Source organism: Arachis ipaensis, chromosome B5, assembly GCF_059453495.1.
Source record: "Arachis ipaensis isolate K30076 ecotype BB chromosome B5, ASM5945349v1, whole genome shotgun sequence".
NCBI classification, from domain to species: domain Eukaryota; kingdom Viridiplantae; phylum Streptophyta; class Magnoliopsida; order Fabales; family Fabaceae; genus Arachis; species Arachis ipaensis.
Window position 1 is genome coordinate 119,439,330 of NC_142440.1, and position 72,089 is coordinate 119,511,418.

Consider the following 72,089-nt stretch of genomic DNA (forward strand, 5'->3'; position numbering starts at 1 on the left):
CTCTAGCGGATGTCCTCTCGGATGAATCTTGGCGGGAAAAGAACTTCACGGATCAAGAAAAAGCTGATCAAATTGTGCCTGCAAATGACCCAATCAAGTTTGCAAATCTCTACTATGAACTCAAATTTCCGGTCTTTGTGGAAAAAAGGCACCTCTATTTAGAAAAGACACTCAAAATACCAACCGAGCTAAAGAAGTACACTGAGGATCAAATCAAACAGAGAGGTTGGGTATTTCTAGAGAGGGATCTGACAGAGGTAAACGCATCCTGGGTCCGTGAGTTCTACTGCAACTATTACAAGACGACCCTTGATGCTGTGCAGCTCAGGGGCAAGCAGATCTTGGTCATAGAAGAGGCCATAGAAGATATCCTCCACTTTCAGTCTAAATCAGACGAGACAGATGGTTATCAGAAGGATTAGGAGTCCATTAGATTTATGAGCTTTGATTGGGATGCTGTGAGGCATACCATAGCCATTGATCCGGATGTCCCCTGGGTTATGGGATAGTCGAAGTTAACTCCCAGGGGTATCAAGATTATTTATCTCAACGATGAGGCTAGGCTATGGCAGCAAATACTGAGCAATTATGTTATGCCTAGTACTCACGAGTCAGAGGTGCCAGCTGCTATGATTATCCTCATTTGGTGCGTTATGGAAGGAAAGGACATAAACCTTCCATGGTTCATCAGGAAGTACATGTCTCGGGTTCATGTCAGAGGCACCCTGCCATTTCCATACTTGATCACCCAGATGGCTCGCCGAGCTGAGGTGCCTTGGGAGCTAGAGGATGAGAAGCCACCAGTTCGGACCTCTAGGCCACAGACCGCCTTCTCTTACTGCCTCTACTGATACGGCCACATCCTCAGCAACACCTTCAGCGCCTGCAGCACCACCCGCATCCACAGCACCATCATCCGCCTCTCAGCCAGTCAACCATCTAGTGCATCGCCTCTTTGAGCGCCTGGATCAGATGGAGCGCCGCAACCATCGGCGTTATGAGTGGTCTGAGCGTCGCAATAAGCGATGCTATGAGCTTCTGAAGCTGATGGTGAGGTCGGGGCATGCTGACATTCCCTCCGAGCCTGACACACCATCGGAGCACTCTGAGGAGGAGGAGGATGAGCAGGAGGAGGATGCACAGGAGGAGGACCAGCAGCAAGCATAGCACGAGGAGCCTCAGCTTGAGCAACCTGCAGAGCCACAGGCACTTACACAGTCAGAGCCCACAGAACCAGCAGCACACTCTTCAGTAGGCGATGACCCTTCACACCCGGCTTGACTAGAGCATCGAGGACGATGCTATGATATAAGTATGGAGAGGTCGCCATCTCTGGCGAATTATATTTTGGTTAACTATTTCAGACTTTTTATCCTATTTTGCTCTATTTTATATTTTGCTTTATTTTCTTTTATTTTATTTTTCTTTTAGTACTTGCACATTTCTATCTTATTATACTTTTGTTTATCTCTACTTTGTTGCATTCTGCACTTTAGATTTGTATATATCCTAGATATTTAGCTTAAATTGCACTTTCAGTTTATTAGTTGTGATGTGGAAAAACATGGATTATTAAGTTTAGTTTACCCTTTTGGCATATGAGAAATTGGTTTAATTGAAAATAGGGAGTAAACTAGAAATTTTTACTAGAAATTTTTAGTTTTTCATAATCACAACAATCCATTTAGCATATATATATATATATATATATATATATATATATAATAATAATAATAAATGTTGGCCAATTTGTTGAAAATTTCAAGGAATATATCTTTTCCTAGAAAAGGCATTTAAGATTCACATTGATTTGAGTTAAAACTTTTTTGTAACTTGCATGATATATATAATTGGAATATGGTTTTTGAGCTAAGAACACACAACCCGTGAGTTTTTGAGCTTAATTACATGGTTACACTGTTTAACCATAATATCTTATTCTTGTGTGTTTTCTCCTCTATGATTGTAATCTATAGTTTGTTCCATTCTATATGTCCATTGTTTAGTGTATTTACATGCATACATATGATTGAGGCCATCATTTGTTATTAGCTCACTTATCCCAAATAGCCTACTTTTTCAATCACCTTTGTTAGCCACCTTGAGCCTTTAATCCCCATTTATTCTATATTTTACCACATCACTAGCCTTAAGCAGAAAACTAATTAATTTCCTTATTTGAATCTTTGGTTAGCTTAAGATAGAGATTGTGTATCAATTAAGTGTGGAAAACCGTAAAAACTTGAGTTGATAAAAAAATGTTAAATTGACAAGATATTGGAAATTTGGGTACATACTCATGTGAGACCAAAAAGACCATGTGCATTGATATGTTATGTTTATTTTTATATTATATATATATATATATATATATATATATATAGAGAGAGAGAGAAATGTTAAATAGGCCCTAATCCCATAGGCCAAAATGGTTAATTGTTTAATAACTAACTTACAAGTATCAAGTATGTGTCATCTTTTTGGATTAGAACTAAGTTATAAGTATGACTGCAAAAATAAAATAAGAATTTACATTTGTAGGTCTATCCCATCCACACAACAATTTAGCACCTGTTGATACATGGTATCATTGGGTGATGCTAACACGTGTCTTGGGAAAGTGTTAAGGGTGTGTTTGGTTCAAATATTAGTTTTCATTCTCAAGAATATCATTTCTAAATATACTTATTTAATTATATAATATGTCAAAATTATTCTTAATCATTCAAATTAAAAAATTAATGATTAAACTTAATAAGCACATAAAAAATGTACATATGAATATATTTTCAATTAAAAGGTTAATATTATTATTTTTGGACAAAAAAATTTTATATTAAAAAATACTCCTAATATCAAATATTTTTAACCAAAATTATTATTGACTCTAGTTTTCTTAAAAAATTAAATATAAATCTAATAAAATATTGTTAGTTTTTTATATTTTGAATTTACAAAAATACATCTAATAATAAATTTACTAAAATATTCTTAATAACAAATATGTTTAATTAAAATTATTATTGATTTTATTTTTTTTAAATTTACCAAAATATTCCTAATATTAAATATCTTTAATTCAAATTAACATTATCACAATTAAAGTTAGCACAAAATACTTACCTAAACCATAATTCATAATTCACCTCATAATCTATAGTTGAACTTATATAAAATAAATCTCAACAATTCTAGACCACATGTACTAAAAAGCTCAGCGTGGTAACATAGTTAGGAAATGCACCCATAAGTCCTCTAAAGAGTACGTTATTTATTGGTTTACTTGTCTATTCTTTTTTTATACTAATAAAGATCAAATACCTATCCCAAGGCCACGTCTGTCCCAAGCTGGAAAAGCCATAGCTCAGATTATGCTCCTTGAAGCCTGGTTTCTGGAAAGGGGTCGAAATCTCCAAGGCATGCCAAAGCCTGCCAATCGCCGGTTGGGTCAAAAGCTGATGAGCGATTTTGATTGAGTTTTGAGACAAGCAAGCTAGTTGAAAGACTCTCATTCCGTCATGATGCTCTTCTCTTCAGCAGAAGAAAGAGAGAAGGGGCTCTTCAGTGGCTTATTTCCTTCACGGTGATTGAAAGACGGACGTGGGGGCTATCACTTTCTTTTAAACGCTTCAACCTGCTTCATCTATCGTTAGGGCTCGGTGAGAATCTTACCTACCTTCCTTTTCCTCTGTTGTCTTGTCTAGCTATAAAATAGAACTTCTCTAGCGCCTCAAAGAAAAAGGGCTCCGTAACTCCAAGGAATGGAAAGAAAGTGACCGTCACCTACTTAAGGTGGAAAACGTAATAAAAACTATTTGCCAACGAGCGAAGGAAATCGCTCAGGAAAGGGGATTAACCCCAGGACGCTGCGAGGCGGTAGAAGATGCGGCTAAATACATAGCCGAAGATGTTGAGGAGGTCCCCGAAAAGCAACAAGTACACTTCCTAGTAAAGTTAATGCAAGACCTTAATAATCCCAACAGCGAGACGTGGGAGCGCATCGAAGAGGAGGTGAAAAGATGGCGCTCATGGGAGGATTAGGGTCGACCAACAAACAGAAAAGTAGTAGTAACCGAACAGATATTTACTAATATTTATCTGCCATAGCTAATGTAAGGAAATGAGACGACTCTTTCTTTTTCTATATATATGGGTCCGGGCAGCATTTCCACGATATCGTTATGATCAATTAAAAAAAAAAAAAGAAAGAGAAGGCCAATGAAAAGAATAAAAAGCGTTTGGAGAAGACATGAGTACTCAACGGGGATAAGGGATCCCCCCCGGTCTCGCTGGGTAATTATAGTAGTTAGGTTGAATGTAGATATGGCTTGCTTTTTAGGGGGTAGAATTGAGTAGCAAGCTATCTGTTCTCTACAGCAAAAGTAGCTCGAGCCAAAGGCAACAGCGAGGCCCCTAGTCCAAAAGTCTAATAGCATAGGAAAAGGCACTTGGGCTAGGGGGAAAGAAGAGCGGGTATGAGGGCTTCTTTCACTTAACAGTTTTGTAATATATTAAGCCATTTCCAAAGGCCAGTCATTCATCTGATGACAATACGACTAGTCGCCGACCTTCTTTCCTTCTCATCGAGAGAAGCCGGTATCTAAACCACTCAAGGCGTTGCACTCTGGGCGAACACTCGAAGAAGAAGCAATAGCCTGTTAGCTTCACTATTATCCAAATCAAAGTTACAAAGAAATCTCAAAAGTAAAAAAATTACTAGCTCTAATAAGCATACATGCACAACACTTGTACAAGAACACAAACACATCAACAAAATGAAATCAATGTTACGGTAGACAGCCTCACACATAGAAAAATGATCACAATTATCGAGCATGATGTCTTCTTCTCCGTTGGTTACATATTTTTTGTGCAAGTTGATCCCTCCATCTACTCCAAGCATATTTTGATCTACTATCTCATTAATAGGATCCACAACCATCACTCTTCTAATATGATTATGTAAAAAGTAACATGCAATTATAACTCTTCCTTGAGTCTTAATAGGATAAAATGATCTCCTTAAAATTCTTCATCTTGTTTTTAATACTCCAAATGTCCTTTCAATGACATTTTTAGCTTCTGAGTGTTTCATATTAAAAAGCTCTTGGACTATATTAGGTTGATTATGTGGATTAAACTCACTCAAATAATATTTTTGTCCTATAAGGTGCCAAAAATCCTTCACAATTCATGTATCCAACATCACATAAGTAGTAATGACCTAGTCTGACATATAAAATTGAACAAAATTAATGAAAGATCAAATAGTTATTTTAATAACATACTAAAGTCTTAATAAAATACCTTGGAGAATACTAAACCCATTGCGAAATAGTGTATCTCGCAATACCCTAGAATCCGCAGCTAAATCCTCCCAATTGACCAGTACATAAATAAATTGCATATCAAGAGAAACCACTCCAAGCACATTGATTGTTATGTCACCTTTTCTATTTTGAAATATAGGCTTATAGTCTCAAGAACATTGACTTTGATATGGATATCATCTAAGCCTTCTAGGCAATTCTAAAATCCAAAAAAAAAAAGACTAATTAACTCAATTCTAAGGAACACTAAGCATATTAGGTTTAATAACATTAGCAAGATAAATTACCTTGAACCATTTCCATCGTTCATCCATTCTATCATGGCTAAATGGTTGAGGTTTCTTCAGTAAGAGATTATGACATCTTAAAATAGCAAGCAATACATCATTAAACCACCTACTAATTATTTTTTTAGATCTCACAAATTATCTCTTTATTAGCCTAATTTTGACGTCATGTGCTATAATATGTAAAAACATGGTAACCATTTCTTCTACACCCATATTCCTACTTGGTTCTAACCTTCCAACCCCTCTAAACATGTTACACAATGCATCAAAGGCATGCCTATCCATTTTTGTGTTTTCTATACATGATAGATCACTAAAATAAATAATTTTATCGACACTAACATCCCTTACTACTTGCCTTCTATAACTATCATTCCATTTTCTTTTCTTTTTTCTCAATTACAATATAATTAAAACATAGCAAATCATTAACAACTTAACCATAAGGTCATTCATGAATTCAAAACGTAAAATCAAACAGGCAATAACTCTCATCTTCTGTTTGGAATCTATTCTGTCAAAAAATGAAGAAAACATTAAAATATTTAGCTAGAAGGCATTCAAACTTTGTAAATCAATTCAAGTATGCAATACATAATACAGATCATACAATTCAGATTCGTCTTCAAGCCGTATATGCAATACATATGAGTACTACTTCAATCTAGAATTGAAAACTATACTAAATAAAACAAAATTTCTTCATTTTTGTAGATGTATCACTAATAACTTCACCATTAAACCATAAGCAACAGGTCAGGCATGCTACAAAAATACAAACTCGTATATATATTAATCAAAATCAGTCCAATAGATATAAATAATCAACCATATAATATAACATAAAAATAAAGAAAGAAAACAACAGCCTCTATTATTGCAAGTACACTTTTTTCTCATCCAATGATCCAATTCATTGACTCAAATTCCCGACACACAAACACCACACCACCATTTCATATAAACAAAAAACACACAACAATAACATAAACAGCAATTTCTCTATAAATTCTTAATCTCAACAACACACTGTACAAACTCAAAGTCCTCCAACCCCCCAACATGGATAGGCTTGTGAAACAAGACAGAAATAAAGTGAAAGTTGTGTTAATCAAGTCCCAAAAGTACAGCTCCACTTTCAAGCTCACAAACTTAACGCACATAGTGACGGTGACATAACAGAAGGAACAGGGGAAAAATAGAATGGCGATATTTTGCTTCTATTGATCCAATACCAAAACATAAGCCTTTGGCATAACAGCCATATAGCCACTAGAATTTGAAGTTTCAACCAATGCTATATAACTAAAAAAGACAAGGATAAAACACCCAGATATCACAAGCGCTTGAACTTACAACAAATGAAGAGTCACTGAAGAAGCAAAAGTGCTGCATTTTATTTGTTCCCAAGTGAGAAATGTGCAAATTCAAAATAATTTATCACTGAAAAATATATACAAACAAAACAAATACCATACTAACATACAGAAGACCCCTTTCCCATTTTGTTATGGAAAACATAGTTCATCATGTTTGAATCCATACAAAAATTTAGTATTTGGACAATTAAAACTAACTCAATAAATATGTTTAAGAGAAATTCTGACTCTCTGTACTATTGCTTAAAAGAAATTCTTTTGTATTATGTGATTATGTCATAGCATGATAACAAGTAGAATAACAAATTTCTTATTCGATTCAATTTTAACCATAGCTGAAAAAAGTACCTAAAAATCCCTCAATTTTTCTTTTAATTTTAACATAATAATTACCTAATTATTAAGCAAGAACACGCACAAAACAAACCACCAATCAAAACATGCAATTGATCTACCATAACACTATTCAGCTGTAAGCAACATAAAATCCACAGAGAAACTTAATTAAATTTTTAAAAAATAAAAAATTTTCTAACCGCGCATTGGCGACACGAAATCCTCAACTTAAGCTTCCTCACTTTGAATTCATCATTGTCTTCATCATTGCAGTTCAATCTGCAACCGCACCTTGGCGACACAAAGAAGTTATCGAACAAGAACGAAGTTGAAGAGAATCCAACGGAAAAATCGGGCTCATCACCATTACGCATGACCTCACTGTGGTAGAAGAAGAAACACGAATGCGAATAAAACAAGTGCAAAAGCAGTGAATCTTCCTTCTAGAATAAGGTACGCGGTGGTCGTGCAAATCCAAATTAGTGGAGAGGCGGAGCCGATGACGATAGAGCCTCCATGAATTTGGAGGAAAAAACACTGCTGGAGTTTGGTTTTCATGGAGGAGAGATTTTGCTAGGGCTTAGTTTTCTGATGAAATGAGAAAGAAAAATCTAAAAAGGAAGGAAAAGTATATGGTGCCAAGATATAAATCTGCCAACTGTTACCAACAATAATTAAAAATAATTAAATATAATTTTTTATATCAATTAGCAATTTAGTGGGGTCCATTATATAGCATTTTGAAAGAATAAAGAATGGTAACGTAGCCTGACGCTTCATCACATCAATAACGAAGACTGCGGTGCAACCCATCACGCAACCCTAATCCTCTTTCTCCTTGCTGGTCGTGTCTCCTTCGTGGAACTTTTCCAATCACTGGGATGCCGCCATCATCATTCGACGATGGCTGCCCCTTCTCTCGAATCCCACTTTGTGGCACCACTAGTCCCGTGGAAGAAAACTACGACATGAGTGTATGAAGGTGTCATCCAACCCTCTTCTCCTCAACCATCTCCGTTAATCTCTCAGCCCGAAAGTTTTTCACGTCACCAGAAATCTGCAATCACCGTTCGATTTGTGACACAACCTCTTCCACGTGAACCGATTTTGTGAAACCACAATTTTTGTGAGAGATAAAGTCATCATACGCACCATTTTCACACCCCACCATAGGTGTTATCGTTGTCGTGGATGCACATTGAGCCATAGTGTTCCACCTCCGTTGAGTCATAGCCTTCCACCTCCATAAGATCAAGGTGAACAGCCCTCACAGACCACCGGCAACATGAACAGTGGTGAACGGAAATTGTGATTACACTTTTCACAACTCCACACAACTAACCAGCAAGTGCATTGGGTCGTCCAAGTAATACCTTACATAAGTAAGGGTCGATCCCACGGAGATTGTCGGCTTGAAGCAAGCTATGGTTATTTCGTAAATCTTAGTCAGGAGATTAATAATAAGAGTGATTGTATTTATGAAAAATAAATAACATGAAATAAAAAGTACTTGTGATTCAGTAATGAGAAACAGGCTGAGGTTCCGGTGATGCTCTATCCTCTGAATCTCTGCTTTCCTACTGTCTTCTTCTCTAAACACGCATGGCTTCCTTCAATGGCAGGCTTTATGATCCTCTCGGATGAAAAATACTAGGTACGATCTCTGCACGGCTAATTAACTGTCGGATTTCTCGTATCGGATGAAAAATACCATGTACAGCTACCGCACGGCTAATCATCTGTCGGTTTCCACTAGTGTCGGAATAAGACCCTTGTCCTTTTGCACACTGTCACTGTGCCCAACATTCGCAGGTTTGAAGCTCGTCACAATCATCCCTTCTCGGATCCTACTTGGAATACCACAGACAAGGTTTAGACTTTCCGGATCCTAGGAATGATGCCAATGGTTCATGCCTATACCACGAAGGTTCTAACCCCCGGACTCGGTCTGTAGATTAGAAACCCAAGAGATACGCACTCAAGATGTCGCCCAATGACTACGTTGAGCTCAGATAGAACGGGAGTAGTTGTCAGGCACACGTTCATAGGTTGAGGATAATGATGAGTGTCATGGATCATCGTATTCTCTATATTGAAGTACGAGTGAGTATCTTAGAATAGAATCAAGCGTGATTGAATAGAAAACAGTAGTAATTGCATTAATCCATTGAAACACAGCAAAGCTCCTCACCCCTACCTATGGTGGTTTAGAGACTCATGCCATAGAAGATACAAATGAAGTGTAAAAATATCATGAGGTGTAAATTGAATCTCTAAAAGTAGTTTTTATACTAGACTAGTAACTTAGGTTTTCAAAAAATGAGTAACTAAGTGCAGATAGTGCAGAAATCCACTTCTGGGACCCACTTGGTGCGTGTCTGGGCTGAGCCTTCAAGCTTTCACGTGCATATGCCCAAGGCTGGAGTTAAACGCCACCCTGGGTGCCAAAATGGGCCTTTAACGCCAAGAATTATGCCAGTTCTGGCATTTTTTAGGCTAGCTTTGAATGTCAGTTTGGGCCATCAAATCTCGAGCAAAGTATGAATTATTATATATTGCTAAAAAGCCCAACATGTCTACTTTCTAAAGCAATTGAGAGCGTGCCAATTGGGCTTTTGTAGCTCTAGAAAATCCACTTCGAGTGCAAGAGGGTCAAAATCCAACAGCATCTGCAGTCCTTTTTCAGCCTCTGAATCAGATTTTTGCTCAGGTCCCTCAATTTCAGCCAGAAAATACCTGAAATCACAGAAAAACATACAAACTCATAGTAAAGTGCATAAATGTGATTTTTGAATAAAAACTAATAAAAATATAATAAAAAGTAATTAAATCATACTAAAAACTATGTAAAAACAATGCCAAAAAGGGTATAAATTATCCGCTCATCACAACACCAAACTTAAATTGTTGCTTGTCCCCAAGTAACTAAAAACAAAATAGGATAAAAAGAGGAGAATATACAATAAATTCCAAAATTATCAATGAAGATTAGTCTTAATTAGATGAGCGGGGCTAGTAGCTTTTTGCTTCTGAACAGTTTTGGCATCTCACCTTATCCTTTGAAGTTCAGAATGATTGGCTTCCATAGGAACTCAGAATTCAGATAGTGTTATTGATTCTCCTAGTTCAGTGTGTTGATTCTTGAACACAGCTACTTTATGAGTCTTGGCCGTGACCCTAAGCATTTTGTTTTCCAGTATTACCACCGGATACATAAATGCCACAGACACATAACTGGGTGAACCTTTTCAGATTATGACTTAGCTTTGATAGAGTCCCCAATTAGAGGTGCCCAGAACTCTTAAGCACACTCTTTTTGCTTTGGACCACGACTTTAACCGCTCAGTCTCAAGCTTTTCACTTGACACCTTCACGCCACAAGCACATGGTTAGGGACAGCTTGGTTTAGCTGCTTAGGCCAGGATTTTATTCCCTTGGGCCCTCCTATCCATTAATGCTCAAAGCCTTGGATCCTTTTTACCCTTGCCTTTTGGTTTAAAGGGTTATTGGCTTTTTCTGCTTGCTTTTTCTTTTTCTGTCTTTCTCTTTTTTTTCTGCAAGCTTTTCACTGCTTTTTCTTGCTTCAAGAATCAATTTTATGATTTTTTAGATTATCAATAATATTTCTCCTTTTTCATTATTCTTTCAAGAACTAACAATTTTAACATTCATAAACAACAATTTCAAAAATATGCACTGTTCAAGCATTCATTTAGAAAACAAAAAGTATTGCCACCACATCAACATAATTCAGCTAATTTCAAGATAAATTTTGAAATTATGTACTTCTTGTTCTTTTGTAAATAAAAACATTTTTCTTTTAAGAAAGGTGAGGGATTCATGGAGTCATTCATAGCTTTAAGGCATATACTCTAAATTTTATTGATCATGGAATAAAAATAAGACATAAAATAAGCATAAAAGCAGACAAATAATAGTAGAGGAAAGGAATTTAAAGAAAAAAATAAATGACTCTAATACTAATGCTTATGTAACTCTTAAAATAGGTTTCTAATAATAAAAGTTATCATAGAATTAGGACTCAACAACCTTTATTTGAGAGATAGGTGCTCCTTCAATCTGTGGGATGTCCGGCTCTTCAAGGATCAGCTTTGGGGGCTTTAGTTCCTGTAGCTTACGCCCTTGCTTCTCTTGTTCTCTGAGTAGTTTGCAGAGCATGCTGTTCTGATTCTGCTGCTCTTCTTTGAGTTGATCAATAGATTCTTGCAGCTTGTTGACAGATGCTTCTAAGCGGGCCCAATAGTCAAATTGAGTAACTTCTGGGAGGAGCTCATGTGCCCTCTTCTTGATGAGGTTGTCTTGAACTTGAGGTCCATCCATTACCCTTTTGGTGATTGGGCGTTCAACTGGGATATACTCATCCACACCTATCTGTACTCCTGCATCTTTACATAACAGACTGATCAAGCTTGGGAAAGCCAATTTGGCTTTAGTGGATTCCTTGTTTGCAAATAAGTAAATTTCACAAGGAATTAGCTGATGAACCTCCACTTCTTTTCCCAGCATAATACAGTGAATCATCACTGCTCTTTTGACAGTAACTTCAGAGCGGTTACTGGTGGAAAGTATAGATCGCCCAATAAAATCCAGCCAGCCCCTAGTAACTGGCTTGAGGTCTCCTCTCTTCAGTTGGTTTGGAATACCTTTTGCATTGGTTATCCACTTGTTCCAGGGAGGCATATGTCCTCTAGAACTTGATCCAGCTTTTTATCCTTGGCCATTCTCCTATTAAAGGATTCTGGATCATCCTACAGTTGAGGAAGTTTGAGGACTTCTCTCACTTTGTCAAGATAGAAGTAGATAATCCTCCCTCTGACCATGGTTCAAAAAGTGTGGAAGGCAGTTCCCTCCATTCTTTGCTTATCTGTCAGCCACAGATTTGCATAGAATTCCTGGACCATGTTTCTTCCCACAGTCATCTCAGGATTAGCTAGGATTTTCCAACCTCTGTTTCGAATCTGCTCTTGGATCTCCGGATATTCGTCTTCTTTCAGATCGAACTTGACTTCCGGGATCACTGATCTTCTGCACACAATTTTGAAGTAATGATCTGCATGTTCTTTGGTGCAGAACCTCTCATGCATCCATTGTGGTTTTGGATTGTTTTCTTTCTTGCCTCTTGGAGTGGTTTGTTTTCCTTTAGGTACCATGATCTTGGTCAGTGATCACGGAAAATCACACCAAACTTAGAGGTTTGCTTGTCCTCAAGCAAAAGTAAGGAAAGAAGATGAATAGGTGGAGAGAAGGATTCGAATGATGGAGGAAGGGGGATGGCCGAATGTATAAATAGAGGGGAGGGGGGATGGTTTCGAAATTTTGGAAAAAAAAAGATATGATTGAAGGATATGATTGATAAAAGATAACATGATATGAAAAAGATGAGATTCTTTTCAAAAATTTAAAAGATATGAAAAAGATATGAGGAAGTTAAACCTGAATTATTTTGTTTATGCATTGAAGAATAGACTTTTGCCAGTAAAGAATTTTATAAAAATAATCACGTTGTAAGTATAGTTTCTAAACCAACAAAGAATCCTTTTGTACAAAAACTTTGGTTGTCACAAGTAACAAAACCCAATAAAATTTATAACCGAAGTATTCAAACCTTGGGTCGTCTTTCAAGGAATTGCAGGGAAATATGATTTATTATTGGTTATGGAAAAAGGTATATTTATGGGCTTTTAAAATAGGGAACAGGAAAATAAACTGGCAATAAAGTAAATTAATTATCATGAACACCAGTGCAAGGTATAAGAACTGGAAATTCCATCCTAGTTATCCTTATCAGGTGTGATGAGAATTGTTTATTGCACCCACTTAGTTAACCCTTATTAAATAAAGGAAAGTCAATTGGACTAACCAATTTGATTCCTCAAGTCCTAGTCAACTTCTATGGAAAGACTAGCTTTAGAGGGATCCAAATCAATCAGCAACTTCCAATTTTCAATCAACAGCTGAGTTTGACAACTCAAGTGTCACCAATTACTCAACCAAAGCAAAGGGGAAAAATCTAAATTATTTATATCATAAATAGAAGAAAGCAATCATAAATCTAAAATACCTCAAATTGCATTTAAACATAAATTCAAATCTAACATGAAGAGTTCATAAGCCAATTTGGCAACATAAGTAATTAACAAGTAAAAGCATTAGAATAAATAAAAGTAGAAGAGAAACATAAATTAAAGGAACATTGAACCTGGAATTGAAGGAAACGAAGGAATCCTAATCCTAAAATCTAAGAGAAATCCTAATCCTAAATCCTAAGAGAGAGGAGAGAGCCTCTCTCTCTAGAAAACTACATCTAAAACCTAAAATTGTTAATATGAAAGTTGTTTTTGTTGTCTGAATGAATGGATTGATTTCCCACTTTATAGCATCTGATCTGTGTTTTCTGGGCCAAAAACTGGGTCAAAAACAGCCCAGAAATTGCCCCCAGCGATTTCTGGTACGTACAGGTCGTTGCAAAGTCACGCGTTCGCGCGGATTGAGTTTTTGCCAGGTCACACGTCCGCGTGATCCATGCGTGCGCGTCACCTGGCTTCGGGGAAGCTATGGAAAATTATATATTATTGCAAAGCCCCGGATGTTAGCTTTCCAATGCAACTAGAACCGCATCATTTGGATATCTGTAGCTCAAGTTATGACCGTTTGAGTGCGAAGAGGTCAGGCTAGACAGCTTAGCAATTTCTTCAACTTCTTGTATTCCTTCCACTTTTGCATGCTTCATTTCCATCCTCTAAGCCATTCCTGCCTTATAAAGCCTGAAATCACTTAACACACATATCAAGGTATCGAATGGTAATAAGAGAGGATTAAACATAGCAAATTTAAGACCAAAGAAACTTGTTTTCAATCATAGCACAAAATCTGGAAGGAAAAATGTAAAGTCATGCAAATCATATGAATAAGTGAGTAAGGAATTGATATAAACCACTCAATTGAGCATAAGATAAACCATAAAATAATGGTTTATCAATCTCCCCACACTTAAACATTAGCATGTCCTCATGCTAAGCTCAAGAGAAGCTATAAGAGAGTGAAGGAGAATGGTAAAACTTATGAAATGCAACCTATCTATATGAATGCAACTAAATGCAAAAATACTTCTACCTACTTGGTTAAAAGTAAACAAATCTTTTAAGAACAAACATGAACTGGATTTCACTAATTCAAATCACAAAATAAAGTACAAGTAAACTTGCAGAAGAAAATAGCTTATGAAAGCCGAGAACAAAGAATCGAGCATCGAACCCTCACCGGAAGTGTATACACTCTAATCACTCAAGTGTTTAAGGTTCGACTCTCTCAATTCTCTACTAACCTTGCTTTCTAAGGCTTGCTTTTCTTCTACCACTCAACAAAAATTTAATGCATAAATACACATATCAAGAGGTCTTTTAAGGGTTGTAATGGGGTTAGGGTCAAGGTAGGATTGTATTTGGTCAAGTGGACTAAAATCTGAATCCTTAATTAACTTAAACTTTCCACCTAACTTTAGATAATCCATGTAATCATAATGCCACATCTAACTATCCATTAACCATGTTTTCTACATATTCATGCATCCTAATTTCGAGTACAGTACATATGCATTGCTTTCAACATTTACTTTGGGGAATTTTGTCCCCTTTTATTATTTGCTCTTTTTCTTTTCTTTTTCTCCTTTATTTTTCTTTTTCTCTTTTTTTTTTTACTTTTTTTATATATATCTATATTATTATTTTTTTCTTTTGTTTTTCTCAATGCATATGATTAAATTATTGAATGCATAAACATGTTCTTAACATTTTTGTTCATATTTTCTCAAGAATACACAACACCCAATTCTCAAACCAAATATTTCCAAACCTAATTTCCCCACACTTAAATCATAAGCACTCTCACTAGTCTAAGTTAACCAAGGATTCAAATTAAGGACATTATTGTTTTTTGCTTAGAGTTAATGATGTGCTAAAGTAAAGAATAAAAGGGTAAAATAGGCTCAACATTGGTTTGCAAAGGATAATAAAAGGGTGAGGCCATATGGGTACGTAAGCTTAGTTAAACAAAGGCCTCAATCATGTAAGTGCATGCATACATCAAACCATGGAAATATAGAATTAAGCAAGACAAAGATCACAATTTTAGAGAGAACAACACATATCAAAAATAAAATACTAGTTTATAAAATGCAACCAATTCAAATAAGCTCAAAAATCTCACAGGTTTTGTGTGTTCGAGCTCTAAACCATGTTCCAGTATAATATTTCTTCAAACAAGTTTTTCAAAAAGTTTAATTCAAATTAGTGAAATGTTATAAAAAGTTTCTTGAAAAAGAAAATATTACTTCAACCAAGTGGTGGTAAAATATGCACAAAATCAAACAAATATGCAATCAAACATGCAAATGTAACAATGAACTAATAAAGAAAATAAGACATTGGTGTTGGGAAGAAAATAACTAACCCATAGAGATCGGTATCGACCTCCCCACACTTAAAGATTGCACCGTCCTCGGTGCATGCTAAGATGTGCAAGTGGATGGATGGCTCCAACTGACGCTTTTCTCCAAGGATTGTGCAGATGGACTTGTTTGTCTCCCCATTTAGAAGCTTTTCCTTTCCCTTTTTTGGTGGCCATCTTGAAAGAAGAGGAAAAGAAGAAAAGTAACCCAGAAATGAAGATAAGAAAACAAATAAAATATGATTGGGTTAATGCCAAATAATGAGGGTCTCAATTACATGGTAGCTACAACATGCAAGTGAGAAAATAGTAGAAGCAAATGGCATATCAATAGTGCAAAAATTGCAACAAATGGGGGCGAGGGAGTGGGTAATGCAAGATAGTGTAAGTTTATATCAATGCAAGAGGAGTATAATTATCATTAAATATTAGCATTGATTTAAATAATATTACCCAATCAAAATAAAAACAAGTCATGAAGCACCAGGATAATGCAAGAGAAGATGCAACAGTTAAATAAGAAAATTTAACACCAATGAAAAAAATAATAAATTTAGAAAAGAAAATAAAAATATGCACAAAATTAAAATGCAATGAATGAAAGTATGCAGATAAATTAAGTAAAATAAAATGAAAGAAAAGAAGAATGAGAAGTTAAAGAGATGAAGAAAAAGGAAGTAAGAAAGGAAGAAGAAAGAAGAAAGAAGGGATAAGAAAGAATTAGGATTTGGGAAGAAAAGATAAGATTTCTGGCGCTGATTTGGATAAGCTGTACGGCGCAGGCGACGCAGACGCGTGGAGCATACGTTCGCATGATTAGCACTATGTTCAAGTGACGCGGATGTGTGGGTCACGCGTTTGCGTGAAATGAACTGTGCCAATGGCGCGAGAGCAGCCTCGCGTACGCACAACTCTCTGTTTCGTTCGCATAATGCCAAAATTTAGGGTGACGCGTGCGCATGGGTGACGCGCACGCGTGAATGGCTTCTTTTTGAAAAATGACGCGGACGCGTGGGGCACGCGTTTGTGTGATAGGGCTTGTACTTCCAGCATCATTCCAGCTCCACTCCATGATAACTCTCTGCCATATACCTCTTTACGTCGATTTTGTAGGGTCACGCGTGCGCATGGGCGACGCGCACGCGTAGGAGGCTATTTTTCAAATGACGCGGACGCGTAATTGACGCTTATGCGTGGGCATGCTTGTCCCTAAGGCACGCCTCCAGCCATGCTTCGGCGTGACTCTCTGCTTCTTTTCTTCCTGTTTCGAAAGCACCTATGACGCGGACGCGTCAACGACGCTCGCGCGTTGCGTGCGATTTTTTTTATTTTTTTATGCAGTATGCAGAATGCAAAATGTAGAATACAGATGACTATGTAGAAATTATGAATGAACACGAATGAAAATAAAATAAAATAAAACTAAGAATCAAAAAGGAAAGAATATACCATGGTGGGTTGTCTCCCACCTAGCACTTTTAGTTAAAGTCCTTAAGTTGGACATTTGGTGAGTCCCTTGTTATGGAGGCTTGTGCTTGAACTCATCCAAGAATCTCCATCAATGTTTGTACTTCTAGAAACCTCCGGGATCCCACACTAACTGCATAAAGCCTTCAAGCAAGTTAAAGCAAGTGACAAGGCCCCAAGAGTGTTGATTGTTAGAATGAATTCCGGGGTCCCAAACCTTGCTTTTGCACCCGTCTTCTTGTTGATCATCATTTTTCCACTTGGGTGGTGAACAGTCAGAATTCTCACGGAGATATCCAAACAGCTTCCTAGACCCATGCAATTTAGTATTCTTCTAACCATGATACTTCAGCCGTGAGCTTCCTACCACAATGAACCTAGGATTGTGTCGCTGATGACAAGTCATCTTAGCCTAGTTTCACTAGCCTTTTTCTTTTGTTTTCAACTGAATTATGCACTTTCTTGAGCCATAAGCAAGCCAATTGGGTAGATTTTCATGTTTCCTTTGATTTAATCAACCATGTATGAATTAATGCAATTTCATGAGGTTTTATGCTATAATTGTCACATATTATGAAAGAATGAATATCTCATGATTTTGAGCATAGCTTTGATGTGTTTGGTTGATTAATGATAGGTGAAGAAAGCTTGGAGAAAGGTTGAAGCAAGAAGGAATGGCTAGGAGGAAGAGAGGACAAAAAGTTTGAGCAAAAGTTTGCCTCAAACTTTAGCTGAAACTTTTGGATTAATTGAAAATGAACCAGGGAGCAAAAAGCTGGACCAAAAGTTAGCCTCAAACTTTTGTGCAAACTTTTGGGCAAAAAGCTGGAGCAAAAGTTAGCCTCAAACTTTTTGGCTAACTTTTGGCATCACAAATCAACACCCTGGAGAGCAAAAGTTTGCGCCAACGTTAGCCCCTAACTTTTTGGCTAACGTTGGCGCCTGAAAAACACACCCTGGAGAGCAAAAGTTTGCGCCAACGTTAGCCTCTAACTTTTTGGCTAACGTTGGCGCCATGAGTATGCAAGGGGAGGCCAATGTTGGAGCAAAAGTTTGACCCCTAACTTTTGCCCCAACGTTGGTATCAGCAAAGAAGGGTGGCTGATGTGAAAAGTTGGAGTAAAAGTTAGCCTCAAACTTTTACTTAAACTTTTACTCAAGCTTTCATGATTCCAAACCCGGTTCAATTCGGTTCTTCTCCAAACTCCAAGAGCAATCAACCAAGGCCTCTATCAACCCAATTCCATCAAGAGCAAAGGCCCAATTGAAAGCTTGAAGACCATTTGAAGAAAGTGTATAAATAGCATAGGATTTAAGTTTTTAGGAGAGATTTCCCTTTTAGTTTTCATAGAGAGTTTTCGGAGAGCTTTTGGGTGTTGAGTGAATTTTAATTTCTAAGTCTCGGGGAAGGAGAATTGAATTCCCTTCCTCTTAGTTTTCTTGCTTTCAATTTCAATTACACTCATCTTGGATCTTGGGTTGGAGAATTGAAGGAATTCTGTTTCAATCTCACCTTGGGATCTTGTTTAATTCTCTGCTTGATTGAATTTCAGTTTTGGTTAATTGCTTCTTCATCTACTTTCTTTGCAATTTACAATTTCTTTGCAATTTTTCTTGTTGGATCTAGGAAGGTACGGAGATCTAGACTTGGTTATCTAGTCTCTTGGGTCCTGAGATCTGAATTCCAATTTTACATCCTCTATTTAATGCTTTTTTTCAATCTCATTTACATTTCTGTTTTAAGATCCGGTTCAATTCAAGTCATCCTTTATTTCTCTGCTTGTTGCGATTTTACTTTTCCTTGTTTAATTTCTGCAAATCCAATTCCCAATTCCCTTTACAATTCAAGCCATTTACGTTTCTTGCACTTTAAGATTCTGCAATTTATATTTCTTGCGTTCTAAGTTTCTGCCATTTAATTTCTTGTTCTTTAAGATTCAGCACTTTAAACTTCAGTTCTCTTTAATTTCATGCCAATTACCCATTCCCTTTACTTTCTATGCAATTTAAATTCTGCAAATCACAAATCTCTCAACCAAATCTTGATTTGCTTGACTAAATCAACCACTAAACTAAAATTTCTCAATCCTTCAATCCCTGTGGGATCGACCTCACTCCCGTGAGTTATTATTACTTGATGCGACCCGGTGCACTTGCCGGTTAGATTTGGGTGTTTTGGAGAAATTCATTTCTCCACAAAAATATCCCATCAAGTTTTTGGCGCCGTTGCCGGGGATTGATTAGATTGACAATGATTAAGTGAAGTGGAGATCTAGATCAAGCACTTTTTTTCTTTTCTGTTCTTTAATTTTCAACTAACCCATTAACTGTTTGAATTTTTGCCTGAGATGACTGAAACTTCACTTTAGCAACAAAGTGAAGTTTTCCTGGAAATTTCTGGCTCTATGCAATGCTCTTGCTTACACAAGAAAAGCAATTTCTGCCACTAATCTCCCAAGTCCATCAACTGTTTGATACTTTATGCCAGCTAACCTTCTGAATCACATTCTGAGCTTGAAAATATTCAATCATCACTTGAATTGTTTGTGACTGTGCAGATCATGGAGGGGAACTCAACAAATTCTAGCAATCACGAGAGTAATATCCCCACCTTGGATGATAATGTAACCCATAGTTCGAAGCAACTATCCATAGCCATGAATGATGTTGCCCAATGGTTTGAAGCTTTTCCACAAGGAAGCATTATCGGATGGGAAGAACTGATGAGTGGACTCCTAATCAAGTTGAACCCATCACAGAGAGTTGTTAAGCCAGAGGCAGAAGTGCATCCATTCACACAAGAGAAAGAAATTGAAGGTGCTCGTGCAGTCATAAGCCAAAACAAGCAGATGCATCAGCAGACTCTACAACAATTAGACATGATGGCTAGAAAAATCACTGAGTTGAGACATGCTGTAGTACATACATACAACCTGACTCAAAGCTCATATGGGTGTAATCAAGCTGAACACAGTTTTGGGGCCATTAACCATGAGCAACAAAGTTATGAGCAACTACAATCTCCAAGCAATCACTCTAGCATGCTCCAACACAGGCCTCAGAATGATGTGTACAATCCACCTTGGAGAACTCATTCTAATGGGAGGGGGGTTGAGAACCAAAACCAAAGACCAAGGGACTTCAACTGCAACAATCCCAGCTTCAAAAATCAACTTAAAACACACCCCCACAACAACAATCACACGCACTTCCAACCCCGTCCTACCTCACCATTCGCCCAAAATGACCTTCATCGACCACCACAATTGACACGGCCACAACCACTTCCAACCTTTCAAAGAATCTATATTCTAGAAATGCTGATGGAGAGGTCCATAAAAATTCAAGAAATGATGGCAATAGAGCAGGAAGAAATAAAGAAACATCAAGAGATGATAAGCAAGAACCAAGAGGCTTCACTCAGAAGACTTGAAAGGCAGATGGAACAACTGGTTCAAAACCTTGCTGAATTGGGTGAGAAGAAGGGGACTCTGAACCCAAAGAGCCATGAAAAAGATGCTGGGTTGAAAGAGAAGGGAGTCATGGAGAAAAGTAAGAAGGCTATAGAAAGAGAAACAGAGGGAAGGAAGCCCATAGCAAGAGGAGGAAACCAGAGGCAACAGAAGTCTCAACTCCCATGATCAAAGAATGAAGAATGTCAAGCTAGTGACAATAAAAGAGCGCTTGTTGGGAGGCAACCCAACCTGAGGTAGTTTTCTTTTCATAGCTATTTTAATAAAAAGGTTAATTAGTTTTATCTATATTGCAAGAAGCTAAGTTTGGTGTTGCACACCAAAACAATATAAGGGAGAATGGAGGATTCTAAGTTTGGTGTTCCACCAAAATCTCATTTAAAACATATTCTCACGTTCTGCATAATGCTGGCTTCAAGCATGTTGGATGAACTAGTTAACTATTCTGCTGTTTCCTAGTTTTCAGTTTTATTGCTTTTGAAAAAGAAAAAAAGAAAAAGAGTTTCACACATGGTTAATTCGATGCATGAGAACCATTGGCAAGGTACTAAGTTTGGTGTTCCCACACCAAAGTAAGTTCAAAAGCCCACAAATAAATCATGCAAGCTAACCATTTCTTCTTTCAAGTGCTTGGGGAACAAGCAACTTTCAATATCACTGCAGAGTACCATACAAACTTTTGGAGAGATTAGGCATCATCAACCAAAGAGATGAAAGATGAATGTGAAGGCCGGCAATGATGATGATGAGAAGAAGGAAAGCAAGCGAACTCCAAAAGGTTGTATTGTTAAGTGATTATCTTACATCAAACACTGCTATGATTGAGAGTGGTTTAGTTTCCCTGATTATCTGTCTGTCTAGCATAGTTTTTCTGCAATTCAATAAGCAAGATGCTTGATCATTCACAACATTTTTCTCTTCAAAACTTGTTTTCACTCAATGTTCAAAAATTGCATCACATGAAAGTTCTTTGAAAAGAAGGATTGAGGAATTAAATAATTTTGAGGAAAGCAAAAGATTAGGAGAAGTGGTGGTTCTAGTTGTATGATTATGTATTGAGGTTGCATGCTTGTGAAAACTTGCATGGGAGCTCATAGGCAGGACATGAAGTTCAAAGAAGTATTGTGGAGATTCTCAAAAATTTATTGATCCAAGAAGCAGCAAACAAAACAAAAGAAAGAAAAGAAAATACAAAAACAAAAAGAACATAGCCCAAGGCTCTGAGCATCAATTACTAGGCAGAAAAAGAAAGAAGAAACAAAACTCAAAGAGTTGTTAGCCTAGTAAATGCTTGTGGTTGAGTTGTGTCAAAGAAAGAGGCTTGAGCAAGTAAATCCTTAGGGGTGCTTTAACACCTAATACCTTAAAACCAACTGGTTTAGGAGTATTGATTGAAAGCTTATTTAAAGAGCCGCTTTGAGACATGACACTTAGAGTCAAGGCCAAAGCAAAGAAACTATAAGCTGCTTCAAGGTGACTACATATAAAGAGATCTCCATGATACCATTTGGATGAAAATCCTAAGACCTAAGACTCCCAATATGTGAGGACTAGTAAGCACTGAAGCCCTTGTATGAGCATATGATTTAGAGTTCACCCCACTGTTACTTGATCACTTCACTCACAGGACTTTACAAGTTGTTCTTCAATCCATCTTAAATGAAAGAACCATTGAGCATAATTCATTCCTTGCTTGGGGACAAGCAAGCTTTAAGTTTGGTGTTGTGATGACAAGTCATCTTAGCCTAGTTTCACTAGCCTTTTTCTTTTGTTTTCAACTGAATTATGCACTTTCTTGAGCCATAAGCAAGCCAATTGGGTAGATTTTCATGTTTCCTTTGATTTAATCAAACATGTATGAATTAATGCAATTTCATGAGGTTTTATGCTATAATTGTCACATATTATGAAAGAATGAATATCTCATGATTTTGAGCATAGCTTTGATGTGTTTGGTTGATTAATGATAGGTGAAGAAAGCTTGGAGAAAGGTTGAAGCAAGAAGGAATGGCTAGGAGGAAGAGAGGACAAAAAGTTTGAGCAAAAGTTTGCCTCAAACTTTAGCTGAAACTTTTGGATTAATTGAAAATGAACCAGGGAGCAAAAAGCTGGACCAAAAGTTAGCCTCAAACTTTTGTGCAAACTTTTGGGCAAAAAGCTGGAGAAAAAGTTAGCCTCAAACTTTTTGGCTAACTTTTGGGCAAAAAGCTGGAGCAAAAGTTAGCCTCAAACTTTTTGGCTAACTTTTGGCATCACAAATCAACACCCTGGAGAGCAAAAGTTTGCGCCAACGTTAGCCCCTAACTTTTTGGCTAACGTTGGCGCATGAAAAACACACCCTGGAGAGCAAAAGTTTGCGCCAACGTTAGCCTCTAACTTTTTGGCTAACGTTGGCGCCATGAGTATGCAAGGGGAGGCCAACGTTGGAGCAAAAGTTTGACCCCTAACTTTTGCCCCAACGTTGGTATCAGCAAAGAAGGGTGGCTGATGTGAAAAGTTGGAGTAAAAGTTAGCCTCAAACTTTTACTCAAACTTTTACTCAAGCTTTCATGATTCCAAACCCGGTTCAATTCGGTTCTTCTCCAAACTCCAAGAGCAATCAACCAAGGCCTCTATCAACCCAATTCCATCAAGAGCAAAGGCCCAATTGAAAGCTTGAAGACCATTTGAAGAAAGTGTATAAATAGCATAGGATTTAAGTTTTTAGGAGAGCTTTCCCTTTTAGTTTTCATAGAGAGTTTTCGGAGAGCTTTTGGGTGTTGAGTGAATTTTAATTTCTAAGTCTCGGGGAAGGAGAATTGAATTCCCTTCCTCTTAGTTTTCTTGCTTTCAATTTCAATTACACTCATCTTGGATCTTGGGTTGGAGAATTGAAGGAATTCTGTTTCAATCTCACCTTGGGATCTTGTTTAATTCTCTGCTTGATTGAATTTCAGTTTCGGTTAATTGCTTCTTCATCTACTTTCTTTGCAATTTATAATTTCTTTGCAATTGTTCTTGTTGGATCTAGGAAGGCACGGAGATCTAGACTTGGTTATCTAGTCTCTTGGGTCCTGAGATCTGAATTCCAATTTTACATCCTCTGTTTAATCCTTTTTTTCAATCTCATTTAAATTTCTGTTTTAAGATCCGGTTCAATTCAAGTCATCCTTTATTTCTCTGCTTGTTGCGATTTTACTTTTCCTTGTTTAATTTCTGCAAATCCAATTCCCATTTCCCTTTACAATTCAAGCCATTTACGTTTCTTGCACTTTAAGATTCTGAAATTTACATTTCTTGCGTTCTAAGTTTCTGCCATTTAATTTATTGTTCTTTAAGATTCAGCACTTTAAACTTCAGTTCTCTTTAATTTCATGCCAATTACCCATTCCCTTTACTTTCTATGCAATTTAAATTCTACAAATCACAAATCTCTCAACCAAATATTGATTCGCTTGACTAAATCAACCACTAAACTAAAATTGCTCAATCTTTCAATCCCTGTGGGATCGACCTCACTCCCGTGAGTTATTATTACTTGATGCGACCCGGTGCACTTGCCGGTTAGATTTGGGTGTTTTGGAGAAATTCGTTTCTCCATAAAAATATCCCATCAGTCGCCAACTACTAACCATCTCCCTCTTACTCTTATAGCCACAAAGAGCTCTAAGTTGCCCATCCGTCTCAAGCAAAGCATATTCAAGTGGGCTAATTAAGCTTAGAGATGAGAGATTTATCCACTTGAATGAAGGGATGGATGGTAATGGCTTTGGGGGAAAGGTCTCCAGTAACCTTGGCAAAGTGATCTCCAGCTCCATTCCTTTGGACTCCTCTTTGACAACTTCCACCTCTTTGCAAGCTTCTTCAATATCAACCTCTTCTTCTTGGTAGCTTTCTTCCAATTCGATCTCTTCTTCATTGTTCACCAAGGGCATGGGAGGGTGTGCTTCTTCTTCTTTAATCTCTATGTCAAGTCCAATGAGAGAGGATTCAAATTTAGATAAGAATTCATCAATGATTGAATCCATCTCTTGATCATCCCCTTCAAAGTCTTCAATCATGATATGCCTTGGAGGTTATACACCCTCTTCAACATCAAATTCAAACGTCTTGGAAGGAGGTTCTATGACTGGACTTTCCCATGGAGGTTCTGCATCTCCCAATTCTTCAACCACTTCTTCCTCTTCAATAATTACTGCTTTGTCCAGTTGTTTTAGTATAAAATCATACTCATCCTTGATGATTTCCTTTCCATGACAACTCCTTTCAATTATTCCTTCATCTTCAAGTACAAAATCCAGCTCCTCCTTGTTGACTTCCTTCACTAATTCTTCAACCACTCCTTCGACTTCAAGGGTCTCCACTGCCTCCACCTGTAGGGCCTCCTCTAGCTTTTTATAAAGTATGAATTCGCGAAGACGATCCCTTTTCTCTTGTTCTTTGTCAATAGCATAGCAGGGATCATCTTGCTCTTGGATTGATGGATGTAGGTGCTCTTCCATGGAGGGTGGTGATTGGATGGGAAGATTATTATGTGGTTGAAAAGGAAGTGCACTAAAGCTTGAGGGTTGAATATTGGAGGTAGAGGGTTGGTTCATGCGGGATATAAGATTTTGGAGTGTAGAGGTGAGACCAATGATATTAGAGATGAGTGTGTTGTTATCCAATAGAGGTTGGGGTGGATGGGAGGGTTCATTTGTTGAGAGAAAGGGCTCATAATACGGAGGTAGTTCTTTTTTTATAAGGATATGGAGATGGTGAATATTGAGGTGGTGGTTTTGGGTGTGGTTCATGTGGTGGTTGGTGTGGTGGATGTGGATCAGGATTATATGGAGGTGAATAGTGTAAAGGGACTTGTGAGTTTGGTGGTTCAAAGGTATGTTGGGGAGGTGGTTCATAAGCATATGGTGGGGCTTGTTGGTAACTACAAGGGGGTCCACCATATTCATCATCTTGGTACACTCCCTGGAATGGCTCTTGACCATAGTAATTTGGTGGATGTGGTTTGTCACGAAAGAGTCCACCATAACTATTGTCCTGGTATGCATCACAGAATGGTTGTTGGTTATAGTGCATTGGAAGGGGTTGTTGCCAAGAGGGTTGATCAAATCCTTGTGGCTCCTCCCATCCTTGATTCTTCCAACTTTGATGCCTATTTTCATTATAGTTTCCATTTCTTATAACAACATTGGAACCAAACTTAAAGCCAGAGGGGTGAGAATTCATAGTAGCAATTAAAGACAAAAATTAATAAAAATTAATGAAAATAAACTCTTAAAACTAGAAACACTAAAAAAATAAACGAAAAAGCAAATATTTACAATAACCAATAATAAGGCACACGTTTGCAATTCCCCAGCAATGGTGCCATTTTGATGAATAGACTTTTGCCAGTAAAGAATTTTATAAAAATAATCACGTTGTAAGTATAGTTTCTAAACCAACAAAGAATCCTTTCGTACAAAACTTTGGTTGTCACAAGTAACAAAACCCAATAAAATTTATAACCGAAGTATTCAAACCTCGGGTTGTCTCTCAAGGAATTGCAGGGAAGTATGATTTATTATTGGTTATGGAAAAAGGTATATTTTTGGGCTTTTAAAATAGGGAACAGGAAAATAAACTTGCAATAAAGTAAATTAATTATCATGAACACCAGTGCAAGGTATAAGAACTGGAAATCCCATCCTAGTTATCCTTATCAGGTGTGATGAGAATTGTTTATTGCTCCCACTTAGTTAACCCTTACTAAATAAAAGCAAGTCAAGTGGACTAACCAATTTGATTCCTCAAGTCCTAGTCAACTCCTATGGAAAGACTAGCTTTAGAGGGATCCAAATCAATCAGCAACTTCCAATTTTCAATCAACAGCTGAGTTTGACAACTCAAGTGTCACCAATTACTCAATCAAAGCAAAGGGGGGAAAATCTAAATTATTTATATCATAAATAGAAGAAAGCAATCATAAATCTAAAATACCTCAAATTGCATTTAAACATAAATTCAAATCTAACATGAAGAGTTCATAAGCCAATTTGGCAACATAAGTAATTAACAAGTAAAAGCATTAGAGTAAATAAAAGTAGAAGAGAAACATAAATTAAAGGAACATTGAACCTAGAATTGAAGAAAAAGAAGGAATCCTAATCCTAAAATCTAAGAGAAATCCTAATCCTAAATCCTAAGAGAGAAGAGAGAGCCTCTCTCTCTAGAAAACTACATCTAAAACCTAAAATTGTGAATATGAAAGTTGTTTTTGTTGTCTGAATGAATGGATTGATTCCCCCATTTTATAGCCTCTAATCTGTATTTTCTGGGCCAAAAACTGGGTCAAAATAGCCCAGAAATCGCCCCAGCAATTTCTGGTACGTACAGGTCGCTGCAAAGTCACGCGTTAGCGTCGTCCACGCGTTCGCGCGGATTGAGTTTTTGCCAGGTCACGCGTCCGCGTGATCCACGCGTGTGCGTCACCTGGCTTCGAGGCAACTATCACAAATTATATATTATTGCGAAGCCCCAGATGTTAGCTTTCCAACACACAGCTGGAACCGCATCATTTGGACCTCTGTAGCTCAAGTTATGACCATTTGAGTGTGAAGAGGTCAGGCTGGAGAGCTTAGCAATTTCTTCAACTTCTTGTATTCCTTCTACTTTTGCATGCTTCCTTTCCATCTTCTAAGCCATTCTTGCCCTATAAAGCTTGAAATCACTTAACACACATATCAAGGTATCGAATGGTAATAAGAGAGGATTAAACATAGCAAATTTAAGACCAAAGAAACATGTTTTCAATCATAGCACAAAATCAGGAAGGAAAAATGTAAACTCATGCAAATCATATGAATAAGTAAGTAAGGAATTGATATAAACCACTCAATTGAGCATAAGATAAACCATAAAATAATAGTTTATCATGCATCTAAGAAATAAAAGATGATATGAATGAATGAAAAAGATTTGAAAAGAAATTGGGAATAGGAATGAGTTTTTGAAAAGGAATTGAAAAGAATTGAAAAAGAATTAAGAAAAATTTATAAGATTATAAATTTTTGTGAATGGAAATTAAAAAATGAATGTTTGTAATGTTTAGATGCAGAAAATTTTGAAGTAAAACAAGAAAATTTGAAAAAAATTTGAATTGGAAACGAAATTACCTCTTCCCTAGCTGTTCTGGCGTTAAACGCCCATAATGATAGCAATTCTGGCGTTTAACGCCCATTTGGTGGCCATTTTGGGCGTTTAACACCCAGCCAGATACCCTGGCTAGCGTTAAACGCCAGAAATCCTTTCTTACTGGGCGGTTTACTGAATGCCCAGGATGCTGCTGTTTCTGGCGTTAAACGCCCAAAATGCTACCTATTATAGTGTTTAACGCCCAGAATGATATCTTTACTGGTGTTAAACGCCCAGAATGATAGCCATTCTGGCGTTTAACACCCAATTGCCTCTTTACTGGCGTTTTAATTCCAGTGAGCTCCTTTTCTCTATGATTCTTCTGTTTTATGTTCTGAACCTTCATTTCCTTGACTTTTTCACTGATAAGCATTAACAAACATAAATAGCAAAATTAAATAAACTTATATAATTGTTATAAACATCTAATAATGGCTGGGTTGCCTCCCAGCAAGCGCTTTTTTACTGTCTTTAACTGGACTTTACTGAGCTTTTAATTTAGTCTCAACTTTGAGCATTCTTGCTCAACATTGCCTTCAAGATAATGTTTGATTCTCTGTCCATTAATAATGAACTTTTTTGCAGAATCAAGATCTTGAAGTTCTACATAGCCATACGATGACACACTTGTAATCACATATGGTCCCCTCCACCGGGATTTCAATTTCCCAGAGAACAATCTTAGCCTAGAGTTAAACAGCAGGACCTTCTGTCCTGGCTCAAAGACTCTAGATGACAGACTTTTGTCATGCCATCTTTTTGCTTTCTCTTTGTAAATTTTAGCATTTTTGAAAGCATTGAGTCTGAACTCCTCCAGCTCATTCAACTGGAGTAATCTCTTTTCTCCAGCTATCTTAGCATCAAGGTTTAGGAACCTGGTTGCCCAGTAGGCCTTGTGTTCCAGTTCTACTGGCAGATGACAGGCTTTTCCATACACAAGTTGGTATGGAGAGGTTCCTATAGGAGTCTTGAATGCTGTTCTGTATGCCCACAGAGCATCATCCAGACTTCTTGCCCAATCCCTTCTACGGGTACTTACAGTCCGTTCCAGGATTCATTTTAGTTCTCTGTTCGAGACTTTAGCTTGCCCATTTGTCTGTGGATGACATGGAGCCGCCACTTTATGGTTAATTCCATATCGTACCAGAGCAGAGTCAAGCTGTTTATTGCAGAAATGAGTGCCTCAATCACTGATAAGTATCCTAGAAACACCGAACCTGCTGAAGATATGCTTCTGGAGGAACTTCATCACTGTCTTGGTATCATTAGTGGGTGTTGCAATTGCCTCTACCCATTTGGATACATAGTCTACTGCCACTAGAATATATGTGTTTGAATATGATGGTGGGAAAGGCCCCATGAAGTCAATACTCCATACATCAAACAACTCAATCTCTAAGATCCCTTGCTGAGGCATGGCATAACCATGAGGCAGATTACCAGCTCTCTGGCAACTGTCACAGTTACGTATAAACTCTCGGGAGTCTCTATAGATAGTAGGCCAGTAGAAACCACATTGGAGAACTTTTGTGGCTGTTCGCTCACCTCTAAAGTGTCCTCCATACTGTGATCCATGACAATACCATAGGATCTTCTGTGCTTCTTCTCTAGGCACACATCTACGAATTACTCCATCTGCACACCTCTTAAAGAGATATGGTTCATCCCACAAGTAGTACTTTGCATCAGAAATCAACTTTTTCATTTGTTGTTTACTGTACTCTTTGGGTATGAATCTCACAGCTTTATAGTTTACAATGTCTGCAAACCATGGTAATTCCTGAATGGCAAAGAGTTGCTCATCCGGAAAGGTTTCAGAGATCTCAGTAGGAGGGAGGGACGCCCCTGCTACTGGTTCTATCGGGATAGGTGATCTGCTACCTGGTTCTCTGTCCTTTTTCTGTCTCTTATTTCTATATCAAACTCTTGCAGAAGCAATACCCATCTTATGAGTCTGGGTTTTGAATCTTGCTTTGTAAGGAGATATTTTAGAGTAGTATGGTCAGTGTACACAATCACTTTTGATCCCACTAAATAAGATCTGAACTTGTCAATGGCATAAACCACTGCAAGCAACTCCTTTTCTGTGGTTGTGTAATTCTTCTGTGCGTCATTCAAAACACAGCTAGCATAGTAAATGATGTGCAGAAGCTTGTTATGCCTCTATCCCAATACTGCACCAATGGCATGGTCACTGGCATCACATATTAGTTTAAATGGTAATGTCCAGTCTGATGCAGAAATGACTGGTGCTGTGACCAGCTTAGCTTTTAGAGTCTCAAACACCTGCAGACACTCTGTGTCAAAGATAAATGGCATGTCAACAGCTAGCAGATTGCTCAGAGATTTTGCAATTTTTGAGAAATCCTTTATAAACCTCCTATAGAATCCTGCATGCCCCAGAAAGCTTCTGATTGCCTTAACATTGGCAGGTGGTGATAATTTTTCAATTACCTCTACCTTAGCTTGATCCACCTCCATTCCCTTGTTTGAAATTTGTGCCCAAGGACAATTCCTTCAGTCACCATAAAGTGACATTTTTTCCAGTTTAAAACCAGGTTAGTCTCTTGGCACCTTTTCAGAACAAGAGCTAGATGGTCAAGACAGGAGCTGAATAAGTCTCCAAATACTGAGAAGTCATCCATGAAGACTTCCAAAAATTTCTCTACGATATCAGAGAAGATAGAGAGCATGTACCTCTGAAAGGTTGCAGGTGCATTGCATAGACCAAATGGCATCCTTTTGTAGGCAAATACTCCAGAAGGACATGTGAATGCTGTTTTCTCTTGGTCCTGAGGATCTACTGCAATTTGGTTGTAACTTGAATAACCATCTAAAAAGCAGTAGTATTCATGACCTGCTAGTCTCTCTAGCATCTGGTCTATGAATGGTAAAGGAAAATGATCCTTTCTGGTGGCTGTATTGAGTCTTCTGTAGTCAATACACATACACCACCCTGTAACTGTTCTTGTAGGAACCAGTTCATTTTTTTTATTATGAACCACTGTCATGCCTCCCTTCTTGGGGACAACTTGGACAGGGCTCACCCAGGGGCTATCAAAAATAGGATAAATAATTCCAGCCTCTAGTAACTTAGTGACCTCTTTCTGCACCACCTCTTTCATGGCTGGATTCAGCCGCTTCTGTGGTTGAACCACTGGCTTGGCATCATCCTCCAATAGTATCTTGTGCATGCATCTAGCTGGGCTAATACCCTTAAGATCACTTATGGACCACCCAAGAGCTGTCTTGTGTGTCCTTAGCACCTGGATTAATGCTTTCTCTTCCAGTGGTTCTAAAGTAGAGCTGATGATCACAAGAAAAGTGTCATCTTCTCCCAGAAATGCATATTTCAGTGATGGTAGTAGTGGTTTGAGCTCGGGTTTAGGAGGCTTCTCCTCTTCCTGAGGAGTTTTCAGAGGTTCTTCTGTTTTCTCTGGTTCCTCCAGATCAGGCTGAACATCTTTAAAAATGTCATCTAGCTCTGATTTGAGACTCTCAGTCATATTGACCTCTTCCACCAGGGAGTCAATAATATCAGTGCTCATGCAGTCTTTTGATGTGTTTGGATGCTGCATAGCTTTGACAGCATTCAACTTAAACTCATCCTCATTGACTCTCAGGGTTATCTCCCCTTTTTGGACGTCAATGAGAGTTCGTTCAGTTGCTAAGAAAGGTCTTCCTAGAATGAGAGTTGCACTATTGTGCTCCTCCATTTCCAGCACTACAAAGTCAGTGGGAAAGGCAAATGGCCCAACCTTGATAATCATGTCCTCAATTACGCCTAATGGAATCTTAATAGAGCCATCAGCAAGTTGGAGGCATATCCGGGTTGGTTTAACCTCATCAGTCAAACCAAGCTTTTTGATAGTGGATGCAGGTATTAGGTTGATACTTGCCCCAATATCACATAGAGCTGTCTTGGTACAAGCACCCTCTAATGTGCATGGTATCATAAAGCTTCCGGGATCTTTAAGCTTCTCTGGTAAGCTTTTCAGAATGACTGCACTGCATTCTTCAGTGAGGAAAACTTTTTCAGTTTTTCTCCAATCCTTCTTATGACTTAAGATCTCTTTCATGAACTTAGCATAAGAGGGTATTTGCTCAAGTACCTCTGCAAATGGAATATTTATTTCAAGAGTCCTGAGATAGTCTACAAAGTGGGTAAATTGTTTATCCTGTTCCGCTTGGCGGAGTTTCTGAGGATGAGGCATCTTGGCTTTGTATTCTTCAACCTTAGTTGCTGCAGGTTTATTTCCTACAGAAGTGGTTGGAGAAGCCTACTTAAGGGGGTTGTTATTAGCACTTTCAGGTGTCTGATCCCTTGTTAGTGTTTGAACACCAGAATTGGGTGCTGCATGGGCGTTTAACGCCAGATTGCCACCCTTTTCTAGCGTTTGGACGCCAGAACTGGCCATCCCTTAGGCGTTTAATGCCACTTTCTTATCCTTTTCTGGCGTTTGAATGCCAGAATCATTCATCTCTGGGCTCTTACTATCCTCAGAGGGATTTTGGGCAGTGGGTTAGTCATCCTCTGTCAGTTGTTCCTTTCTTGGCTTTCTGCTACTTTGAATTGATACATTCAATGTCTTCCCACTCCTTAATTGAATAGCTTGGCATTCTTCTATTATCTGTTTAGATAGCTGCTATCTTGTCTGATTCAAGTGTTTTTCCATATTCTCATTAGCATCTTTGGTTTCTTGCAGCATCTCTTTAAATTCTGCTAACTGTTTTGTTATAACAAGCAATTGCTGATTGAATTCAGCAACTTGTTCTTGAGGACTAAGTTCAGTGGTTACTGCATTAGCTTCTTCTTTCATGGAGGGTCCACCACTTAAGTATAGATATTGATTTCTAGCAACTGTATCAATGAGCTCTTGAGCCTCTTCAATTGTCTTTCTCATATGTATAGATCTACCAGCTGAATGGTCTAGAGACATTTGGGCCTTTTCTGTAAGTCCATAATAAAAGATGTCTAACTGCACCTATTCTGAAAACATTTCAGAGGGGCATTTCCTTAGCATCCCTCTGTACCTCTCCCAGGCATTATAAAGGGATTCATTATCCTCTTGTTTAAAGCCTTGGATGTCTAGCTTTAGCTGTGTCATCCTTTTTGGAGGGAAATATTGATTCAGGAATTTGTTTGATAACTGTTTCCATGTTCTTATACTTGTTGTGGGTTGGTTATTTAACCACCTCTTAGCTTGATCTTTTATAGTAAATGGAAATAGCAATAGTCTGTAGACATCCTGATCTACTTCCTTATCACGTACTATATAAGCAATTTGTAAGAACTGTGCCAGAAACTCAGTAGGTTCTTCTTGTGGAAGACCAGAATGCTGACAATTTTGCTGCACCATGATAATGAGTTGAGGATTTAGCTCAAATCTGCTAGCTCTGATGGGAGGTATACAAATACTACTCCCATAGGAAGCATTAGTGGGGTTAGCATATGACCCCAGAGTCCTTCTGAACTGTTCATTCCTACTTAGGTCCATGATGGAGAAAGGGAGATGATGTGAATTGCAAATAAAATATATTTTTATTTTTATTTTATTTAATTAAGGAAAAACCGAATTAAAAAGGAAATAAGATAAAATAAAATAAAATAATTAGAAAATAGAATATAATTTTCAAAAAATAAAAAATAAAAAATAGAATATGAACAGCAGGCAGAAGTCGGCTAATTAAGAAGTCAAAACATGGAATACGTTGTGAGTATAGTTCTCAACCAGCTAAAATCCGCCTCGTCAATTTAGAAAAGTTGTCACAAATTTTAGAAATAAAAATACTGGGAGTATGAGTCACAGGTCGTCTCCCAACGAGTTGCAGGAAAGAGTGCTAATTTATTAATCAGTAATTTTCAAGAAAGTTGAGTTGGATAATGAGCAATTTAAAATAACTGTAAATTAAAGCAATAAACTAAGAATTATTATTAATATTAAAAGGCCTTGACTGGGGGGAATGATTAATTGGAAGTTCTATCCTTGTTGGAATCTTCTCAAGTCTAGTGTAAAGAGGTTGTTGTTTTCACTTAGTTAACCCTTACTAAATAAAGGAAAGTCAAATGATTGAGCTAACTCTTATCCGCAAATCCTAGTCCTGTCCCTTGGAAAAGTCTAGCGTTAGTAGATACAGAATTAGCCAACAACATCCAATTTAACTAAGCACTTGAGCATTCCAACTCAAGTGTCTCCTTTTAATCAACCCACATATCAAGTAGAAAATCTACTCCATTGACATGGATTTAATACTCATAAAAATATAAGAAGACATAATAAATTAAATAAAATAAAATAGAGAATTAATAATTAATTAAAAGTAAAGGTAACTCTATATATTAATAAATCTAAAATGCAACATACTTATCTGAATAGGGTCAATGATCAACTGAAAAGAGTAAAGGAATAAGGAAACAAACTAAAGTAGTGTCTTCAACGGAGGTAATAACTCTTCAACATCCAAAATCCAAAGCAAAAGCATAAACTATCAATGTAAAGCTAATCTAGGTTCAGATCTAAAACTAAAAGTAATCCTAATATCAATGTATCTGAATGTGTGTGGATGCGTATTGAGTCTCTGCATGTTCTCTAGCTTTAGTATGTGTTTCTGGGCTGAAAACTGGGTCAAAACGCGGCCCAAAATCGCCCCTAGCATTTCCTGTTAATTCTGCAGATCGCACATGTCACGCGTACGTGTCGTCCACGCGTTTGCGTCATTTGTGCAGACTTCAATCCACGCGTTCGCGTCAGGCACGCGTTCGCGTCGCTGCGATTTCTTCATTTCGCGCGCTCGTGTCAGTGTTCGCTGGTCATCTCCTTAATTTCTTGTGTTCCTTCCATATTTGCAAGCTTCCTCTCCATTCTCTGAGCCATTCCTGCCCTATGAAGCCTGAAACACTTAACACACGGATCACGATATCGAATGGTATAAAGGAGAGTTAAAATGTACTAATTAAAGGTTTCTAGGAAGCAAGTTTTCAACCATAAATAATACTAGGAAGGAATTATAAAATCATGCAATTCATATGAATAAGTAGGTAATAGCTTGATAAAAACCACTCAATTAAACACAATATAAATCATAAAATAGTGGTTTATCAGAATACTAAAATGATTAATTAATCAAAAAGATTTGAAAAAAAAATTTGGATATGATTTTCGAAAAAAATGAAGAGAGAGGAAGTGGTTAGGGAGTTTTGAAAAAGATTTAAGAAGATAAATTTTTAAAATTAAAATTTTAACTTGCCTAACAAGAAACTACCAAATTTTAAAAATTTTGACTAAGTCAACCTAAGGAGTTCGAAAATAATGGGCAAATAAAGGAAAAGATATTTTATTAAATTTTTGAATTTAATGAGGAAAGAGAAAAACAATAAAATGACACCAAACTTAGAATTTTTAGATCAAAATAAAGAAAGCAAACACAAAAATGTTGAATGTTAAGATGAACACCAAGAACACTTTGAAGATAAAGATGAACACCAAGAAAAATTTTTGAAAATTTTTAAGAAAATAAAAACACAAAGGACCCCAAACTTAAAAATTTTTGTACCTTAGACACTAATAATTCGAAAATGCACAAGAAAAACAAGAAAAAACACAAAACAAAAAAAAACTAAAGATCAAACAAGAAAAATAAACAAGAACAACTTGAAGATTAAGAAAGAACTAAGAACATATAATTTCAAAAAATTGAAAGAAAAATAAAATCATGCAATTGACCAAACTTAAAACATGAAACTAAACTCAAACAGAAGACTAAATTATGAGGTTATTGGTTTTAAAATTTTTTTAAAATAATTTAGAAAAAAAAATAAGGATTTTAAAATTTTAACAAAAAACAATAATAGAAGACTCAATTTTAGTGACTCTAAACCAAAAAAAAGAGAAATTTTTCCTAATCTAAGCAACCAAATAAACCGTCAGTTGTCCAAACTCGAACAATCCCCAGCAACGGTGCCAAAACCTTGATGCACGGAAATTGTGATTACACTTTTCACAACTCCGCACAACTAATCAGCAGTGCACTGGGTCGTCCAAGTAATACCTTACGTGAGTAAGGGTCGATCCCACGGAGATTGTCAGCTTGAAGCAAGCTATGGTTATTTTGTAAATCTTAGTCAGGAGATTAATAATAAGAGTGATTGTATTTATGAAAAATAAATAACATGAAATAAACAGTACTTGTGATTCAGTAATGAGAAACAGACTGAGGTTCTGGAGATGCTCTGTCTTCTGAATCTCTGCTTTCCTACTGTCGTCTTCTCCAAACACACATGGCTTCCTTCAATGGCAGGTTTTATGATCCTCTCGGATGAAAAATACCAGGTACGATCTCTGCACGACTAATCAACTGTCAGATTTCTCGTCTCAGATGAAAAATACCATGTACTGCTACCGCATGGCTAATCATCTGTCGGTTCCCACTAGCGTCGGAATAAGACCCTTGTCCTTTTGCACACTGTCATTGTGCCTAACATTCGCAGATTTGAAGCTCATCACAGTCATCCCTTCTCGGAATACCACAGACAAGGTTTAGACTTTCCAGATCCCAGGAATGTTGCCAATGATTCTAGCCTATACCACGAAGGTTCTAACCCCCGGACTCGGTCCGTAGATTAGAAACCCAAGAGATACGCACTCAAGCTGTCGCCCAATGACTACGTTGAGCTCAGATAGAATAGAAGTGGTTGTCAGGCACGCATTCATAGGTTGAGGATAATGATGAGTGTCACGGATCATCGTATTCTCTATATTGAAGTACGAGTGAGTATCTTAGAATAGAATCAAGCGTGATTGAATAGAAAACAGTAATAATTGCATTAATCTATTGAAACATAGCAGAGCTCCTCACCGCCACCTATGGGGTTTAGAGACTCATGCCGTAGAAGATACAAATGAAGTGTAAAAATGTCATGAGGTATAAATTGAATCTCTAAAAGTAGTTTTTATACTAGACTAGTAACTTAGGTTTTCAGAAAATGAGTAACTAAGTGCAGATAGTGCAGAAATCTACTTTCGGGACCCACTTGGTACATGTCTGGGCTGAGCCTTCAAGCTTTCACGTGCATATGCCCAAGGTTGGAGTTAAACGCCACCATGGGTGCCAAAATGGGCGTTTAACGCCAAGAATTATGCCAGTTATGGCGTTTTACGCAAGAGAATTTTAGGCTGGCTTTGAACGTCAATTTGGGCCATCAAATCTCGAGAAAAGTATGGACTAGTATATTGCTGGAAAGCTCAAGATGTCTACTTTCCAATGCAATTGAGAGCGTGCCAATTGGGCTTCTGTAGCTCCAGAAAATCTACTTCGAGTGCAGGAGGGTCAGAATCCAACAGCATCTGCAATCCTTTTTCAGCCTCTGAATAAGATTTTTGCTCAGGTCCCTCAATTTCAGCCAGAAAATACTTGAAATCACAGAAAAACACACAAACTCATAGTAAAATCTAGAAATGTGATTTTTGAATAAAAACTAATAAAAATATAATAAAAAGTAATTAAATCATACTAAATACTATGTAAAAATAATGCCAAAAGGGTATAAATTATCCGCTCATCAAACAGCCACTCTCATTGACAAATAGTTTTTAAAATCCGTAGGAGAAAGGTGTATGCATCTCCGTTGAAGGCGAGTGGACCACATTACGTCGATGGATCCAACAATTTGTGAAGAAGCATCATACGACACTGCATATGATGTGAGTGATCATTCTAATTCTACCGATGTTAATGTCCCGTCTCTGAGTGAACATGACACACAACATGTGGACAAGGTCATTTGTGTGTTAGTAGTATATTTGGTTATGTTTATTTGCAACTTGTTTTTTATTTTATTGTTGAGTTATTAATAGTGACACGCTTTGTTGGAAGGATTGTGATTTTGTTAGTTTAACTAGAATTGATGTGGATATTCTTTCTTTTAATTATGCTATAATGATGCTACATTTTTTACATTTGATATGTTTTATTATTCTTTTTGTTCACCATGTTGAGTTGATGTTTGCAAGTTTGATTAATTTTTGTTTTATAGATATGAGATACTATTGTTGTATATCAGTTTAGTTTTGGTTGTTTATTGGTTGGTGTTATCACTGAATAAGTGGTTGTTGGAAGAGTTTTTATGAGTGTCAAATGGTGGATGGTTATCTTTTTTGGTGATATGTCCTTGGTTATCGATTTTAGGAGAAAGAATCTGTAGACATTATTTAATTAGAAGATGATGCTACTGCAGTGAATCATAAGGTGTGAAATATATTTTATTCTTGTCACAAAATTAGCGAGATATTGAAAATTAATTAGTTGAGTTTTTTTTTATGTTAAATGATATTTTTCTGAATAAATTTGCAGTTGCTGGATCACACTAAAATTTCAATAAAGGAAATTCCATACGTAGGATTGAGATTTGTTTTGTTGGAATGGGCACAAGAGTTCTATTCTAATTATGCAAAGAAAGTTGGGTTCGTGACTAGGATTAGGAATACAACCTTTGACAAGACCAGGAAGGAATCAAGGATATCCATTAACCAATCGATACACTGTAGTCGTGAAGGTTATCAGGAGTCTTGAGTGAAGGCAGCAACTCGGGTAAAGAGAATAACAACAGCCAGATGCAAAGCAATGATGTACGTGATGCTTGATAGGAAGAAGGATAATTAGATGATGTCCAAATTAGAATTGAAGCATACCCACCCATGTTCTGCCAGCAAGATGTGCATTACAATGAGTATAGAGAACTGACCATGCATGCCAAGTTTGTGATTCAGGACAACGATGAGACTGGTATACGGCCCAATAAGACTTATCTCGCACTGGCGAACGAGGTTGGTGGGTCGTCGAAGTTGGTTTACTCAGAAAAGGATATGCGGAACTACATTACAAGCAATCTGTGCTGTGTTGACGAAAACGCAGATGTAAAGGAAATGATTAGCTATTTCATGCGAATGAAAAATATCAACCCGAATTTTTTTATGCAGTTGATGTGTACGAAGCTAACAAGTTTATTAAGAGTGCGTTCTGGGTAGATGCAAGATGCAGGGCGTCCTATGAATATTATGGAGATGTGGTATCATTTGATACAACGTACAGTAGAAACAAGTATGTTTGTGTTTCTGCCTCTATTGAAAGGGTTAATGTTTTCGCATTATTGTGATTTACTAATTTTGGCTTTTTCCATTGCAGGCATTGACGGAAGAAAAATGTCGGTAAATATTTTCTCAAAAATAACGCGTTGCAAGTATAGCTCTAACCAACAAATTATCCTCGGTCAATATTTAAATTGTTTGTCACTTAAGCAAACCCAATAAAATAACCGAAGTATTCAAACCTCGGGTTGTCTCTCAAGAAATTACAGAGAAGTGTATTTATTATCGGTTATGAGATTGTATCTTTTTGGGTTTTGAGTTTAATAGGCAAGGAATGTAAATAACAAGAAAATAAACTAACAACTAAGGAAATTCCTAGCAAGGGTTGAGAATCGGAATTCTTATCCTCATTATCATTGTCAATTGTGATGGTAATTACAAATTGTTCTCACTTAGTTAACATCTAACAATTGAAGGAAAGTCAAGTGAGCAAATCAACTTGAGTTCACAAATCCTAATCAAAGACTAGAGTTAGTGAAGCTCAAGCCAACTAGCAACTTTCAATCACTAACCAACAAGAGACTTTGACAATTCAAGAGTCTCCAAATTACTCAATCCAAGCTAAGAATATAAAAATCTAATTTAAAATCCTACCAAGCATTTTATCAAACACTTGGTAGGCACAAAATAAAAGCATGATAAAATTAACAAGGAATATTAAATCCAAACAACCAATTACAAGCATCAATGATTAACAATTAAAGAGAGTAACAATAAACATAGAAAATATAAATTGCATTAATAGAAATTAAATGTAACAAGAGCTCATAAACATAAAAATAGCGAAAAAGGGAAACTAACAAGAGAAGAAGATGAACTAAAGTGCTTAAACAAATAAAAGTAAGAGAAAACTAAATTCAAGGAAGATTGAACCTGAACCTAAAGAGAAATTGAAAGAAGAAACCCTAAACCTAGAGAGAGGAGAGAGCCTCTCTCTCTAGAGAACTACATCTAAAACTTAAAATTGTGTGAATGAAAGTTAAATGATTGATTGATCCCCTCTAGCTTCACTCTGCAGCCTCTAATCAGTATTTTCGGGCTTGAAACTGGGTCAAAAGCAACCCAGAAATCGCCCCCATCGTTTTCTATAATTTGCAGCATGTGACGCTCGTCACGCGTACGCGTCATTAGAATTTTCACCGGCCACGTGTAGGCGTCAGCCACGCGTGCACATCATTTGGACATTGGCTCAGTCATGCGTACGTGTCGTCCACGCGTGCACGTCGCTACCAGATTCTCAAAACTTCAATTTCTTGTGTTCCTTCTACTTTTGCATGCTTCTTTTCCATCCTCTAAGCCATTCCTACCCTATAAATCCTGAAACACTTAACAAACATATTACGACATTGAATGGTAATAAGAGAGAATTAAAATTAGCAAATTTAAAGCCAAAGAAGCATGTTTTCAATCATAGCACAAAATTAGGAAGAAAAATATAAAACATGCGAATTATATGCATAAATGTGAGAACAATTGATAAAATCCACTCAATTCAATACAAAATAAACCGCAAAATAGTGGTTTATCAGGCATGGACTTCCGTTTGCATCTTTCGTTAGTGTCAACCATCACGGCAAGTCCACTCTACTCAGATGTGCTTTGCTGGGAAATGAGGAAATTTGTAGCTTTAAGTGGGTCTTTAAGCAATGGTTGAAGTGCATGGGAACTCCCCCACAGGCCATCATCATGAACTAGTGCATAGCCATGTTTGGTGCTATTAGGAATATCCTTCCAGATACTCGCCACCGATGGTGCATATGGCACATAATGAAGAAGATACCGCATATGCTCGGAGGATATGCTCGATACAGAGAAATAAATGCTAGAATGAATGGCACTGTTTGGAATGCCTGGTCTGTGGAATCTTTCGAGACGGATTGGTGTGCATTCATTGCTGAGTTTAACTTAGAGCAAAACAGATGGCTATTACGTTCGTTATGTATCGTGCTCTTATGTTCTTTTTGGATAGTATGTTTGTTATGCAGATTATGTTTTACCTATACTCGAATTTAGGTCTCATTGTCATCGAATGATTTGTAACCTATTTGGATACTTTTATGGGATATTTGTGTTTGAAAGGTCGATGTCTACTTGGTTCACTAAGTCTGTAGTTGTGTCTTTTGATGTAGCTAATTATTCATGATGGTGATTATTACTTTTTTTCTTTTAGTTTTGTAAACCTTTATGACGATCGTCGAATGTGGGTTCTAATCTATTTTCAAGGTAAATTTTGGACTGGAAGTACTCAACGGAGTGAGAATATGCACGCATTTTTTGGTGGTTTCTTGCATTGCAAGAGTGTACTGGTTCAGTTTGTACATGAGTATGACAACGTGTTTGAGATCAAAAAGCAGAAGGAACTGGAGGACGATGATGCATACTCTAAAGGAGTTGTCCCCTGTTCATCGAGCTTTACAATTGTAAGACAATTTCAACGTGAGTACACAACTTCTAAGTTTAGGGAAGTAGAACAGGAATTCAGGAAAAAAGGGGATTCTTTAGTCCGTGGTGTGACTCAAGAGGGTGATTTGTTTCATATGACCGTGAACGAGTAATACCTACTATATGGGGAGCCTAGGTCCTGGACGAACAGTGTCAAGTTTGACCTAGTGACACACAAGATTCGGTGCGAGTGTAACATGTTTGAATCAAGAAGTATTCTTTATTGTCACTGTCTTGCTGTGTTCTTTTATTACGAAGTAGACAGAGTGCCATCTTGCTATGTTCTCCCTCGATGGAGCAAGAATATATAGTGCAAACACACTTTCATCAAGAGCAGCCACGACAAGAAGCGATCAGATGAAAGCCACAACTTGTTTAGAGAACTGTGTTCACACTTCTTTAACGTTGCCCAAGATTTTGTGACATGTGAAGAAGAAGTGGCCATGTTACGTTCGGGTCATGATGAGTTAAGGGCCAATATATTTGATTATCGTGCAAACTTGGGGTCCAGAAGTGTTCCAACTACACAGAACAGCATGGTGACACAGCGTGACCCCGCTCTTAGTGCATCTGACATTCGAGGTCCTTCAAAGGTTGCAACGAAAGGTCGGCCGAGATCGAAGAGGCTTGGATCTGAATTGGACACCTCCATCAAGAAATCTATGCTAAGAAAGAAGAAGAATCCACCTCTGGTATGTCTTTACCATTTTGTTAGTTTCGAACCACTTAAAAACATGACTTGATGGATAATGTTGAAACTATTATTCCCTTTTTCTTTATGCATGTTTGTTTTTTTAGGAAAATGATGAAGTAATCAATCCCAATATAGTGGTGGGTTCTTTTGTGAGAGCGAATGAACCACAGGAACATGGCAGGTTGTTGTCTTTGTTAAACTCATTTCAACATACTTAGAAGACTTTTGATTATATATTTTTATGGAAATTTCCCTTTCTTTATTAGTAACTTTTTTTCACTTATCTTTGACAAAGTATTCAGGTTTTTTATTTAATAAACATTGTTAAGCTAAGGATATATCATTACTTATTGAGTTTTTTTATCCACTAATATGATCATACTGTTACAAGTTTGTTAAGTTTGAATTAGCTTCACAAAATAATCATGAATGTTATGTGCTATTAACGTGGAGGACAAAGGCGAGTAAAATTATTTAATTTAAGCTGCGTTTCATTTTGTTACGGTTACTAGCCCAAAAATGGGTGAGTTAGGCCTCATAATGAATCAATCAAGTCTTCACTAAAACCTTCATTCTATGATAACTAAAAAAACTACCCAAAAGCATAATCACATCCATATTTAGACAACTTCGAAGAAGACACAACGAAATTAGGCACGACCATCGGAAGACACATCCGCGATGATATGAAAACATAAAAGACGCATTCGAATAAGACATCTCCAGCAGAAGACAGCCATCTATAGACACTTTCGAAGAATTCACAGCAAGAAGACACTTTCATCAGAAGACACATCCGTGGAAAGACACACTTGCGACTAATTCACGACTAACATAGACACCTCTGAAGACACATCCATACTTAGACACCTCCAAAAAAGACACGACAAAAATAGACACGACCTTCGAAGACACCACCACGATTATATGAAAACACGAAAGACACAGTCACGTAAGACACCTCTAGCAAAAGACACATCCAACCATGGATACCTCCAAAGAAGTCACGGCAGGAAGATACTTACCTCGGAAGACACATCCATAGTTAAACAAAACACAAAAGACACATCAGCAAAAGACACTTCCATCATAAGACACATCTGTGAAAAGGCACACCTGCTAACATTACACAACTAACATAGACACATAATGCAGAAGACACATCCATATGAAGACACTTCTATTAGTAAATATTCCGTTTTCAATCACCTGCGAACAATACATGACTAACATAAGTAGAGACATCCAGAGACAACATCTTGAAACCTCAACATGATTAGTCACTAGCAATAAAAATACTTCAAAACGCAGTAGGTGTTGAGCGTGTGCACAAAACTATCACAAACAAAGGTGCAAAAGACAAGATTCACATCCACAGTACATGCATTATCATTGAATTAACCAACAAAATTCGTCAAGGTTCAAAGTACAACTATTCGTTAACAGCATAAGAATCCAAAAGAAACAGTCACTTTGTGTAAGACAAGAAAAATGTCTAGTCCCGACAAAATATAGCACAGAATGTGAGGATATCCCCGCCCTAGGTAAAAAAGGATGTAATATGCATCATTTTTCTCCCCATGTTTAGCTACTTCTGATGGTCTTCTTCTTTAGCTTTCTTGCAGCTCGCCGAAGCATGCTCTTTGTGTCAGGTGCTGTGAATAGTGTCCTAACCGCGTTACCTTTGTTCTTGGGTTGGTTGTGGCGCATAGAAAGTTGAGCGTGGCTATCAAGGGCATTCAAAGCATTTCCAATGGCTGAATTTTTATGACAGAGGATGTTGTCTGTAAGACCCAGAACTTCTGAAAAAGGGGCCATCATGAGCTAATTTCAAATTCAGTATTTCTGTAGCTTTAATTTCAGAAATTATCTTATTAAAGATAATTAAGGCAAGTTTTGATTTATTGAATTTGAAATAAGTTATAGTTATTATCCAATTTTATAATTATTGGATTATTTTCTATATTTAAATTATAAAGTTGGCAGTTATAAAATAATAGGGAATTTACATGATTTGGACTAAATAATTTATATTTTAAGATATTAATACTGTTATTTTAGAAAATGAAGAAATCAAGTATATTACTTCTAATTATTTGATTTGGACATTTTATTGAAAATAATTGGTAAAATTGATGAGCAAATAGTATTTTTATACATTATTATTGTTGGGTTAAAATTCATTTCTAGTTACTATATTGTCCCTATTTTTATTTGAAATTACTAAAATGCCCACAACCCTAATTTTTGAAAATGAAACCCTAACCCATGACACAGTTCCCTTCAGCCACACCCCAACCTTTCCTTGCTCTCAGCAGCGGCAACACACGCAGAGTTTCCTTTGTTTTCCCTGAAAGAAAGAATCAAAGAAAGAAAGAAAGATCTGAGGGGGCCTTTGCCGCCACCTCCATCGCGTGCTACTGCCGGCCTGGAACCACCACCGCCAACGCGTCCTGCCGTCGCCGCCACCATGAAGCCGCCGATCTAGCTTGAGTAAGAGAGAGATCGAGGCGAGCTTTGAGGAAGGGAGCTGTGCAAAAATGGAGAAGGAGAACGACACCGTCCCTTTGCCTGTGCTGCCAGACCCGTCGCGGTCAGCTGCCACGGGGTCACCGTCAAGCCACGTCGGAGGAGGAGCACCGCCGCCGTGCCTCCATCGTCACTGAAGACGCCGGTTGTCACTGCCGCCATCAGAAAAGGGTTCAGGCCACCGCAGGTGTCGCTGTCGGAGAAGGGAGCTGCATCTCTGTGTTTCTGACCATCGAGAGTGGTTCTGTGACTTCTGGGACCACCGCCGGAGCCTCTGGCTACTTCTGCCGTCGCCAGAAAACTCTGTCGGTAAGGGTTTTTGAATTTGGTTTTCATCCGTTTAAGATTCCGGAAGCTTTATCATCTCTGTATGTAGGTTTCAATCACTATCGCCGGAGTCCGGTCGCTGCTGCTGCTTGAAGTGGCTGCCGGGCTGCCGCCGAACCGGTTCGAAGACCGCCACTGTTTCGGTTCAGTCGTTCTTTCTTAGTTTCAGTAAATATTTCTGTTTCGAAAGCCCTGCGTTAGTGTTCTATTCCGTGTAATAAAGTGTTTACGATGTTGATGGTTCTAGGAGTTAGAATCCGAGTCTACTTGTGGCGTTGAAGCTGTTTCTGCTCTTGAGAGAGAGCTAGTGGAGCCGAGGTTTTAGTTGTCGGTGATTTCGGGTTGAGAGAGAAGGTCCCTGTGACGCGTTTGGGCTTTGGTTTTGCGTTTTGAGGTAGGGGCACTTTCCGAAAACTATATTTCATATATTGGAATTATTACATATAGATACTGATGAGAGAAAATGTGTATTTGGTGATTGTATCAGCCTTATGTATTGTTTGATTGTCTCGAATGATTATGAATGTTGTTTGGTTGGATTGTTGTGCGGTTTTGTGAAACAGAATGTTTTCAAGTTGATTCTTTTAAAGATTTAAGATCGAGCTTAATCCATTGAGAATTGATTTGAATTGAGTTAATTTTCTTGATAATGTGAAAAGTCGAATGCACTTTTGGATTCAGCCTGGTTTACTTTAATTGACTTGGTTTTGATATATGATTTGTTGCTGAACTATTTCCTTAAAGCTTTGGAAATGAGTTTAATCGGTTGATAACAATTTGATATTTGAAACGGTTTCCTTGAGATATGCAAATGAGGCGACTGTTGAATTTAGCTTGATTTTGAATTTATTTTGGATTTTGGACTGTTGAAAGGGATTGAAGAACAGTTTAGTTGGGACCCGAACCCGGTGGCAAAGTCCAAGTTTTAGGGGAAGTGCTGGCGAAATTTCTATAAAAATCCTAGACTTGTTTGAAAAGCTATTTAAAAAGGTTTGGATTTGAGAAATTGTATTATTTGAATTATAAAGAGAATATTTATGTTTTCGAGCTTAATTTATTTAAGTGACCTTTATGCCTTGAGTTCGACTTATTTAGAAATGAACTGTTTCTACCATTTGAATCACTAAAGGAAAGAATGATGCTCTAATATTGATTTTTATATAAAAAGGAGCTTTTAGTGATTTTTAAAGAAACTAGACTTTTGATTGAATAATTAAGTTTGAGGCATTTTGGCAGAGGTTAGAAAAATGGATTTCAAGAAGAAATCTGAAAGTGCTTTGATTCAAATGGACTGGTTCCGTTTCAAGTGAATTGATTTTGGACTGGGTTGGAACTTGTGATTTTGTATGGTTTGGTTTCATAATAAATTCAGTTTTATTTACTTGAACCGAGAATCTAGAATTTTAAGAGTTTCAATGAATTTTAAGGAGTTGATATAGGTTGACCTTCCCTAAAGACTTGGGACTCTGCCGAGGAACTTTTGTTATAAAATCCCATTGTTGGATGGGTGATCTTGAATATTTTAAAATAAATCCTTAACTTGCCATGGTTTTGGAAGTTTTGGAAAGAGAATGCCGAGGGTGCCTTTGTTTTAAAAAGGAAACTTACTTTGAGTAAAAGTGGCTTATGAGCCTGAGATGATTTGAGAAATGAGATCTTTAAAGCCAAGGCTGAAAAGAGTTGAAATTTGATTTCAAAGTGAAATGAATTGAGAAAAAGTGATTTATGGCTTAAATGCCGATTTTATGAATTTGATGATGTTGAATGGTGGAAGTGCTATTTTGTTATGAGCCAGAATGGCTGTGTATGATAATGAATCATGGCTGATTGCGAAATATGTTATGAGCCGGATGGCTGACTATGAATTATGAATTTAAGCCGGATGGCTGAGATGAATGTTGATTCATGGCTGAGAATGAATGCATATATGCTGAATTATTAATAATTGTGATTTGAACTTCCACTATTGGAGGCACGAGTTTCCCTGGAAGAAAGCAGTGGCTAGCCACCACGTGCTCCAGGTGGAGACTCGAGACTCTGCTGACCCTATGTCATAAGTGTGGCCAGGCACTGTGAAAGTCGCGGATGAGCTTGCCCCCATGAATATACACCAGTGAGGGTGTTGGATATGTATTATGATTATGATCACGATGATGATCGATAATAACTCAAGTTGGGGATGCGCGACATAGGGATAGTCCAATGGTTAGATACCAGGACTTGTCGGGTTGGCTATATAACCGACAGATGATATCATCAGCCACTAGGACAGACATGCATCATATGCATCTATGTGACATTGTTGGGTGTGCATATTGTACTTGGTTTACCTTTGTGACTACTTGTGATTAACTGCTAATTGTTTTACTTACAATAACTATTTGTTTGTGCTTGAACCTTGCTATTTGTGTTTGCGACTGAGACTCTATTGGATTGTGGCGGATTGGCTGCTGTTGGATTGTTTGGGCCTAGGGCCGTGGTTGAAATGAGATGGACCGATGGTTGGTTTCGGTTTTGTGTTTCTGATTTGGAAAAATATGAAAGCTTATTTTGGTTCAGCATAGATAAACCTTTTTGAAAGGCTTTTTGAGTTTTTGAGAATTGAACGGTTCCTCTTTCAGAAAAGATTTTAGACTTTACTTTTATTGTAAACCGTTTATTTTTGAAAAGGTGCGTAAGACGGTTATTAATCACTGGTACGGTTTACCTTCACGTATCCTATTACAGTAATTCCCAAAAACCCTCTACTGAGAACCCTTTCGAGTATGATGTTCTCACCCCCCTACAACTTTCCCATTTCAGGATATGGATGCGGAAGTCTCGAAGAGCTTAGTTAGTTGTTGTTGAGATGCTCTGTATTGCTTTAATTATTGTTTATTGTTCCCTCGCCTTTATCTATATGTATTCTGTAAGAGGGATAGGAGTTGTATTAGTTAATACTTGTAAAGTTATTTAATATATATATATATGTATGTATGTATTCTTTGTGAGTTTTGTAAGTTGTATGGTATGTATGGATGTACGTTACCTGAGAAAAGTATTTTTGGAGCGGTATTGTGGTTTAAAGTTTTAAACAGGCTCATATTTTAGTATTAAATAGTATAAAAGTCGTTGTAATGTCCGAGCTATCAGGGTCGCGCAGCCGGAAGCGTGAGCTTTGGTAGTTAGGGTGTTACATTATGGTACCAGAACAGTCCTTCCTGTAGAGCCTGAGGAATGGACCGACTATGCCTCGATTGCATACTCTGAGCATTTGTCATGTACTAGGTCTTGTCGAATGACGAGAATTAGAGCTTTATACACATGACGGTCTATTGATTAACGCTGTTAGTCTTGTATTGCATAATTCCCGATGTTAAGTTTGGCCGACTTAATACTAGTGAATTATGTATATGAGAGCACTAATGGGTTATCATAGATGATATACAAGTTTTGAGTAAAGCGAATCGCGAGTTTTGGGAATGTTGGAAACTATTTCTTGAGGCTATTCAGTTGTGTGTCTTGAATTCTGTTTGAGTTGACCTGTTCTTTCATATCCTAACTTGAAGTTCTTGTTTGCTAATCCTTTTGAAAGGTAGTCTGATCTTTCAACTTTGTTCCTCTATTCCTATGCATTCTTGTTTGATCTTAATTGCATATACTTGTTTGCAATCCTTGTTACATCTATCTTTCTCTGTTTGAGTTCTTTTGATTCACGTATTCTTTGATAAAGCTTTGAACTTGTCTTAATGCGCTGTGCCTTTTTACTCCGGATTCTGAGTCCATTCTTAGAGCAATTGTTGATTCAGTTTTTCTCTTATTTGATAGTGATTACAGTCAATATTGAGATTTTTATAAAAGTTGCTGTTGATTAGATATATACTTATCTATATATGAAACTTTGAAGATTACTTATACAGTTTAACAACTATTTATCTCTAATACCTCGCCTGTACTTTTACTAGTTTATGGAACTGCACTTACTTTAAATACAATTTGACTTTCGAGTAATTTTACTATAGTTCCAATGCACATCTTTATTTGATTATGTATTTGAGTATTCTCCAAAACCCTGGAAAGAAAAGATTTTTCGCTTTTATCCCAGTTGATTTTCGTTGATGAACTTTACCTAAATTATTTTTGGCTTGAGTTTGGTTTAGCATACTATATTGTTTATGCCATTGTGATTCTTTTGAAAATGTTGGACTCATAGCTTTCTTCTTATGAGCGGATCAATTCTCCCTTAAGATTTTCATCTCCATGAAGGTCATACTTGGTTTTGTTTTTATTATTCTTCTACCTCTTGTGAGCACTACAGTCGACCTCAGTTTTCCTTTTCTTGTGAATCTCATTCCTATATGACTCAGTTTAATTTGTTTTAAAATAGTGCATCGTTTATCCTCTCATTGTCTCTACCAGGGTTTTTAGTCAAAGATTTATCCTTGGGAAATTACTAATGATTGGGTTGTCTTTTTCATGACTTTTGTATTCTTTTGGACCAATTGAAAGCTTGTTTGATGTCTCATGCCTAGTAGATCTTGTTTGAACTATCTTGGTTTAAGATCCTTTCTTGCATGGCTTGACTCCTTTTAAGTACATCCTAATTTTCTTGAATATCCTTCTGAGATGGTGATTTCAAGTATACTTTTGGAGTCTTGTTTTGAACTTTTTAAAGAAGTTTTGAATTCTCTTTAAAGAAATATTAAACGAAATTTATTTTTTGTTGCTTGATTGAGATTGTTCAATTTTGACGAAGTTAATTTAAAGTTGGCATACGCTGTTTTAAATGAAGTTTTAAAAAGCTTCCTTGTTTAGTGGAAACCAGTTCATTTGTAATGCGCCACTTATTTCCTTTACCAAATTGTAAGCAAATTTTTACCTCGGAATTTATTTTCTAAAAAGAGTTTAACTTCCTCTTTTGTCCTTGCTATAAATGTTATATACGCTTGTTTGAATATGGACTTTGAGAATTTTTGAACAAGTATTTGATTTTCTTCCGAGTTTTATGAATTACTTTTGGATAAGTTGTGCACCTAACTATCTTTCTAAAATATTTGGGGAAATATTTTAGCTCTTAGCCAAACCGGTGTGCATCTTGTTTTTAAAACTCTACATAATCTACTTCAACGTGAAATTGAATTAGAGCAAAGCTACGTTTATGCTTTTGTTACTCTCTTGAAGAATGCTTGTTGCTTGACTTTTCTTTTAGAATGTAAAGTGATTTTTCTGCAAGTTTTCGACTCTTCTATGGACAATTTATTCGGAAGTATTTTAATCATGCTCTTGAGTTCTATGAGCTTTGTCTTGGGTTTGAAATATTCTCTTCTGTAAATCTCATACTTCTTCGACTCAGCTTGAATTTGTTTCAAACTAATGTGCTGATTTTTCTCTTATTGATCCTATTGAATTTCTTTGATCCAAGGGTTATCTTTAAAGTTGTCAATTGGTTTATTTAGCAAACTTCATTGCTTGAGCATCTTTGTTTACCTGGAATTGGATACATTCTCTCAAATCTACAAGCATTACCCTTGACAATTGTCTCTCTGTTCTAAAATTTTGTATCCTTCTGAGTAGACTCGAGAATTGTTTTGATATCACATGCGACTTGTAGACGTAGTAACATGATGCGTTAGTTCTTTAAGACGTGATATGTGTATATGGAAGTTGAAGCGGTAGGTGTACAACGTTATGAGATATGGGTGTTTTGTTCCTTGCGAACGGGTTTGTGGGTGTTAGGCTTATGATCGGCTATGGGGTTTAAAGTGATTGATGAAGTTGGGAAGTCGAAGCTTTGAGGTTGGTACAAGATTAGTGTGCGGGTGATAAGCACGTCGTTTTAACCACATCCTGTTTTAAAGCCTTCGATGCCTTGCCTTGCTATCACATGTTTGAACCGTGTCATCTTTTGCATTGAGCCTATCTTGTAACGTTTGCTTTGCAATCACACTTCTCCCTTTGTATCCTTAAGCATACGATAATATAAGAATTTGAAAACCGTATATATGTTTATATGATGAGATATTTTTGCTTCTTCCTTAAATGTGTTCAAGGGTGAACTGTTATGAAATTTCTTTCGTCTTGTATCAATTTTTGAGGACGAAAATTTTTATAAGGTGGTTAGAATGTAAGACCCAGAACTTCTGAAAAAGGGGCCATCATGAGCTAATTTCAAATTCAGTATTTCTGTAGCTTTAATTTCAGAAACTATCTTATTAAAGATAATTAAGGCAAGTTTTGATTTATTGAATTTAAAATAAGTTATAGTTATTATCCAATTTTACAATTATTGGATTATTTTCTATATTTAAATTATAAAGTTGGCAGTTATAAAATAATAGGGATTTTACATGATTTGGACTAAATAATTTATATTTTAAGATATTAATACTGCTATTTTGGAAAATGAAGAAATCAAGTATATTACTTCTAATTATTTGATTTGGACATTTTATTAAAAATAATTGGTAAAATTGATGAGAAAATAGTATTTTTATACATTATTATTGTTGGGTTAAAATTCATTTCTAGTTACTATATTTTCCTATTTTTATTTGAAATTACTAAAATGCCTCTAACCCTAATTTTTGAAAATGAAACACTAACCCTGAAACCCTAACCCATGACCCGGTTCCCTTCAGCCACTCCCCAACCTTTCCTTGCTCTCAGCAGCAGCAACACACGTAGAGTTTCCTTTGTTTTCCTTCAAAGAAAGAAACAAAGAAATAAAGAGAGATCTGAGGGGGCTTTTGCCGCCACCTCCATCACGCGCTACTGCCGGCCTGGAACCACCACCGCCAACGCGTCCTGCCGTCGCCTCCACCATGAAGCCACCGATCTAGCCTGAGTAAGAGAGATCGAGGCGAGCTTTGAGGAAGGGAGCTGCGCGAAAATGGAGAAGGAGAACGACGCCGTCCCTTGCCGCGACGAAGCTTGTTGCTGATGCGTGAGCATCTTTCCTATCTTTTCCTAGTGAATTTGCATTTAATTTGTTGAGTTTAATCAAGAATTAATTATCTTTTAGCCACTATGGATGTTACTTTAAGTCGTGTGCAATTCTGTTTATTTTAGGTAGCATTTGGCTGGATTTGATGGAGTTTCCGCAGAAAAAGAGAAGAAGGCGAATGATGCTGTTAACCCTAACCTCTCTGCACTCAAACCTGAATAACTCGAGCTACAGAGGTCCAATGGACGTGATTTTAGTGGCGTTGGAAAGCTAACTTCTAGAGCTTTCCAACAATATATAATATTCCACACTTCTCTCCCACCAATTTGGCCAAGGCTGGGCCTAACTTGAGATAGGCGCAAGACAACAACAACAACACGCAACCATAGGCGTGACTCCTCAAGTAAGGCGCAATGAACCCCCAAGTTAGGCGCAGCACATGAGAGCAACACACTCTTTCTCACTGCATCCCTCAAGTAAGGCATGGCTTGTTGCCAAGTTAGGCGTGGTCCTTAGTAAAGTTTAGTGGTCCCTGCGTTTACAAGGGTCGCGCGGATTATTTGATTGGTTCTAATTAAACTTTAATTTTTATTTTAAAATAAGAAAATATATTATTTAGTTTTAGGAAATATAATTTAAATTAATTAGGATTAGATATAAAAGGAAAAAAGAATCAGTCATTGAGGATCTCATCTCTTCTACCTCATTCTGCAATTTACAGTTTTTACGAATCCTAGTTTTCTCTCTGAACCATGAGAAACTAAACCTTCACTGTTAAGGTTAGGAGCTCTGTCTATTGTATGAATTGATAATATTATTTTTTCTATTTTAATTCATGTACTGATTTATATTTCAAGAATTATTTTCGTTCTTTATTTTATGAATTTGGGTGGAACAGAAGTATGACCCTTGTTCTAATTGAGTTCTTGTATAACTTAGAAAAGCTCTTTACTTGAACAACAGCTTGAAAATATATTCTCCTAAATTACTAATTATCTGGACTTAACGAAATACGTGACATATAATCCTCTTATATTTGGGTAACTAGGATTTTTGTGGCATATAACTAGAATTGAGCTTCACTCTCTAATTGGAATTAAGTGATCAAGGAATTGGCAGTTGATAAATTTTAGAGGAGACTAAAAAGGTCTAAGGAATTAGGGTTTAGTCACATATAGTTTGCCATGAATTAAATCTTGCATGATTGATAAACCACTATTTTATGGTTTATCTTGTGCTCAATTGAGTGGTTTTTATCAAGTCTTTACACACTTATTCATACGAATTACATGATTTTACAATTCCTACCTAGTTTTGTTCCATAATTGAAAATTTGCTTCCTAAGCCTTTAAATTGTGTATTTTAATTCCCCCTTTATACCATTCGATGTCGTGATCTGTGCGTTAAGTGTTTTCAGGCTTAATAGGGCAGGAATGGCTTCGAGGACGGAGAGGAAGCTTGCATAAATGGAAGGAGCACAAGAAATAAAGGAGACAACCAACGAGGAGCGGCGCGCACGCATGGCTCACGCGTGCGCATGAATCGGAGTTCGCACGACGACTCGTGCGCATGCCTGACGCGTACGCGTGACAAGGAAAATCGCTAAACGACGCACACGCGTGACTGACGCGTACACGTGACATGCGCTACCTGCAGAATTCGCAGAAAATGCTGGGGGCGATTTTGGGCCGAGTTTGGACCCAGTTTTCAGCCCAGAAACACAGACTAGAGCCAGGGGACGAGCAGAGACTCGATACACATTCTTATTCGTATAGTCTTTAGTTTTAGATTGGAATCTGAGAGAAAAATCACTCTTCCTCTAGGTTTTCTACACATTCATAGATTTCTAGTTTTATAGTTTATGCTTTTGCTTTGGATTTGGAGAAGAGTCACTACCTCCGTTGAAGTTGCTATTATTCCAGTTGCTTTCTTATTCCTTTACTCTTTTGATTACTTATTAATCCTGTTCAGATAAGGATGTTGCATTTTGGGATTTATTAATGCAAAGAACTATTTTTACTTTTAATTAATTTTCAATCCCTATTTTATTTAATTTATCATGTCTTCTTCTTATATTTCTGTGAATGTTATATTCATGTCAATGGAGTAGACTCCCAACTTGACTTGGGGGTTGATTGAAAGGAGACCCTTAAGTTGAAATACTCAAGTGTTAATTTTAATTGGAAGTTGTTGGCTGACTCTCTAGTCTCTAACTCTAATCCATCCTTGGGGAGAGGATTAGGACCTGAGGTTTATAGTTGGTTAGTTAGTTACTTGACTTTCTTTTATCAGGTAAGGGATGACTAAGTAGAACAACAACCTCTTAATATTACACTTGAGAAAATCCAACAAGGATAGAACTTCCAATTAATCATTCCCCCAGTCAAAGCTTTTTAATTGATTATATAAATTCTCTTGCTAATTTTCATTGCTTTAATTTACAATTATTTATTTTCTGTTCTCCAACTCTCAAAATTTCTCAGAAAATTCTTACTGATAAAATAGCATCCTTTTGTCAACTCGTTGGGAGATGACCTGGGATTCATACTCCCAGTATTTTATTCTAAAATTTGTGACAACCCTTTCTAAATTGATAAGCGAATTTTCGCTGGTTAAGAACTGTACTTGCAACGCATTTCTTATATTAATTTCTTAATTGGCTGATTTCCAGTCCCATCAATGATTAAAATAGTTAGCAAGAAAAGTCAATCCGAAAAATAGATATCTCTAAAGTCTTAACTGTTTCTCCATATATTATTCACTACTTGTTTACTGCTTGCTTTTCTGATTCTCTGATTTACTGTTTAATGCAATTGAACTTTCAAAACACCATTTTCTGTTTGTCTGACTAAGCCAATCACTCAATCATTGTTGCTTGATCCATCAATCCTCATAGGATCGACCCTCATTCACCTGAGGTACTACATGGTACGACCTGGTGCACTTGCCGGTTAGTTTGTGGATTTAAATTCCGCACCAGCTGCCGCCGCATTGCTCGGGACTGTCGCGCCACCACTGTTGTCGGGAAGACCACTGACGCTGTCCGAGAGGCCACCTCCGCTGTGAATCAGGACTGAGGTGAGAAAGAGAGGGCTGCGAAGGAGGGAAACCGCTCCGCCCAATCTCCGCCTGTGCTGCCAGACCCGTCGTGGTCAGCTGCCACGGGGTCGCCGTCAAGCCGCGTCGGAGGAGGAGCGCCGCCGCCATGCCTCCATCATCACTGAGGACGCCGGTTGTCCCTGCCGCCATCAGAAAAGAGTTCAGGACACCGCAGGTGTTGCTGCTGGAGAAGGGAGCTGTATCTCTGTGATTCTGACCGCTGGGAGTGATTCTGTGACTTCCGGGACCACCGCCGGAGCCTCTGGCTACTTCTGCCATCGCTGGAAAACTCTTCCGGTAAGCGTTTTTGAATTTGGTTTTCATCCGTTAAAGATTCCGAAAGCTTTATCATCTCTGTATGTGGGTTTCAGTCACTATCGCTGGAGTCCGGTCGCTGCTGCTGCTTGAGGTGGCTGCCGGGCTACCGCTGAACCGGTTCGAATACTGCCGCTATTTCGGTTCAGCCGTTCCTTCTTAGTTTCAGTAAGTATTTCTGTTTCGAAAGCCCTGCGTTAGTGTTCTATTCCGTGTAATAAAATGCTTACGATGTTGATGGTTCTAGAAGTTAGAATCCAAGTCTACTTGTGGCGTTGAAGTTGTTTTTGCTCTTGAAAAAGAGTGAGTGGAGCCGAGGTTTTAGTTGTCGGTGATTTCGGGTTGAGAGAGAAGGTCCCTGTGACGCGTTTGGGCTTTGGTTTTACGTTTTAAGGTAGGGGCACTTTCCGAAAACTGTATTTTATATATTGGAATTATTACATATGGATACTGATGAGAGACAATGTGTATTTGGTGATTGTATCAGCCTTATGTATTGTTTGATTGTCTCGAATGATTATGAATGTTGTTTGGTTGGATTGTTGTGCGGTTTTGTGAAACGGAATGTTTTCAAGTTGATTCTTTTAAAGATTTAAGATCGAGCTTAATCCGTTGAGAATTGATTTGAATTAAGTTAATTTTATTGATAATGTGAAAAATCGAATGCACTTTTGGATTCAGCCTGGTTTACTTTAATTGACTTGGTTTTGATATATGATTTGTTGCTGAATCGTTTCCTTAAAGCTTTGGAAATGAGTTTAATCGGTTGATAACGATTTAATTTTTGAAACGGTTTCCTTGAGATAACGATTTGATTTTTGAAACTGTTCGATTTAGCTTAATTTTGAATTGATTTTGGATTTTGGACTGTTGAAAGGGATTGAAGAACGGTTTAGTTGGGACCCAAACCGGGTGGCAAAGTCCAAGTTTTAGGGGAAGTGCTGCCGAAATTTCTATAAAAATCCTAGACTTGTTTGATAAGGTATTTAAAAAGGTTTGGATTTGAGAGATTGTATTATTTGAATTATTAAGAGAATATTTATGTTTTTGAGCTTAATTATTTAAGTGAACTTTATGCCTTGAGTTCGACTTATTTAGAAACGAACTGTTTCTACCATTTGAATCACTGAAGGAAAGAATGATACTCTAATATTGATTTTTATATAAAAAGGAGCTTTTAGTGATTTTTAAGGAAACTAGACTTTTGATTGAATAATTAAGTTTGAGGCATTTTGGCATAGGTTAGAAAAATGGATTTCAAGAAGAAATCTGAAAGTGGTTTGATTCAAATGGACTGGTTCTGTTTCAAGTGAATTGATTTTGGACCGGGTTGGAACTTGTGATTTTGTATGGTTCGGTTTCATAATAAATTCAGTTTTATTTACTTGAACAGAGAATCTAGGATTTTAAGAGTTTCAATGAATTTTAAGGAGTTGATATAGGTTGACATTCCCTAAAGACTTGGGACTCTGCCAAGGAACTTTTGTTATAAAATCCCGTTGTTGGATGGGTGATCTTGAATATTTTAAAATAAATCCTTAACTTGCCATGGTTTTGGAAGTTTTGGAAAGAGAATGCCGATGGTGGCTTTGTTTTAAAAATGGAACTTACTTTGAGTAAAAGTGGCTTATGAGCCTGAGATGATTTGAGAAATGAGATCTTTAAAGCCAAGGCTGAAAATAGTTGAAATTTGATTTCAAAGTGAAATGAATTGAGAAAAAGTTATTTATGTCTTAAATGCCAATTTTATGAATTTGATGATGTTGAATGGTGGAAGTGCTATTTTGTTATGAGCCGGAATGGCTGTGTATGATAATGAATCATGGCTGATTGCGAAATATGTTATGAGCCGGATGGCTGACTATGAATTATGAATTTAAGCCGGATGGCTGAGATGAATGTTGATTCATGGTTGAGAATGAATGCATATATATTGAATTATTGATAATTGTGTTTTGCACTTCCACTATCGGAGGTACGAGTTTCCTTGGGAGAAAGCAGTGGCTAGCCACCACGTGCTCCAGGTGGAGACTCGAGACTCTGCTGACCCTATGTCATAAGTGTGGCCAGGCACTGTGAAAGTCGCGGATGAGCTCGCCCCCATGAATATACACCAGTGAGGGTGTTGGATATGTATTATGATTATGATCACGATGATGATCGATAATAACTCAAGTTGGGGATGCGCGACAGAGGGATAGTCCAATGGTTAGCTACCAGGATTTGTCGGGTTCGCTATATAACCGACAGATGATATTATCAGCCACTAGGAAAGGCATGCATCATATGCATCTATGTGACATTGTTGGGTGTGTATATTGTACTTGGTTTACCTTTGTGACTACTTGTGATTAACTGCTAATTGTTTTACTTGCAATAACTGTTTGTTTGTGCTTGAACCTTGTTATTTGTGTTTGCGACTGAGACTCTGTTGGATTGTGGTGGATTGGCTGCTGTTGGATTGTTTGGGCCTAGAGCCATGGTTGAAATGATATGGACCGATGGTTGGTTTCGGTTTTGTGTTTTTGATTTAGAAAAATATGAAAGGTTATTTTGGTTCATCATAGATAAACCTTTTTGAAAGGATTTTTGAGTTTTTGAGAATTAAATGGTTCCTCTTTCAGAAAAGATTTCAGACTTTACTTTTATTGTAAACCGTTATTTTTGAAAAGAGGCATAAGACGGTTATTAATCACTGGTATGGTTTACCTTCACGTATCCTATTACAGTAATTCCCAAAAATCCTCTACTGAGAACCCTTTTGAGGATGATGTTCTCACCCCTACAACTTTCCCATTTCAGGATATGGATGCGGAAGTCTCGAAGAGCTTATTTAGTTGTTGTTGAGATGCTCTGTGTTGCTTTAATTATTGTTTATTGTTCCCTTGCCTTTATCTATATGTATTCTATAAGAGGGATAGGAATTGTATTGGTTAATGCTTGTAAAATTATTTAATATATATATACATATGTATGTATTCTTTGTGAGTTTTGTAAGTTGTATGGTATGTATGGATGTACGTTACCTGACAAAAGTATTTTTGGAGCGGTATTGCAGTTTAAAGTTTTAAACAGGCTCATATTTTAGTATTAAATAGTATAAAAGTCGTCGTAATGTCTGAGCTATCAGGGTCGCGCAGCCGGAAGCGTGAGCTTTGGTAGTTAGGGTGTTACAATGTCAAGCATTTTTCCAACCTATAGAACTTGATGGTGTCCTGCATGTGAAAAGCAATGTTAAATGGCTGCATCTAGGAATAGATAGTGACGTGTGTTTATAACATCATTTAATAAGATATAGAATTTTGGAAGCTCACATAATCCCAGTCATTTAGTTTCCCGCCTTTGATCCAGTACTCCATGAATTTTATTGCGTACACACCACAATCAAAACTATGCCAATGGAAACAATGGGCTGTATTAGGAGAACCAGTATGCATCTCAATGTAAAATAACTTATAATACATTGCAAGATTTTGAGGAGAGACTCACCTATTTGGTTGTATTGGAATGAAGGCGTATGTGAAAGGCAACCCTTTTTGAGTGAGCTTATAAGTCGGCATAGCCACCTGTGCTGTGTCTTCAATGAACCTCACCTAAAACACATTTAACATACTTAAACCGAATACAATAACCAGAATTAAATAGAGCTTAAGAGTGACGAGATGTTTTGGTACCGCATATGCATTTAGCCTGCTCCGTGCTGTATCATGTGGTTTAGTATGTATGCTATCTAGTACGAATAGCCTTTTTCCGGATACATCAAATGCATACACCCACTAGTGACGGGTCATACATACAGGGAAAAACCACTGCAACAACATACAATTATAACTAGGAATATTACGTGCACTTATAAAGAAAAACATATATCCATTGTTCTAGTGCTACGATGATAGTAACTTATCATATTGGATGCTACTGAATGAGCATTTGTGCGCACGGACGCGCTATTAACTCCCCCCCATGTCGGATCCCTGAAACTACAACATCAAACAAGTGGTACACAAAAACCTCAAAGTGCTTTCACACCACACAAAGAATGCAAGATAAACTAATACAGCATATTATATAGGTTTTTTAAAACATGGCATCACCAGTGACTTGTTTCCACATAATTTAAACCCGTGATCGTGTTTTAAACTAGAAACATGCAACTTACAAATTCTTAAAATGCAACATTTAACTCACTTTTGGGTTCTCTGTTTCGTTTGTCTCACCGGTCGTGTCGGCAGCCCCTTTTGTCATATGAGATTGAGGTGTTCTCGTCTAATCATTTTTTCGACGTAATCTCTTTGCAATGGGCTCGTCGTCATTGTCATTATCGTCCGATGCAAATGCATGTGTATCCGTGTGCATCTATCCTTCTCTAACAGCCTCTCTGCGATTAGATCCGTGAAATCACAACGCCAAACTATTCAGTCGCAACAAGCACATAGCCCCTTCAAATCACACTAACAACACAACTTCAATGTATACAACATCTCTTTAAGGAATACTAAACATGGTATTAGCAGCAAAAGTTCAAACATAAACTGCACAGTTTTCTAGATCTATGTTTAAACTTGTAAACAAAACATTCATTAAATGTTAATCTTAACTTACTTTTGTGCACCCCACAGGTCTTATTGTGTGATCTGCATCTTCTCTTTCTTGACTTTCATCCATTTTGTCCTTTCTTGCGGCACCTTCCATGACCCCACCATCATTCCCGCCGGGTTTACTGCAATCCTGTTTGGGTCATTAACTGGTCAGAAAACACATACAGCTAAAGACACATCAGGCCCAAAAACATCAAAATACAGACATAAAAGAAGACACACCCGTTAGCGACAACTTAGAGTAATTAATAATTAAATGCACAACTATAAATGATAGGACTTCAAAAGGTTCACGTGCAGTTAATTACAGTAGAAAACAAGCTTCGAATTATAAATAGCTCATAAGAACACATGAACAAAAACTAAGAAAATTAAAGGGGTTCTGCATGATACAGGAAATCGTTAGCACTGTGGTAATGAATACCTCCAATTGAACAGTTTCTGCCATAACGCTAAGCTTCTCGGCAGTCCTTGCAGAAAGCCATGGCTCATGTTCTTGACAATTTTCGAGTTCACCATGCTTTAGATTCTGGAAGTACAACACCTGGAGAAATTGGATAAATAACTTAGTTTTTGGGATACAAAGGTTAGTCAGATTACATTGCATTTTAAATTCACAACGTTGCGAACATGACAGGACTTGTTCTTTTTTGTTTGTACTTCCTAATTGCCTGTTCTAACGATTTGAAAATATTAAATGGCCAGTAGTATCTCGTCAGATTAGATACATCAAGTACTGTATCGATGTGCCACAGTGAGATGACATGTTGCATGGCTAGACACAGAAACATCTTCAGCACGAGCAGGATGAAATGCTTCCTGAACTCCATCCTGTCATCTTCAGTATCCATAGCACACTAGTTGACAAAATGCCTCAACTGTATTGTTTTCAACCAGTGAAATCTTCTTTTTATTGAGACATGAGCAGCATTCTCGCCATTGAATGGTGGGAAGTCGTCAATTGTAACATGGATTTGTATAAAATAGTGTAAAATGAGCTGTGGCATAGGTAGAATAAAGGAAAAACCACGGAGACCGAAACCATTTTACCCAATTGAATGTTGTGTAACAGATAAAGGTATACTTACCACCGGGCGGGATTCTGAAAACACGCTGGAAAATTTCGGGCCCAATGCAGATGTTCCCATTATCTAGCTTCAGGGTGCTCGTTTCAATGTCATAGGCCTTGGCCAACATCGTCATTATGCCTTGTTTCACATGCCACTTTGGGACAAGCTTCAGGAAACCAAAACCAATTGCTTCTATCTCATCAAACTTTGCTTGAGCCTAGTTGGTTTCCAAGTTTTTGAACAAATCCGCGATGTAGCATGGTGAGCACCTTGTCTCTAATAATTTCTGTCAACATATGACGCGACCATTAGAAGCAAATAATTGTTTATGAACTATAAGAAGAGCATAAATTTGTGAATGACGTATTACCGACTTTCCCATGTATTCAAGGTGGTTTCTGGGGAAAGAGCACAAATTAAATCCAAGTACGAACTTCTCGTATATTTCCCAAATTTAACTAAGTTAGAGGTACAAAAAATTGGAGGAAATAAAATCAACATATAGGAACCTCTATAAGTGCAATGGATAGCAAAGAACAATGAACATAACCATATATGCGTTTTAACTATGAACATAGATACACGTTCAACTATAACAAGACATAGAGTAATTTAACTATCAATCTCTATTAATAAAAGAATTGCAAAAATGCTCAAGACACAACTACCATATATGCGTGTACACTATTCTAACCATATGTAGATTTACTTCTGTGACAATCAAATTATTCAAAACTAGCTAAATGAGGACCATTAGAAACCAGCTAATACACACACACACACATGTGTGTGTGTGTGTGTGTGTGTGTGTGTGTGTGTGTGTGTGTGTGTGTGTGTGTGTGTGTAGTAATAGAATCAATCTGAGTAGGTAAAACCTTTTAGGAGCATTCCTTAAAAGTTAAATTTGATCACAAGACACCAATTTTAAATTGAATTGACACTGTTGCACTTGCCACTCCTTGGGCCATAAACCAAACAATTATTTAAAAAACTCAGTATAAATCTTAATGTATTTTTAATTCCGATTATGAGCACATCAATTGATTAACAGGATTTTACCGTCCATGTTATAATTATTTATTTTTTAGGTTTCGTTAACAAGTACTCTAAGTAGTAATTGAATACACAAGTCCTAAACCTATACTTTTCGTAAACCAATTAATCAACTTATATGTATAGTAATATATAATCAATTTGAGTACGGAAAAACCTTTTAGGAACATTCCATGAAAGCTAAATTTGATCACAAGACACACCAATATAAAATTAAATTTACGTCGTTGCACTTGTCGCTCTTTGGACCATAAAGCAATCAATTATTTAAAAATCTCGATATAAATCTCAATGTATTTTTAAAGAGAAATAATGGGCACAGCAATTATTTAACAAGATTTTACCATTCATGTTATAACTATTTTTTTTTCAATTAGACTTCGTTAACAAGTATTCTAAATAGTAACTGAATATACAGGTCCTAAACCTATAATTTTTCTAAACCAATTATTTAACCTATTTGTAAAGTAATAGAATCAATCTCCGTGGGGAAAGAACTTTTAGGAACATTCCATAAAACCTAAATTCATTCACAAGACACACCAATATTAAATTGAATTTGCACTGTTGCACTTGTTGCTTCTTGGACCATAAACCAAACAATTATATAAACAATCTCGCTATAAATCTCACTTTATTTTTAATTCCGATTAAGAGCACAGCAATTGTTTAACAAGATTTTAACCATCCATGTTGTAACTATTTATTTTTTCAATTACGCTTCGTTAACAAGTACTTTAAATAGTAACTGAATACACAGGTCATAAACATATACTTTTCCTGAACCAATTTTTTAACATGTACTTTTCCTAAACCAAAACACAACATAACAAAAACAAATTAAAACAATTTAACTAATTATTTTTTGCTTACTCAACACAATCAACAATGCATATTCACATCAAAGAACGAGCAACATTGCAAAATATATTTATGAGGAAACATCCAAAGTTATATTTAGTTACTGCAATTACTTCTAATTTTTAACTTATCATCACAAGATATGGCTCCGAGTCTACATGAATTAGCACCAGATATTTCCAAAAGCAATTTATACGTTGACTAATTTTGAAACCATCTAGAACAGGACAAATTATATATTGGCTAAATATAAAAAGACACAAATTTATACTCAATTTTTTTAACTAAAAAAACACAAATAGAAGAACTTTCTTGTATTAATCTATCGAACAATCCATGTTCATAAAAAATTTTTATAACCACTAACCCTGTATGGCAACGTGACTAGGTGGCGAGGTTGTAAGCGGGGATGGCTCGGGCTCCACAAACAGAACAGGGGCCGCACTTGCTAGTTGTATGTCCGCGCTGGGGGAGGGTCTTCAACAGCTCTGTGTGATGAGGAGTTAGATAAGGAGTGAATGCAGGACCGACAGTGACATGCAGCAGAACCGGCGATACAGGAGTGGGTCTCCAACAGTGACGTGGGTTGTTGCGGAGCGAGTTGAGGAGTCAATGCGTCTTTGTGGGAGCTCTGCCCATGACATGCAGCTTCATCGTGTGACGCAGTTGTGACTTCGAAGCACCCTTGTTTGGGTCGACCACTGGTGCTCCAGCGGCGCTGACCTCGGTTGACAACGACGCTGACCACGGGCAAGAGGAGTTAATCAGTGCTGAAAGTGGAGAGATTGGGGGAAAGAGGCTGCACGGTAATTCTGTGCGAAAATTAGGTTTATATTGGTAAATTTGACACATTAGGATTTACTTTGGGTAATTAGGGATGTGACTTTTTTAGCAAATTGGGTTTTTTGGTCCAACCTATTAAAAATTGGCAAGAGTTGGCAGAATCTGTGTTAATAACGTAGCGGAATTGAAAAAGGAATAATTAGGATTAGGTTAGCAAGGATAATTTAATTTTTTTACTCTATTATACATATTTCATTCTCATTGGAATTAAAAATAACTAAGGAGAATATAAGAATAAAATTGACGGTATTTTAATTCCAAAAAACAAAAATTATTTGAGAATATATTTTTAAATTTTAAAATAAACTTAAAAATATTATATTTTCATTTAAATATTCCTGAAAATACTCTAATATTTTCCATATAAATATTTTCCATGAAAATATCATATTTTCCATCTATCATGAATTGATGTTAAGAAATGGATTAAGATACAATAATGATTCCAGTTTAAGAAAAAAAATAATATAATAATGACATTATTTATTGTCTTCATATTTTTTTTTATCAAATACATTGAACAACTCTCAATTTTAAGTATCACAATACATTCATATTATACACTCACTCTTATCTTTATATTTGGACTTTGTGAAGACTTTGTATGGGCCAGAGTCTATGTTAGACAATTTAAATAGTATTAGATCATTATTTCCTAAATATAGAAAAACAACAAATAATTTCTTCAAGACCAAAAATGATATTTAACCAGATTTATGTGAAAATTTTGAATATTACATTACGTCCATTTTTATTCTATTTCAGAATTTGACATCAATTAATTTTATAATAATAATTTAAATTTTGTATTTTAACTTTCTAATATTTAAAATTCCACTTGCGTATTTCTTTTATAATTTTGTAATGTTTTATTTTTGTTTTAGGTAGAAAAAATAATATTGGATTTAAAAATATTTTATTCTTACAAACCACAACTTTAAGTGTTCAATTCGCCTCTAACTAACTTTTAGAACCATGAAAATTTTCGTATAATAATAATAATAATAATAATAATAATAATAATAATAATAATGTTCATACTATGACTCAAATAATAAACTAGACCTAAATTAAGCTAAAAAGCCCAATAAAAAAGATTGGTCTTCACCGTCTATCTGACCTTCACAAAGAGGTCGGGGTCAACGTCAGCAGGCGCTTAACACTTGTTTAAGTGAATAACTGTCTCCGTAAATTTCTCTCCCATTTGTAGAAAAAAGATCTCAACAACCTTAAGATAAGGGGACGGTTATCTACCATCAGAAGTAGAACTACTTCAACGGTGATTATTAACTCAGCTCCTATAAATACCCTGACACACTCAGGTACATCTAAATTTCAATATTCTAAATCTACTTTAACTCCTTGCTAACTTAGGTATCGGAGTGTCTTACAGGTACCACCCCCATTCCTTTAAATACACAACTCGGACGACGATTCCCATAACGTAATATAAGTCGGAGATCACCTTCCATTTAAACTTTGACCTTTCTTTACGATCGGACTCACCCGTTTCAAATAAAGCTCCGGAACAAATAGCAATAATAATTTTTCCGTATTATAATTTTCATAGTACAATAATAATAATAATAATAATAATAATAATAATAATAATAATAATAATAATAATAATAATACCTGCTGCCACCAGCAGCAGCAGCAGCTCCACACGACATGGATCTTCTCCTTCATTATATACTTAGGGAAGCATTTCACGTGTGCCATGGTACGGTACTAGAGTTTCAAAATTCCATGTACGATCAAGTTGTTTGTAAACTTTTGTCTTTTAACAGTTTGTTGAATTACCAACTCACCCCACATCTAAAATGGAAAAGACTATGTTAGGTAGCTTGTAACTTTGAGAGAAAAGGCGGGGAGCTGATCGGCGCATGGTGAGTCTCAAAAGTTTGCATGCAATATGAACTGATCTGGCAAATAAAAAATAAATAGGTGGGAGTTATTATTTTTTTTGAGGAAGCTCTATAGTAAAACACCCGTGGCTGGCGGCGATTCCAGATCTGTGTGGTTTCCTGTAGCTGGCAAGTGAGTGGGTTTAGTCTGTGCAGCGTTGAGACCCGCCGGCGTCTACGGGCAAAGGGCTAGTACTGTAGGCGAACATAATTTTATAATCGATTCACCCAATGGAGGCCGAAAACTCTGCAGGTCAGTGTCACAGTTAGTTTTATCTTAATTGTCACAAGGTACCCAGAGTTAAAAATAGATCTGTGAGCGTGCTGATGTTGCAATAAATTTTATTATTGTTCTGCCTGGGAATCCATTAGGGCAAGAGCTTTTCGCTAAGGGAAGGTACTTCGTGGTTGAATCAGACACCAGAGAAGATGCCGCTTTCAACGCTTATTGTAATCGAATTCTCCAAATTTGTCCTTGTTTCAATCTCATTTTCTTCTTAGCATGAACAACAACGAACTAATTTATGTCTATTTCTGTTTTAACATATATGCTTTTCTATATGAGATGCAGTTTAATTTTGCTAGCATTCCGGAGATAAAAAATAACAACCTATATATCCACTTTAATTTGACCTTTACTTCCATTAAATTTATAAAATGAAAAATAAGTTAAATCGGAAAAAGTTTGCTATAAACATCACAATAAGATATGTCAATAAATTAATTACATCAAAAACTAAACTAAAAACAATCTTTTTTTATTTAGTTCTTGTTATATATGAAAACTAAATTAAGTACATTAATTCTATTCTTGTTATGTATCAAAACTGAATTATATAGCAAAAATAATTTAATACATTCAAACAAATTCATAATATCCCTAAACCTTCAAAAAACGAAACTAAATTTTCGGAATCATTAGTTTTGATATATAACAAAAACTAAGTAAAAAGATTGTGTTGAATCTTTTTTCGTTTATATATGTCATTCTATTTTTTTTTCGCAATTTTTTTCAATCTCAATTCTAATTTTATAAATTTTTCTTTTTTTTGTTTAATCAACTTAGCCATATGAAAAGAACACTTTCCTTTAGGCTTTAACATAACGAGTTATGAGCCATCAAAATATCTCATTTTTAAAAAATATACCCTGTCCCATAAGCCCACCTCAATTTCTCTTTCTTTTTTTGGGTTTTACCTCAATATGTCATTAAAGGGCCCATGATTAATTGGACCTCAATGTCCATGCCCGGAAGCTTAAGCCATGCAGCTGTTAGGGTAGCTGGCTACAAGTTCCGTCAATTCACTCAACTGAATTTTGGCGAAATCTGACCTTTAACATTGGGTTAACAGCTCACTTTCACGACTAGTCGAATCTCCACGCTATATCCCACATAATCTGTGTCCACAGTATCAAAGTTTCGCCTCATCTTAGTCAATGAAAATTTTTATATTAAATCTGAATGCTTCTAGAGGCTAGAGTTCTAAAACTCCAGTCCTGTACTGTGGCGCACGTGAAGTGTTTCCTATACTTATATTTACATGAAAAAGTATTCTAGTCCATGATGCAAAAATTATATATCCAGAACAGTTGACATAACCCAACATCCTCTTTAGTCCATCATTGCTATTCACATAAGTACATAACATTGTCTCCCTCCAAATATTAAATAAATAAACGGAAAAACTTTGCATCCATGTATTTTTTACATGGTTGTTAACCAAGTAATTTTTTCCACACCGCATCCCCCATGCCCTCACTTATTTGTCATACACGCGCTACATATAACGTGCTGCAACTTGAAGTTTTGCTCAACGTAAACCTTCTGCTGCAATGTAAACCTCCTCCTCCTCCTCCTCCTCCTCCTCCTCCTCCTCCTCCTCCTCCTCCTCCTTCTTCTTCTTCTTCTTTTTACGCTCATTTATGCACGGAGCTTCTTCTTCTTCTTCGCCTTCTTCTTCGCGTTTCTCCTTCTCCTCCTTCTCCTCCTTTTTCGCATTCCTTCTTCTTCACGTGTTTTCTCCTTATCGTCATTCTTTTGTTGTTGTTGCTGCTGTATTTTTTTGTCTTTTCCTCCTTCTCTCTCTGGTGAAGAAGCAGTAGAAAGTGAGGAAGAAGAGTTTTAAATAGTGCAGAATGAACCGAACACAGTACTCATGGTGAACCAAACACAATACAATTGTATAATACTGAGTGAACGAAATATAATCCATTATATAAAATCAAATTCAAACAACTTTTTGCATAATGAACCGAACACAGTACTCATGGTGAACCGAACACAGTACTCCTGGTGCAACAATTGTATAGTACTGAGTGAACGAAACATAATCCATTATATAAAATCAAATTCAAATAACTCTGCCTACAATTTACATATTATCAATTCAATTCAATTTAATTCAGTATAACTCCGTCCATTTAATTCAATTCAAATTAGTAATTGCATTCCATTCAATTGGATTCAAAATTAAATAATCCAAACTTTGTCAATTTGATTCGTTTCAGAAGAGTAATCCAAATCGCTCTCCTGATTTGAAGTTGAGTCATTTATTATTTCGATTCAGAAGTGCAGATCGAAGAAGAAAATGAAGAAGAATAGGAAGAAGATAAATGCAACCAGATCAAAATAAGAAAACAAGAAGATGAATGATGAGCGGATAATTTATACCTTTTTGGCATTATTTTTAGGTAGTTTTAGCATGTTTTAGTTACTTTTTATTATATTTTTTATTAGTTTTTATGAAAAAATCACATTTCTGGACTTTACTATGAGTTTGTGTGTTTTTCTATAATTTCAGGTATTTTCTGGCTGAAATTGAGGGACCTGAGCAAAAATCTGATGCAGAGGCTGAGAAAGGACTGCAGATGCTGTTGGATTCTGACCCTCTTGCACTCAAAGTGGGTTTTCTGGAGTTACAGAAGCCCAATTGGCTCGCTCTTAATTGCGTTGGAAAGTAGACATCTTGGACTTTCCAACAATATATAATAGTTCATACTTTGCCCGAGATTTAATGGCCCAAACTGGTATTAAACGCCAGCCAAAGACCCTTTTTTGGAGTAAAATGTCAGAACTGGCACCAAAACTGAAGTTAAACGCCCAAACTGGCACCCAAGTTGGCGTTTAACTCCAAGAATGGCCTATGCACGTGAAAGATTCAATGCTCAGCCCTAGCACACACCAAGTGGGCTCCGGAAGTGGATTTCTGCACTATCTGCACTTAGTTACTCATTTTCTGTAAACCTAAGTTACTAGTTTAGTATAAAAAATACTTTTAGAGATTCATTTTGTAACTCATGACATTTTTTACATTTCATATTGTATCTTCTACAGCATGAGCCTCTAAACCCCATAGGTAGGGGTGAGGAGCTCTGTTGTGTTTCAATGGATTAATGCAATTACTACTGTTTTCTATTCAATCACGCTTGATTCTATTCTAAGATACTCACTCGTACTTCAATCTAAAGAATATGATGATCCGTGACACTCATCATTATTCTCAATTCTATGAACGCATGCCTGACAACCACTCCCGTTCTATCTGAGCTCAACATAGTTATTGGGCGACAGCTTGAGTGCGTATCTCTTGGGTCTCTAATCCACGGACCGAGTCTGTGGGATTAGAATCTTCGTGGTAGAGGCTAGAACCAATTGGTAGCATTCTTGGGATCCAGAAAGTCTAAACCTTGTCTGTGGTATTTCGAGTAGGATCTGGGAAGGGATGACTGTGACGAGCTTCAAACTCACGAATGTTGGGCACAGTGACAGTGTGTAAAAGGATAGAGAGATCCTATTCCGACACTAGTTAAAACCGACAGATGATTAGCCGTGCGGTAGCTGTACCTGGTATTTTTCATTCGAGACGAGAAATCCGACAGTTGATTAGCCGTACAGAAACCGTACCTGGTACTTTTCATCTGAGAGGATCATACAGCTTGCCATTGAAGGAAGACATGCGAGTTTGGAGAAGAAGACAGTAGAAAAGCAGAGATTCAGACAACAGAGCATCTCTGAAACCTCAACATGTTCCTCATTACTGAATCACAAGTACTATTTATTTCATGTTATTTACTTTTCATAAACAAAATCATTCTTATCATTAATCTCTTGACTAAGATTTACAAGATAACCATAGCTTGCTTCAAGCCGACAATCTCCGTGGGATCGACCCTTACTCACGTAAGGTATTACTTGGACGACCCAGTGCACTTGCTGGTTAGTTGTGCAGAGTTGTGAAAAGTGTGATCACAATTTCGTGCACCAAGTTTTTGGCGTCGTTACCGGAGATTGTTCGAGTTTGGACAACTGACGGTTCATCTTGTTGCTTAGATTAGAAAAATTTATCTTTTTTTTTTGTTTAGAGTCATTAAAATTGAGTCTTCTATTATTGTTTTTGTTAAAATTTTAAAATCCTTGTTTTCTTTTTTTTTTAGATTTTTTTCGAAAATTTTTTATAAATAGATAAAAAAAAACCAATAAACTGATAATTGAGTCTTCTGTTTGAGTTTAGTTTCATGTTTTAAGTTTGGTATCAATTGTATGTTTTTATTTTCCTTCAATTTTTCGAATTGTATGTTCTTTTTATTCTTCATATTTTCGAGTTTTATGTTCCTTGCTCTTTCTTAATCTTCAAGTTGTTCTTATTTATTTTCCTTGTTTGATCTTTAGTTTTTCTTGTTTTGTGTCTTTCCTTATTTTTCTTGTGCATTTTCGAATTATTAGTGTCCAAAGTATAAAAATTTTTAAGTTTGGTATCCTTTGTGTTTTCATTTTCTTAAAAATTTTCAAAATTTGCTCTTGGTGTTCATCTTGATCTTCAAAGTGTTTTTGGTGTTCATCTTGACATTCAAAGTTTTCTTATTTGTTTTCTTTGTTTTGATCTAAAAATTCTAAGTTTGGTATCATTTTATTATTTTTCTCTTTTCTCATTAAATTAAAAAAAATCTTTTTCTTTATTTACTCATCAATTTCGAATTCTTTAGGTTGACTTGGTCAAAATTTTTAAAATTTGGTAGTTTCTTGTTAGTCAAGTTAAAATTTCAATTTTAAAAATTTATCTCTTTAAATCTTTTTCAAAACAAATTCTCTTTCAATTTTCTTTTTTTTATATTTTTTGAAAATCTTTTATAAATTTTTTCAAAATCTTTTTCTTTTTTTCTATAATTTTCGAATTACTTGTCCCAGTTTATTATTTTGATTGAAAAATTTTAAGTTTGGTGTTTTCTTGTTAAGAAAGTTTCAACCTTTAAAATTTTAAAATCATATCTTTTTCAAATCTTTTATTTTATTTATTTATTTTCTTACAAGTATCTTTAATTTTAAGACATATCTTTTTCAAAACTTCCTAACCACTTCCTCTCTCTTCATTTTCGAAAATCACACCCATATTTTTTAAAATCTCTTTAATTAATTAATTATTTTAGTTTTCAATTTTATTTTATTTCTTTTCTTGTAATTTTCGAAACTTATACCATCTTTCCCATTTACTTTATTTTCATTTCTTTAATTTCAATTTAGCATTAAATAAATAAAATAAAAACAAAAATATTTTAATTTTTCTTTTATTCTAGTTTTATTTTTCAAAACATAATCCTTCAGCCACATCATTTTCCTTTCTCCATCATGGACCCAAGTGGAAATGAACAGTCCAGAAGGACTCTGGGGTCATATGCTAACCCCACTACTGCTTCATATGGGAGTAGTATCTGTATACCCCCCATTAGAGCCAGCAGTTTTAAGCTAAACCCTCAACTCATTATCATGGTGCAGCAAAATTGCCAGTGTTCCGGTCTTCCACAGAAAAAACCTACTGAGTTTCTGGCACAGTTCTTACAAATTGCTAACACAGTACGTGATAAGAAAGTAGATAAGGACGTCTATAGATTATTACTATTTTCATTTGCTGTAAAAGATTAATCTAAGAGGTGGTTAAATAACCAACCCACAGCAAGCATAAGAACATGGAAACAGTTATCACACAAATTCCTGAATCAATACTTCCCTCCAAAAAGGATGACACAGCTAAGGCTGGACATCCAAGGCTTTAAACAAGAGGATAATGAATCTCTTTATAATGCATGGGAGAGGTACAGAGAGATGCTAAGGAAATGCCCCTCTGAAATATTTTCAGAATGGGTGCAGTTAGACATCTTCTACTACGGGCTTACAGAAAAGGCCCAGATGTCTCTAGACCACTCAGCTGGTGGATCTATACACATAAGGAAGACAATTGAAGAGGCTCAAGAGCTCATTGATACAGTTGCTAACAATCAGCATCTGTACTTAAGCAGTGAGTCCTCCATGAAAGAAGAGGCTAAAGCACTATCCACTGAACTTAGTTCTCCAGAACAAGTTGTTGAACTCAATCACCAATTGCTTCTCATAACAAAAT

General features: G+C 36.7%; 1 pseudogene; it reads right to left on the reverse strand.

The window, feature by feature from the left end:
* Positions 1-931: 931 nt before the first annotated feature.
* On the reverse strand, positions 932-32,311 carry LOC148565561 (uncharacterized; annotated as a pseudogene).
* Between the last annotated feature and the right edge of the window lie 39,778 nt (positions 32,312-72,089).